Consider the following 72,089-nt stretch of genomic DNA (forward strand, 5'->3'; position numbering starts at 1 on the left):
CATTGTTGCTTTAGTACTTTTAGTCGTATCATTAAACAGGAGTCGTGTAGTCATGAATAAAACATACAAAAATGTGCTATTCCCGTATGTGAATTATAAAGTAGTAATACTTGTTAGGTATGTATTAGGAAGTGTTTGTCAATGTGGTTTTAAACTTATATGACTGGTATGCATATGTTTAGATGGTGAGATATGTTTTTTCTGGTTGCAGATAGTTATAAATACGATGAGACTCTTGAGTTAAAAATGTAGAGAAGTATATATTTTTGGAAAGATGTTCTGAAGGTGTATATCTATTATGAAATCACATATATGTTTACATGGTGATCTATGTTCTTTAAGGCTGTTAAAAATGTCATGTATATGGTGAGTGTGGTGCATTTCTTTAAGCATGTTCTGTTTAAAATTGAGGAGGTTAGTAGTGCAGAATATCTCTTCAGAGATCTTGTGCTAGCTTCACTTGGTGTGCAAATTTTCTTTGAGAAATGCCTCATATGTTTTAAAGACATAAGAAATATTTTAGAAATGATGTAGGGATGTCATTAAGAAAAGGTTTTGTGCTTTGAAAAAGTGAGAATTGTTTTCGGTTTGAGTAACTTACCTATGCATATGCATGCTGAGTAAAAGAGCAACAAATGCACCTAGAGAGCCATGAATCTAATTATATATCAAATGTGATATCTAGACTTCACTCACACATAGCTCAGTAGAAAAGGATAGATACACTAAAGCAGGTAGTTTCCTACTGACAGGAGGACTTAAATAATGAGTCATAGATAGTCACCACGCAGGCATTAATCATGCAGTCATTGAACTATGCAAGCACTACCCATGCATTCATTCAATCACCCAGGCACTAACCATTCACCCATATAATCACCAAGGCTGTACCTATTGAGTCATTCAAATACCCAAGCACAACCCATGCACTCATCCAAACACCCACTTACAACCTATGCACTAATTGAAATACTGAGGAACAATCCATGCACTAATCTAATTACACAGGCAGTACCATTGTAGTGAACCTATCACCCATCCAGTACCTTATGCACTCATTTAATTACTGAGGAAATACTGATGCACTAATACAATAACTCCAGTATTACACTAATTAAATCCAATCACTCATACTTTAACGATGGACTCATGCAATCATTCAGACACTAGTCGTGCCCTCATCCAATCAGCCAGGCACAACTGATGCAATAATGCAAATATTCAGGCACTACCAATGTACTTATCTACACACCCAGTCATTACCTGTTCACTCAAGCAAAAACATATTGGCAGCAGCCATGTACTCATGTGTTAGACCTGGTACCATTTGCATGAGTCTCCCTTCCATTTTTCGCTGTTGTCTCTTCTGGGTTTGATATATCTTGCTGGTTTTAGATGCTTTGGGCACAGTGCAAGTGCTCCCTATGTTAAATTGATGTAATGGATTAGTGACTCCCTGATTGGCTTATTTGATTTACTTATCAGACACAAGTATAGTGCACCATGTGTGCGCAGGGCCTGTAGATCAAATGCTGCTGGTGGGCCTGCAGCACTGGTTGTGCCACCCCCAGAAGCAGCTTGTAAAGTGAGTCTCAGGCCTGCCATTGCAGAGCCTGTGTGCAGTCCAGCACTGCCATACTGACTTGGTAAGTGCACCCACTTACCAGTCCCTAAACATTCCCTTTTTTCATATCAGACACCCCTAAGGTAGGCCCAAGGGCAGGGTGCATTGTAAGTAAAAGGTAGGACATACTCTGATGTGTGTGGCATGTCCTGATAGTGAATTACAGCCAATTTCGTTTTTCACTATTGCAAGGATACCTGCTCCCATAGGCCAGAATGGGCAGTTTGATTGTAACATCTTATAATCCTAACTATCCCAAGGAGCATGGCAGAAAAACGAATTTAGTATGCCTGAACTCAGAATGATAAAATTCATCTTTTAGTGAAATTGGTTTTAACATTCTGTGTTTGAAAATACCACTTTTAGCAAGTAGATATTTTCTTACTTAACCATCCAGCCTGCCTCTGCTAGGATGTGCATTGCATGTCTGGTTTGTGAGTGACAGGGGCTGGGGTGGCTCCAGGAGACAGGGTGAGTCAGCACTAGGCTGAATAGACTTATATGCATTGGGAGTGGTGGGAGGAGTAGTACCTGGCCCTGAATAGGGCTGTGCCCGCCTTTTACAATGCTGGCTCAACCTCCTGTGGTGGGTCTGATGACCCTGGCCCACACTGACAAAGGAAGAAGTTGTGCACTGGCAGAATGCACTTAGAACTGGTTAGGACTAGGTACAGACACTCTCTGTCTTCAGAGACAAAGGATTTACTGGTATAAATAGTGGTGCCCAGACCCCAGAACTTTAGATCACTTCTGGGAATCAAGACAGACCTTTTGCCAATGAGAAGAACCAGAAAATCTGCAGGAGTTTTGACTACCCCTGTGCCAGTGTGTTAGTTGCTGGGGTTGGCCTGCAGTGGTTTCTTTATTGCCAAGGAAAGGAGAAAATACTTTTATTGAAACTTTCATCATCTTGAAGAAGAATCTCCAAAGGCTTGAATTGTGCTTGCCTCCTGCTGAAGTCTCAGGGATACAAGACTTCACCACCAGCTCCCCTCTGAATTCCCTTGCTGTGGATTCTGTCTGCAGAAGCCTGCGTGTTGCTAGGAGCTGGAAGCGCGACTCAACGAGAAGAAGCGTGTCGCATTTGCAGCTGTTGCCTTCGCATCATCGGAGAAGCGTGTCACCACCACAAGGGTCACCGTCGCATCACCGGAGAAACGTGTCTCCATCGCAGCTGTGTGTTGTCGCATCACCGGAGAAGTGCGTTGTCACTCCAAGGGTCATCGTCGCATCACCAGAGAAACAAGTCGCAGGCTTTAGCAAGTGGGTATATTTGAAAAAATTGTTTTCAAAAGAACCCCATTTCACATTTTTAAATATACCACGGGTACCCTATAAATAAAGTTTTGCATTGGGGTATACCTGTAAGTATTTTTAACATATCACTTATCTGGTTCCCTGCTTAACCAGTTGTTACTTTATATAAGAACTCCCAGAACAACTTTGGTTGAGTCCGCCCAGGTAGTACCATCTTACCTGGGTGTGGAAAGACGCCCATGATGAAGCATGTCACTATTAGTGAGTGAGGCGTCTTCTCCAATGTCTTGGATATTCCACCTGTTTGAGTGACTAATAGGACATATGAAGGGTCCAAGGCTCTTTTGATTGGATATTTGGTCCAATCTTAAAAAAGCTGTATACCCATTTGGGACAACAGTGAACAACAGTTGCCTTTAGTGACAATGAAACATGTCGCAGGGCCTGGCGTGGCTCCAAATTTACAGAGTTTGCCGCATGGCCATCGGGCATGCACGCATAATCTTCACGTCAATTAATTTAACGAAAAAACAGAAATATCTTTTATTCATACTTATATTGATAGCGAGACGTGAAATCTGTATAAAGTGGATACTCCCCTTTCCTCCACTGATTCATGAATGGGTGGGGTCGGTGCATAAATTTAGGTTTATGGATAAATCTAGAGGAGTGTGTAAACGTACTGGATATTGGGATTTATGCGACAATGTTAGATGGTAGGATAGGAAGGGCTGTCCGATGATTTAAACATCGCGATCAAAACCGTCGGCTCTATGGAATCGGTGGTACTAAATCAAGGCCTCTAATTCTACTCTAAGGGCGCCTAAATTCAAGAGGACCTGATTGCACTTCATTTCTTTAAGATCGCATAAATGAGGACAAAAAAAAAAAAAAATCTTCACGTCATCGCATCGCATCAAGGGCGCCATCTTATCGCACAGGATCGTCGCAGCGCATCGAGGCGCCATCTTGTCACATCGCAACCAGAATGCACCCAAGATCGTCGCATCACCTCCTCTCTGGTAAGGAACAGACGCATCACCTACTTTGCGCAAGCCCTGAGGAACAGACGCATCGCCTCCACCGAAGCAAGGAACAGACGCATCGTTCTCCCTGCAAACCTTTTGTTTTTTTTGCATTACACATTCCAGGTACTTTTGTGAGAAACGTGTCGCATTTACCATCAACTTGAACTAAGTTCCTTCTACCATCTTTAAGTCTATTTTTGATTACAGTATTGTGTATTTTTGTCGTTTTAGTCTTGTGTTAAGTCTATATAGAGAATACTTATTTTTATAACACATGTGTGGTGTCCATCTGTAGTGTTTTCACTGTATCACTGTATGTGTTCACAAATGCTTTATACACTGCCTCTGAGATAAGCCTGCCTGCTCATGCCAAGCTACCGAGGGGGTGAGCTGGGGTTATTTAGGAGCGTAACCCCCTTACCCTGACTAGAAGCAAGGGTCCCTACTTGGTCAAAGGTACCTACCTCTTCCAACTAGAGACCCCCAGTTCTAACATTGGTGATCAGCGGTGAGGATTTGGACTTATATACAGTGATTGGTGTACACTACTAGTGAGTGCAGACCAAACACAACCACATACATTTTTTGGTAGAAGATTTTTCCTTGGAACTGTTATTTTTTGCTAAAGACTGCCAACTCTTATTGCCATGAGTTAGCCAGCATCCAACTTATCTATGGATGATTTGGAGAACGATAGGTTGGATACCTATAATGTGAAACAGCTGAAATACTTCTGTAGAAAATGTAAAGTGGCTGCTCCAGGCCTCACCAAGAAGGATGAGTTCCAAAAGGCACTGAGGGCCTGGGTGGAAGCTGGAAATGACCCTGAGCATGAGGAGGTCGCTGAGAATACAGATGGGCCATTGGGTCCAGCATGGGAGAAAGTACCTTTCCTGCCAGGCAGCAGTGTTTCTTCCAAAGACCTGTCCCCAGGAGAGCTGGAGGACAGGGAGAGAAATAGAAGGCATAGAATGGAGCTGACCAAGCTCAAGATGGAGGGTCAACAGGATCTAGAGAATAAGAAGCTGGAGTTTGAAAATAACAAGTTAGCATTGGAAGAGATAGAATGAGATTAGGACATGAGAGAATGTTGAAGGAGTTGGAAATCAAAGCTAGAAGCTTAGAAATTAGTCCCTCTGGTGGCAGCGCACCGTCTGTGCCTGCAGAAGGCAGGGCATATCCCCAAGGATGTCATCAAAGATTTTCATAAGCATGAAGATATTGGGCAGTGGTTTGCAGCCTATGAAATAGCAATGTATACCCATTGGGTCCCTGAGAAAGATTGGGGAGCGTGGTTGTGGGGCCGCTTTGTGAGTGAAGGGAGGGATACTTTGATAGACCTGCCTGTTGAGAATCGGATGTCTTATGCTCACATGAAGGAAGCCCTGATGACGAGGTATGGTTTTACCCCAGAACTCTATAGACAGAGGTTCAGGAATTGTAAAAAGCTGGAGGCAACTACTTGGGTAGAATATGTATCTTTCTTTTTCAGAGCTATGGATGGTTGGGTGAAGGGTAGCAACGTGAGTACTTCTGAGGAGATCTATGATTTGTTTTCATGGGAGCACTTCTCTGGTAATTGTTTTCCAGAGCTACGCCAGCACCTTATTGATAGCAAGTTAACTAACCCAAGGAAACTTGCTGAGGAAGTGGACTGCTGGGTGAATACCCGGGTCCACAATGGTCATGTGGGAGACTCCGCAATGGGTAGGCCGGGTCTCCAGCAGAAGAATGGGGAGGGCAATGGTAAACAGAGGGAGTTCTAGAAAGGGCCCCAAAGTAATTCCCAAGGGAACCAAGGTAAGGGTTCCCAGACTACCCTGAGAAGAAGTCAGAGCCCCCAACAGGTAAACCTGTTCACAAGGGGCCACCTATATGCTTTCAGTGTAAGCAAGTGGGACACCGTTGGTATGATCCCCAGTGTCCCCAGAAGGACTGCAATGCACACCCCATGCACCATCCCATCAGATGGCAAGTGTAGCCCTAGGATGGGAGGAGATGGGTGCCCAAGGTGGGTGAGGTCCTGCAGAAATGTCACTTGTCTTTTTAGGAGATTGTGAGGTGGTCCCTAGAACCCAGCTGCCTGATAACACTAAAAAACACAGGCAGTGGGTGGCAATCAATGACCATAGGGTGGAGGCTCTGAGAGACACCGGGGCCAGTATGACAGCTGTCAGTTGTCGGCTGGTGTCTCCGGAGCAGGTGATCCCCCATGCATTTGTCCCTGTAGTTGCAGCTGACAACTCAGAGAGCCAGTATGAGGTGGCTCAGGTTCCCTTTGAGTGGGGGGGTGTCTCAGATACTCTCCAAGTAGCTGTGAGGCCAGCCATGCCGCCTTTGGATTGTCTGTTGGGCAGTGATTTAGAGAGCTCTCCTTGGGCTAAGGTGGAGAAGAAGTCTCATCTAGAGATGCTGGGTCTGCCTAAGTGGGCGTGTGTGACCACTCAGTCTATGGCAGCCAGTAAGGGTGTTCAAGAGGTCCTGGAGCCTGAAAGTATGGCCCAGGTACCTGCCTTAAAGAGAAGAGGTAGGGGGCACGGGAAACCTGTCCCCATAGTTCCCACGGTCCAGGAGGAGACAGACCTTGAGGGGGATGCCCCAGAGCCTACAGGGGAGCAAGTTGCTGAACTGTGGGACCTGCCTGAGCTGACCCATTGGCAGCAAGAAGGAAGACCCTCCAGGGAGGAATTTTGTGCAAAGTAGAAGAAGTGCCCTTCTCTTGTGGGTTTGTGGCAACAGGCCACAAACCAGGCGGCAGGTGATCAGTCTGGATCACTTTGGTCTACTGGGAGAATGTCCTCCTGTATAGCGAGGCTAAGGCTGCTGTGCCTGGGTCAACCCATGTGCTGGTGGTACCCCAGTGCTTCAGAGCCTGCCTACTGGGTTTGGCTCATGATGTACCCTTAGCTGGACATTTGGGGCAGGACAAGACCTTTGAAAGGCTTGTCACTCACTTTCATGCGATCACTGAAACACTACTCAGGCCCTCAGCCAATCTGCAAGGTGCCATAAATGCAATTAAACAATCACACATGCACTCTCCATGCACTCTATAAATCACCTATATAAAATGCATGCACTCCTGCAATCATCCAGGCACTAGAGTTCCACTCATTTAACCATCCAACCACTATCTATGCATGTATTGAATTAATGAGGCATTAGTGATGCATTTTTCTAATCATTCAGGCACTACTCATGCACTCATGCAGACACCCAGATAGTAGTGATGTATTCATGCACACACGCAGGCATTAACTACCTGTATCCTGTAACTGACAAATGTTTGCTGTGTACTATTTGCAGAGGAACACTTTGTCTTGTCCACACCTTAAGTTATATGTAAGTACTGTTACAGCAAATTAGAGGCTAATAAAATGCTATCTAAAGATATGCGTAACAAGTCAATAGTGGTTCGTATGCCAGAACCACTTCAAGGTTTAAAATGTTTATGAGTCAATTCTTATCCAAAGTATACATGCATTTAAGGCTATAGCCTGTATGGAGCCAAAGACAGGCAAGTTAAACACCAACAGAGCTGCAGAAAGGTCTAAAAGGTAGAGTATTGTACTGGATTAGTAGTGTTTTCTCGAATTGTTCAGCAGAATGCTCATGAATATTTAATAATAACGCTACAGCTATTAAAAGAAGAAGATGTGAATATCAATTAATTATTTGGTTTAAGTCATAAATGGAATAATATTTGAGAAGATTGTGAATTCACCTGTAGCACTGAAATTAATTCGGAACGATTCTCCTATTTGACGTTACCACATTGTAAAACTGGGACCTTTGAAAATGTAACCAAAAATGCTGATCAGGGTATAACCTGTCCAAACTGCAGATTAGAATTTAAGTGTACATTGATATTACAAAGGTATGGGATAGTCATGCTACAATGATGCAGAGTGGATGGTAGTAAATTAGAAACTGAAATTACAAACTTTGTTGCTGGACAAATTTTCATTTGAAAAAGAAGTTTCACAACTATTGTAAACATATTTCATGAAGGAGTTAATATAACCTCTACACTCTGCACAATATATTAACCCCTTGTATGCACATGACGGCTCCCAGCCGTCATGCATCACGGTGGGCGTGTGCGCACGACGGCCGGGAGCCGTCGTAATCCCGCCCACCGTTTATTTCTCCCGCACAGCGCGGGAAATAAACCCGCACCCAAGGGGTTAAAGATATCAAACAGGATGGACAGAGTGCAATGATATAGAAATGTCGTTCAAATCAAGACTGTGTAAAAAGCTAACAAACTTACTGCTATTTCAATAACCAAAGTTCTTAGGATAATAAAATGTGTTATTGTGTTGAAATGTATCTGAATTAGGAGTTTGTGAGACATTATTCAGCCTATATGGGGTATTGTCTACAGCATGTTGTTAGGAATGAAAAACTGTTTTTAACTGAAGGAAATAAATTGATAAAACATTACAGGACTACATTTTATTACTACAGATAAAAACTAAATCCAGGTACTATAATACCAGCAGCCTTAATTTGCATCTAAGAAGCCTTTTTTCCACTTCACTATTGTAAATTGTTTTGGTTGCCTAGTGTTCAAAATGAAATCTAATACATTTTTCTTTGTTTACATTTTTTCACAGTGCTTGAACCACTGCAATAAAAGAAGAATGAAAATTAACAACAATGTATGTTCACACTCTGGAAAATTAGATCCATAGACTGCTTTCCAGCTGTTACGATGGTCTTATAGTTCATGTAGAAAGTAGCAAAATGCTTTAGTATTGGTGAAACGTCACTGTATTGTCTTTCCAAATAAGCCAGAACTTTGTTGTCAGGTGCAGGGGCTCGAGGACTGGGGGCTGATGACCCCTCTACTTTTTTTCTCTGTGTAATTTTAAGTTGCTGCTTGTGGTATGTTTTCAAGTTATTTAACATACTTGTTGTACCACATGAATATTTTTTTGCTCTGCTCTGTGATAATATCTTGTCACATTGCTACACTTTCCCAATTTAGGTGTAAAACTGTATAAACCAATGAAATTTCTTTGTTTGGTAGTTATGTTCTATTTGGGCGTTTCGCTGTTGAAAGTTATTATTTAAACTTTTGTTTTTACAAATGTGTTAAGATAAAAACAAACCATTATGTTTCTAAACAACTAGACTCAAACTTTCTGTAAATATACCTATATATCTGTTTCATACTTTGCCATTTGTACTCGTGACTACTGACATCATTGCCATTTCTGGTGTTGCTACGAAGAAGGAAAATGCATTTTTTATTTAGTTATTTCGACAATTGAATACAAAGGGGAAAGTTAAACTAATATCTTACTAAATAGGTACACTGAAACCTTATGTAAAATATGTCAATATATGTGTTTTACACTTTGTCAAAAACACCCAGTTTTTGAAGTGTGTCCTTGGCAATTGCACTCATAAAATCCAACTGGCACTATGTATGTACTCTTGCAATTACCCAGGTACAACTCATGCACTTACCTAATTACCCAGACATTACATACTCACTCACAGACCCATACAGTCACTCACACACCGTCAACAACCTAAACAGCCACCACAGACACACTCTCAAAGTTTACAGGTTACAGCTAGGAAATAAAATGAGAAATACCTTTGAAATTCACTGAAAAAGCCAAATGTTACAGGGGCATTATAGTTATGAATTTGCATTTAAAAAACCTTAGCAATTCACTGAAAAAAACAATGTTTACAGGGATGTTGTACTTAGGAAATTAAAGTTAAAAACCTTAGAAATTCACTGAAAAACCAAAGGTTACGGGGATGTTATAGTTAGGTGGACATTGTACTGGCACAAAACCAGAGAAAATATTAGAACTACCCAGAGTTCCCTTCTTCTTTTATGCTTATATTATGCATCATTCTAAGCTTGAAAGGGAATTGCCTAGACTTATACTGGGTGCTCCCTTGTTTCAGGACAAAGCTATACCTCTCTGAAGAGCTCGATTGAGAGCAAAACACATATCAGGGATTGTTATTATTCATTCCACGTTGGCTTGGTTGGTATTTAACCAATTCAAATCTGTAATACTGCGCCTGGAGTGGTAAAGGCTTTTGTGATTTTACAGCTCGGCATTGAAAACACTGTGCTAGTCCTGTGCTTACAAAGTTTGCTGTAGAATTGGCAAAATACTTTGTCCCTTTCTATCTCAGTATGGATGGCACTTGAGGTGAGCACATTTAGAGTGTCGCTGGTGTTAAGGGTGCTCTATACAGGAGCTACTTTCCCCCTAACCTTGAGAACTACCCAGAGTGCTCTGCTTCTTTTTTGAATATATATATATATATATATATATATATATATATATATATATATATATATATATATATATATATATATATATATATATATATGAAAGAAAGGGGTTTACCACATTGCGGGACGCACTCGCAGCAAGCCGGTCAAATCAGGGAAAGTCCGTTGGCAAAACACACCTCAGCGATGTCCTGACGCGTTTCGGGCCTGACGCCCTTACTCATAGGCAAACTGCAGCGCAAATGACCAGCATACAAGGCTCCCATCAATTCCACCTCCTTTTATTTGCATATCAATCAAGTGAGCAAGATAGCAAAGCATTCAGGGAATGGAAGTCTATTAACATAACGCCCAAGTGGGCTGCCGGTCTCTCGCACTGACAACGTTCTGAAATTTCCATGGTTTCACCTCCTGCACTTTTCCCCCCGTAAAAACAGTCACTCGCTGCTCCATATGCCACAGTTACCAAAAGACAGCAGTGGACCCGCTCATGTAAGCGGTGGTGTCGTCCCACGACCAGGCAGGGCCGTATTATTTGAAAGAAAGGGGTTTACCACATTGCGGGACGCACTCGCAGCAAGCCGGTCAAATCAGGGAAAGTCAGTTGGCAAAACACACCTCAGCGATGTCCTGACGCGTTTCGGGCCTGACGCCCTTACTCATAGGCAAACTGCAGCGCAAATGACCAGCATACAAGGCTCCCATCAATTCCACCTCCTTTTATTTGCATATCAATCAAGTGAGCAAGATAGCAAAGCATTCTGGGAATGTAAGTCTTTTAACATAACGCCCAAGTGGGCTGCCGGTCTCTCGCACTGACAAAGTTCTGAAATTTCCATGGTTTCACCGCCTGCACTTTTCCCCCCGTAAACACAGTCACTCGCTGCTCCATATGCCACTGTTACCAAAAGACAGCAGCGGACCCGCTCATGTAAGCGGTGGTGTCGTCCCACGACCAGGTAGGGCCGTATTATTTGAAAGAAAGAGGTTTACCACATTGCGGGACGCACTCGCAGCAAGCCGGTCAAATCAGGGAAAGTCCGTTGGCAAAACACACCTCAGCGATGTCCTGACGCGTTTCGGGCCTGACGCCCTTACTCATAGGCAAACTGCAGCGCAAATGACCAGCATACAAGGCTCCCATCAATTCCACCTCCTTTTATTTGCATATCAATCAAGTGAGCAAGATAGCAAAGCATTCTGGGAATGGAAGTCTTTTAACATAACGCCCAAGTGGGCTGCCGGTCCCTTCCACTGACAAAGTTCTGAAATTTCCATGGCTTCACCTCCTGCACTTTTCCCCCCGTATATGCACTTTTCCCCCCGTATATATATATATACAAAACCATTGAAATTCCCCTGTTATAGTTAGTTCAGCTAACTATAACTCGCGTGCCCGCAATGCACTGCTGATGACGTCACATATTACATCACTCATGACATGGTCAGTGACATCACTCATGACATCACTGATGACATCTCAAATGACATCACTGATGACATCATCCAGTGAATGTGTGTTTTTCTGAAAATTAAATATGTTTTATATATGTATATCTCAAGGTCGATGGAAGAATAAATGGGTATATAAGTGTCTAAATGGATGATTTGTTTTTGAAAAATTGATTGTGTAACTGACTGATTAAGTGTATCACAGTGAATACATGGCTTAGTGAGTAATGTTTAAATATGTAAATATCTGTATCAGTCTCTCACTTTGTGTATAAGTGGCTGCATGGGTTGGTGAGTAGCTACATGGGTGTCTATATAGGTTATTAGTTGGTTTTTTGAGTATCAGTCTGAGTGTCTGCATGGTTCGGTGGGGGGTATTACGTAGTGCATAGGTGCATGAATGAGTGACTCACTCTTTGTATGTGTTGAAGACAGCATGTGTGCAGGACTGTATGGGTGGATGAGTGTGTGTATGGGTGTGTTAGTGAGTGAATGACTGTCTCAATAGTGTCTTTATGAGTAACTACATATGTTTTAAACTAGTAAATGTGACTATTTGTGTATATAAGTGAGTATATGTGAGAGTGAGAGATTGAAAGAGTTCCTGTATGAATAAGTATATGTTTCTATAAGTGATTGTTTAAAAGACTATGTATGTGTAAGTTTCCGTAGAAGTAAGTGTGGTGGTGTGTGTATAACTGTATATGCAAATAAATGTATGTTTGATTCTTTATTAGCATGAGTGACTATGTGTGTGAGTAACTCTATGGATGAGTGGCATTGTGTAACAGGATGTATAGGTGTATGAGTACATATAATGAGTGAATACATGTATGAGTGACTGTATAGGACTGTTGGTGAATGAGTGGATGTGTATGTGGATCTTAGAATTACTGAAGAGGTTGTTGTAACTGGTATTGGTATGTCCATTGTTTTGAAAAGTTTAGTCTCTATTTTTGAATGTGTGTATCAAAGGTTATATTAGGGTGAGAGGAGGTCTGCCACTCTATCACAAGGATGATGTAATCAGTGATGTCATCAGTGATGTCATTTGAGATGTCATCAGTGATGTCATGAGTGATGTCACTGACCATGTCATGAGTGATGTAATATGTGACGTCATCAGCAGCGCATTGCGGGCGCGCGAGTTATAGTTAGCTGAACTAACTATAACGGGGGAATTTCAATGGTTTTGTACAAGTGAAAAGTCCAGCTAACTATAACACCCCTGAAACCTATAGTTTTTTCAGTGAATTTCTGAGGTTTTTTAAATGCTAATTCCTAACTATAACGTGCCTGAAACCTATGGTTTTTTCTGTGAATTTCAAAGGTTTTTTAAATGCTAATTTCTAACTATGCCTACAGAGATAGGACATGTGAAGAAAGAAGAAAAAATGCACAGAAAGAAAAAAAAGAAGTGCAGAAAGAAGCAACAGAAGTCCTCAAAGACGAAGAAAAGTGCAGAAAGAAGGATAACGTGCAGAAAGAACAAAAAGAAGAGCAGAAAGAAGCCTTGTTGCAAAATCATCCTGTACTCTCAACTTTTTCAGACGGATACTGGTGGTAACTGAGTCTGACAAACCAGTCCTAGAGCCAGTGCTATGTTAAAAGACACTTAGAATACAGTGAAAACACCTACATACACTAGGGAACATTATGCGTTGGGGTCCCCCTGTGATTAGCATGACCTCCTCTGTAAGCCCCTAGTATATAATAGGGCAGGGGGATTAAAACTACCTCTTAAAACAGGCCACAGGGCGTTTTTGCACACGTTAACTCAGGCCCCGTCCCCTCCCTTCACCACTGTGTAAACACGCCCTGTGTCCGTTTTTAGTTGGGAGATTAAGTTCATTAGAATCCTGAGGGTCCCTAGAGTCCAACTAGCCCACTAGGTACCTCCAGTAAGTGCCACAGAGCTGCGTTGCAGAGAGGTGTAAAAAGTGGCTCGGCCTGGACCACCTCTCTGCAATGCAGCTCAGTGGCGCTTACTGGAAGCACTTGGTGGGCTAGTTAGCCCCCAGGGTACCTCAGTATTGAAGGAAAATTATATCCCCAATTTAAAACGTGCCATAGTGCGTGTTTGCACACGTCACCTCAGGCCCCGTCCCCTCCCTTCACCACTGTGTAAACGCGCCCTGTGGCTGTTCTAAGTTGAGAGATTAAGTCCCCTTGAATCCTAAGGGTCCCTAGGGTCAAACTAGACCACTAGGTACCTCCAGTAAGCGCCACAGAGCTGCGTTGCAGAGAGGTGTAAAAAGGGGCTTGGCCTCAGAACACCTGTCTGCAGCGCAGCTCCCTGGTGCATACTGGAGATGCCTGTTGGGCTAGTTGGCCCTCAGGGACCCTCAGTATTGAAGAGGAATTAATTCCCCAACTTACAACTCGCCAGGGGGCGCGTTTGCAGAGTGCTGCAAGGAGGGGGCGTGGCCTCCGGCACGATGCCAGTCTTTTATTTATTTTAATTTTTTAAGAAGGGGGGCTGTGTGGTTCCCCTTCTTATTCTAATTTATTGGCCCTGATGACCCCATCCCCCAGGGCCTGTCTCCTAATTATATTTTTTTGACCCCAATCCCCAGGGCCGGCCACTGTTTTTTATTATTTTAAAAAAATATATATTTATAGACACACCTAGGACATGCTGGACAAACCGTACATACCTATCACCATGACGATTTGCGTGACATTCATTAAAAGGCGACTATGCATACAATGAATCCACGTGGAATGTATTTACACCACTAGTGAAGCTCTGACATGTCTGATGCCCTACCGTGCCTAATCCCGGTAGACACCCTTGTCGTTTATTTATACAAACATGGGTAGCTATTGACGGGCACATTTAATACACATGCACACCAAGCCATTCAAAGGGGATTCGACAAAAATTCGACCAAAACTATGCAAGAAACCCCCCTCACGGTTAATAAAACACACATCCACTGCTGGATGTGTAATACTTTTCATTTTACTCTCTGGAAAGGGGACGAACATCACTTGAGAGTCACAGCGCGCTCCTGGCAGAGCCCAATGCTCTGTTACACCCACCATTGCCTGCTGAGTGCCACACACCTCTGTGTTGTATTCCACTAGCTAGTGCATATGCTATGACACTCTCTAGCCCATGTGCACTGTAACACCACCCCGTGAATATGTCATGCCACACTTGTCTTCGCACGGGTTATATTGCCCCATCTAACGTGCCTTCACCAATGCCTATGTTATAACGCACAGTGCTATGCCATACATATTACAATCTGGGATCCATATCTTTGTCACAGTGCATATGCAACGTTACACTCCCCAGCACATATCTTATATTACAACTTTAGAGACTAGTTAGGTTACACAACACTGCCCTGTGCATATTACACTCCAAGGCGCATATCGCATAGCACGCGCTAGTGCCTGTGCTATCTCGCGCTCTCTAATGAATCTGTCATTGCGCACAATGTATTGCATATTATATTTCACGCCCGGTTCATCTTATATCACACTTTTTGGTGCATAGTTTATACCATACACTATATCTAGTTTTCATTTTCAATCGTGCTCTCAGGACTATGTTCTATATAACACTGTGTTCACCTACCCTTTTCACGGGCATTACATTTTGCGATAGGGGGTGGAGGGTCAGGGGGTGTTTCTGCCAAGTGAGCCCAGAGTCACAGTCACAAACGTCCACTTCTTCCTGAATAAAAGTGAGATTATGCTGCATACTTGTTCATATTTTAAGTAGTTCGCACAGACACACGTTTTAAAAACAATAAAGTTCCTAATACCCGCCTTCTCTGAACAGTTAGCTTGCTGCCCCATCCCCCTCCTCCCTATCCTCTGTTGTGTGAATACATGGACTAGCCTCCTCCCTCCTGCCATGCATGGTCTGATGTGCTGCCACTGCCCTCAATTTAGTATGATGTACCAGTCCACTCCTCCTGCCCTCCATTGCCCAATTCTATGCCCCATCATTGACCTCCTGCTTAAACTCTGTGCTTAGCTTGCTGCCCCTATTCTCCTTCCCCCTGCCCTCCGATGTCTTTGTGTATGCCCCTGCTCCATCCTTTTTGCCCACCATGTTCCATGGACCTGCCACTCCTATCTACTCTGAGTGTTCTGTTGAGCTGCCACTCCCCTCCCACCTGCCTATCATTGTCAGATGACTGTAACCTGTCCCTGCCACCTCCACCCTGCCTGTCCACATGCCATGCCCCTATCCTCTTCCTCCTGTCTTACATGGTCCATTGTACTGCCACACCCTTCTGCCCTCCCTGGTCTGTTGTGCTGCAACTGCTCCTCCTGCCTGCCCCGTGCGGTCTGTTGTGAGGCCCCTTCCCCTGAGCTTTCTTGTCTGTGCACAGGTCCTGACCCTCCCTTCTATCCTCCATCGTCCTTTGTGCATGCCCCTGCACCCTCCTTCTTGCCCATCATAGCCATTGTCCTACCACTAACCCTCCCACTTGCCATGCATGGTCTTCTGTGCTGCCATGGCCCCTCCCACCTTCCCTGTGTGGTCAGTTAGCTTCCCCTGAACCCCTCCCACCTTCCCTCCATGGTCTGTGTGTATGCCATCACAGTCTCACTGTTGCTCTTCATGGTGTGTCTTGCTTCTAGTGCCCATCCTGCCTGACCTCCATGGCTATCTTGCTGCTCCTGCCCTGCCCCCTTGCCCCCAGCCCTCTGTTTACATGTGCAGACCCCTACTCCCTCCCTCCTGGCTTGTCTGTTCCATTGTAATGCCCCTGATCCATCCCTCCTGCCCTTTATGGTCTGTTATGCTGCAGCTTTCTCTCCTGTCTGTCCATTATGGTCCTGCCTCTTGCCCCTCTGTTCTCTGTTGTCCATGTGCATGGTCCTGTCCCCTCCCTCTTGCTTTCTATGGATTGTTCTGCTGCACTCCCGTCCCGCATGCCCTGTGTGGTGTATTGTGCTGCTGCAAACCCTGATGCCTGCCCTGCAGCGTCCGTTTGGTGCACCTCTCTATGTCCCTCCTGTCCTCTGTTATCCAAGTCCATGTCCCTACCCCATTTCCTTCCATGATCCAATGTACCATACTTGCGAACATTTTGAACTTGGTAAGAGGGGGATTTGGAAAAAAAACTGGGGTATTGATTTTCCCCTTGAGTTACATTGAAAAAGAGGAGATTGTAGACAGGAGACAGATAAAGCCCATTTGATCTTAAAAACATTGGACGTTTCCTGGCTGAATCGGGTCTGTTGGCATGTATGGTTGTACTACCATTGCCTCTTCCTTCTGCCCACAATGGTCTATTACATTGCCCCAGCCTCTCTTGCAAGTCCTGTATTGTTGGTTTGTTGCCCCTGCCCCCCTTTCCACTGCCCTCCATAGTCTGTTGTGCTGCCACGGCCCTTCCTGCCTGTTCAGTGTGGTTAAATTGTTGCCTTTGCACCCTCCTACCTGCCTTCAATTTTCAGAGTCCGTGCCCCTGGCCTCTGCCTCTCAACAGTATCCTAATGAACAACTAGATTGCTAACATTCTATATTTATTACAAAAGTGTGGAACGCCTGACGTCATCTTGATGTAATCAAAACTGTAATACCTAGAGCATTTCCTTTAGAAATTACATATATGAGAGGGTCTTATTGGCATCAAAATTATGGTTAGTGCTCTAAAAGACTAAAATAAGGACATATTTTCTGAGTTTTCAAATAGCGAGAAAGCACTTTTAAATTATTTGTTACCTTTATGTTTTTTTATCAAGTTGACCACTTGATTAAATGTTGTACTTAGGGGAGAGGATGTGGTGTTACTTTCAGAACTGCAGACTTTGCAACTGGGGAACCAGGTTGGAGTTTCTGCTTCAGCTCGACATTCTGTGATTCTGGTCAAATCACTTAGTCTCCCCATGTCTACAACCAAAATGAATTTGTTCTTGTGTGATGTAACCAATGCTCATGTAAAGCACTCCAATACCTGACAAGTCTGCACTATATAACACTGCAAAAACACAAAATAATAAGTGTTTTGCACACTTCTGTCATTGGGCTATATTTGGGCTACATCTGGGTGATTTTGGGCTACATTTGGGCTATTTTGTCTCCGGTGGCCATCTTGGGAGATTTATTTGTTATGAAGTTTCCTAATTTCCTCATGTACTGCAGTCTCCTCAGTAGGAAATGCTTTCAGTTTTTTACTTTGAGTCCATCATGAAGGTATTCAGATATGTCACACATTTGCCATAAATTCTGAATGTTAGCACTCTAGTTGCTCATTAGATCACTGTAGTAAAACTACTGTTCACCATGGAAGTCTACTCCTGGTATTAAAAGTGCATGTTTCAGTCTGCATGTCCGAATTTTTTAATGAAATTGAAGAGGATTTGAGAAGTCACTCAAAATGTGCCTTCATTTTCTTTCTTCAGCATTAATCATAATTTCTATGGCAAAATGTACCCCCTCTTTGTGTTCCTTTTTAAATTAAATGTTTTAAGTGTTACCAGTTTATTCCAATCAAGATGGCTTCAGGTGTGCCATACTTTTGTCATAATGAAGACAGTAAGCGCTCTAGTTGTTTTTAAGAACACTCTGGGACATTCTGTCATTGGGCTATACTTGGGCTACATCTGGGTGATATTTGGGCTACATTTGGGCTCTTTTGTCTCTGGTGGCCATCTTGGCAGACTTATTTGTTATGAAGTTTCCCAATTTCCTCATTTACTGCAGTCTCCTCAGTAGGAAATACTTTCAGTTTTTTACTTTGATTCCAAAGGCATTCAGATGTGTCACACATTTGCCATAAATTCAGAATGTTAGCACACTTTTTGCTCATTAGATCACTGTAGTAAAGCTACTGCTCACCAGGGAAAACTGCTGCTGGTATTGAAAGTGCATGTTTCAGTCTGCATGTCAGAATTTTTTAATGAAATAGAAGAGGATTTGAGAAGTCACTCAAAATGTGCCCTAATTTTTCTTTCCGCAGCACTAATCATACTTTTTATGGAAAAATGAACCCCCTCATTTTGTTCCTTTTTAAATTAAATGTTTTAAGAGTTACCACTTTAATCCAAGCAAGATGGCTTCAGGTGTGCCATACGTTTATCATAAGTAGGACTGTTAGCGCTCTAGTTGTTCTTTGGAACACTCTGGGAAGCTGCAGTAGAACACAAAGGAATCAACTGACAGTCTCTGCCCTTGTTGGATGTACATGTTTTACTGAGAATGTCAGACTTCATTCTCACATGACTGAGAAAGATAATGTGAATTTACAGAAAATAAGCTCTCAGTTTAGCCTATAGATCCCCTTCCAAACCTCTGTGGGAAAAGCATGAGAAAATATTTTTCTCTCAATCATGATATCCCAGCAGAAGGCTTTTTCACATGGTGAAATCACCTTAGAACATACCACAATTCCTAAAATGAGTATGGTACCATCAACAAATGATTTATAATGTAACTAAAGTCTTAAAACCTTCTATTAACTGCAATGCTTTTTAATGAGGTGCTATCATGTATATTGGTCCCAAGATGGCTGCCAACACTTCTTGGATAAAGTGCTGACAGCCAATCAGATCTCAGGATGAGATGTTTGGTTAGGCTCCGCCCACATATATATATGATTTTACTTTTGATTTTCTCAGGAACTACTGAACAGATTTACACCAGACCTGCAAAAGGCACTTCCCTGACCTTATGGCTACCTCTCTGTCAAATTTCAAGTAATTCTGTCCAGCCGTTCGGGCTGTAGCTGTGTCTAAAGGTCCTATGGAAAAATGCATGGGGAAAACGCGTTTTGGGACCCCCCTTTTTTCTCGGCCCCCGCTTGAAGAATCACCCCGAGACTTTCAGGGTAGGAGCTGAGCGGAGCGCCCCATTAGTTTTGAAAATATCGCGAGGATTCGTCAACCGGCGCCAAAGTTATTCAAAATAGAATTTTGAGATTTCCTATGGAAACTAGGTTGTAACTATAACTATCTACTGGCGACCGCCAGTAGATAATATATATACATATATATATATTCACTGAAAATAACATAGGTTTCAGGCACGTTATAGTTAGAAATTAGCATTTGAAAAACCTTAGAAATTCACTAAAAAACCATAGATTTCAGGCACGTTATAGTTAGAAATGAGCATTTAAAAAAACCTTTGAAATTCACTAAAAAAACATAGGTTTCAGGCACGTTATAGTTAGAAATTAGCATTTAAAAAACCTTGAAAATTCACTGAAAAAAACATAGTTTTTTTTCAGTGAATTTCTAATCTTTTTAAATGCTAGTTTCTAACTATGCCTACAGAGGTAGGACATGTGATGAAAGAAGGAACAACGCACAGAAAGAAAAAACAGAAATGCAGGAAAAAGCAACACAAGTCCACAAAGACAAAGAAAAGTGCAGGAAGAAGAAGAGATGTGCAGAAAGAACCAACTGAGGAGCATAAATTCCTCCTGTGCCCACAACGTTTTCAGACAGGTACTGGTGGTAACTGACTCTGACTAACCAGGCCTAGAGCCAGTGCTATGCTAAAAGACACTTAGAATACAGTGAAAACACCTACATACACTAGAGGGAATACTATGCGTTAGGGTACCCTGTGATTAGCATGACCTCCTCTGTAAGTCTCTAGTACATAATAGGGCAGGGGGATTAAAACTACCTCATAAAATGCGAGACGGGGTGTGTTTGCACACTGGTGAAGGGAGGGGGGGCCTGAGGTTACATGTGTGCAAACACGCCCAGTGGGCGTTTTAAGTTGGGGGATAAAGTCCCCTTGAATCTTGAGGGTCCCTGGGGACCAACTAGCCCACCAGGTACCTCCAGTAAGCGCCACAGAGCTGCGTTGCAGGAGATGTATAAAGGGGCATGGCCTGGACCACCTCTCTGCAACGCAGCGCAGTGCTGCTTACTGGAAGCACCTGGTGGGCTCGTTGGCCCCCAGAAGCCCTCAGGATTGAAGGGGAATTAATTCCACAACTTAAAACGTGCCACAGGGCGTGCTTGCACACGTCAACTCAGGCCACGCCCCCTCCCTTCACCACTGTGCAAACTCCCCTTATGGCACGTTTTGAGTTGGGTGATAAAGTCCCCTTGAATCCTGAGAATCCCTGGAGTCCAACTATCCCATGAGGTACCTCCAGTAAGCGCCACAGAGCTGCGTTGCAGAAAGGTGTAAAAAGGGGCATGTCCTCTGAACACCTCTCTGCAACGCAGCTCCCTGGCACCTCCTGGAGGTACCTGGTGGGCTAGTTGGCCCCCAGGGACCCTTAGTATTCAATGGGAATTAATTCCCCAACTTACAACTCACCAGAGGGCGCGTTTGCACAGTGGTGAAGGAAGGGGGCGGGGCCTGAGGTGACATGTATGCAAACATGCCCTGTGGCACGTTTTAAGTTGGGGAATTAATTCCTCTTCAATCCTGAGGGTCCCTGGGGGCCAACTGGCCTACCAGGTACCTCCAGTATGCACCAGGGAGCTGCGTCGCAGAGAGGTGTTCAGAGACCACTCTACAACGCAGCTCTGTGGCGCTTACTGGAGGTACCTGGTGGGCTAGTTGGCCCCCAGGGACCCTCAGAATTGAAGAGTAATTAATCACCCAACTTAAAACACGCCTCAGGGCGTGTTTGCACACATGTCACCTCAGACCCCACCCCCTCCCTTCACCACTGTGCAAACGTGCCCCGTGGCCCGTTTTAAGTTGGGGGATTAAGTCCACTTGAATACTGAGGGTCCCTGGGGTCCAAGTATCCCAGCAGGTACCTCCAGTAAATGCCACAGAGCTGCGTTGCAGAGAGGTGTAAAAAGGGGCGTGGCCTTCGAACACCTCTCTGCAACGCAGCTCCCACGTCTGGGCATACCCTTCCTACTCGGGGTGACAAATGCGCCAGGTATGCCCAGACGTGGGTCCTGGGCTCACTGTGCTAGTGGAAACAAGCTATCCTGGCTGAAGAGGGGTGAAACACCGAAACTGGTCCTAGGATGCTCGTTTCCGGTCCAGGGAGGACCTGGCTTGGCAGTTCGGGCTGGACTGTTCCCATGACGCACAGGGTCAAGACTGATTTGCATATGGCCAGGTCTAAACTGGGGTGGCATGGTGAGCAAAAGAATTATGGATTTAACCCAGATCTCTTGACTGGGGGTGAATGTTTTGATTTGCTCTGCATTCCATCCATTAATTGTGTGTCTTTTGCTTTCTCGCCCTAAGTGCGCCAGGTATGACCAGAAGTGGGTCCTGGGCTCACTGTGCCACTGGAATCAAGCTATCCTGGCTGAAGAGGGGTGAAACCCCGAAACCAGTCCTAGGATGCTTGTTTCCGGTCCGGGGAGGACCTGGCTTGGAAGTTCAGGCTGGACTGTTCCCATGAGGCACAGGGTCAAGACTGATTTGCATATGGTCAGGTCTAACCTGGGGTGGCATGGTGAGCAAAAGACTGATGGATTTATCCCAAATCTCTTGACTGGGGGTGAATGTTTTGATTTGTTCTGCATTCCGTCCATCAATTGTGAGTCTTTTGCTTTCTCGCCCTAAGTGCACCAGGTATGCCCAGACGTGGGTCCTGGGCTCACTGTGCCACTGGAATCAAGCTACCCTGGCGAAAGAGGGGTGAAACCCAGAAACCGGTCCGTGGATGCTTGTTTCCGGTCCAGGGAGGGTCTGGCTTGGCAGTTCGGGCTGGACTGTTCCCATGAGGCACAGGGTCAAGACTGATTTGCATATGGCCAGGTCTAAACTGGGGTGGCATGGTGAGCAAAACAATGATGTATTTAAGTCAGATCTCTTGACTTCGGGTGAATGTTTTGATTTGTTCTGCATTCTGTCCATCATTTGTGTTTCTTTTGCTTTCTGGCCCTAATTGCGTCAGGTATGCCCAGACGTGGGTCCTGGGCTCACTGTGCCATTGGTATCAAGCTATCCTGGCTGAAGAGGGGTGAAACCCGGAAACCGGTCCTAGGATGCTTGTTTCCAGTCCAGGGATGACCTGGCTTGGCAGTTCGGGCTGGACTGTTCCCATGAGGCACAGGGTCAAGACTGATTTGCATATGGCCAGGTCTAAACTGGGGTGGCATGGTGAGCAAAAGAATGATGGATTTAACCCAGATCTCTTGACTGGGGTGAATGTTTTGATTTGTTCTGCATTCCGTCCATCAATTGTGTGTCTTTTGCTTTCTCGCCCTAAGTGCGCCAGGTATGCCCAGACGTGGGCCCTGGGCTCACTGTGCCACTGGAATCAAGCTTTCCTGGCTGAAGAGGGGTGAAATCCCGAAACCAGTCCTAGGATGCTTGTTTCCGGTCCGGGGAGGACCGGGCTTGGCAGTTCAGGCTGGACTGTTCCCATGATGCACACGGTCAAGACTGATTTGCATATGGCCAGGTCTAAACTGGGATGGCATGGTGAGCAAAAGACTGATGGATTTAACCCAAATCTCTTGACTGGGGGTGAATATTTTGATTTGTTCTGCATTCCGTCCATCAATTGTGTGTCTTTTGCTTTCTCGCCCTAAGTGCACCAGGTATGCCCAGACGTGTGTCCTGGGCTCACTGTGCCACTGGAATCAAGCTACCCTGGATGAAGAGGGGTGAAACCCGGAAAACGGTCCGTGGATGCTTGTTTCCGGTCCAGGGAGGGTCTGGCTGGGCAGTTCGGGCTGGACTGTTCCCATGAAGCACAGGGTCAAGACTGATTTGCACATGGCCAGGTCTAAACTGGGGTGGCATGGTGAGCAAAACAATGATGTATTTAACTCAGATCTCTTGACTGGGAGTGAATGTTTTGATTTGTTCTGCATTCCGTCCATCGTTTGCGTTTCTTTTGCTTTCTCGCCCTAAGTGCGTCACATATGCCCAGACGTGGGTCCTGGGCTCACTGTGCCACTGGAATCAAGCTATCCTGGCTGAAGAGGGGTGAAACCCAGAAACCGGTTCTAGGATACTTGTTTCCAGTCCAGGGATGACCTGGCTTGGCAGTTCGGGCTGGACTGTTCCCATGAGGCACAGGGTTAAGACTGATTTGCATATGGCCAGGTCTAAACTGGGGTGCATGGTGAGCAAAAGAATGATGGATTTAACCCAGATCTCTTGACTGGGATGAATGTTTTGATTTGTTCTGCATTCCGTTCATCAATTGTGTGTCTTTTGCTTTCTCGCCCTAAGTGTGCCAGGTATGCCCAGACGTGGGTCTTGGGCTCACTGTGCCACTGGAATCAAGCTACCCTGGCTAAAGAGGGGTGAAACCCGGAAACCGGTCCGTGGATGCTTGTTTCCGGTCCAGGGAGGGTCTGGCTTGGCAGTTCGGGCTGGACTGTTCCCATGAGGCACAGGGTCAAGACTGATTTGCATATGGCCAGGTCTAAACTGGGGTGGCATGGTGAGAAAATGAATGATGGATTTAACCCAGATCTCTTGACTGGGGTGAATGTTTTGATTTGTTCTGCATTCCGTCCATCAATTGTGTGTCTTTTGCTTTCTCGCCCTAAGTGCGCCAGGTATGCCCAGACGTGGGTCCTGGGCTCACTGTGCCACTGGAATCAAGCTTTCCTGGCTGAAGAGGGGTGAAATCCCGAAACCAGTCCTAGGATGCTTGTTTCCGGTCCGGGGAGGACCTGGCTTGGCAGTTCGGGCTGCACTGTTCCCATGAGGCATAGGGTCAAGACTGATTTGCATATGGCCAGGTCTAAACTGGGGTGGCATGGTGAGCAAAAGAATGATGGACTTAACCAAGATCTCTTGACTGGGGTGAATGTTTTGATTTGTTCTGCATTCCGTCCATCAATTGTGTGTCTTTTGCTTTCTCACGCTAAGTGCGCCAGGTATGCCCAGACGTGGGTCATGGGCTCACTGTGCCACTGGAATCAAGCTATCCTGGCTAAAGAGGGGTGAAATCCCGAAACCGGTCCTAGGATGCTTGTTTCCGGTCCTGGGAGGACCTGGCTTGGCAGTTCAGGCTGGACTGTTCCCATGATGCACACGGTCAAGACTGATTTGCATATGGCCTGGTCTAAACTGGGGTGGCATGGTGAGCAAAAGAATTATGAATTTAACCCAGATCTCTTGACTGGGGGTGAATGTTTTGATTTGCTCTGCATTCCATCCATTAATTGTGTGTCTTTTGCTTTTTCGCCCTAAGTGCGCCAGGTATGGCCAGAAGTGGGTCCTGGGCTCACTGTGCCACTGGAATCAAGCTACCCTGGATGAAGAGGGGTGAAACCCGGAAACCGGTCCGTGGATGCTTGTTTCCGGTCCAGGGAGGGTCTGGCTGGGCAGTTCGGGCTGGACTGTTCCCATGAGGCACAGGGTCAAGACTGATTTGCATATGGCTAGGTCTAAACTGGGGTGGCATGGTGAGCAAAACAATGATGTATTTAACTCAGATCTCTTGACTGGGGGTGAATGTTTTGATTTGTTCTGCATTCCGTCCATCATTTGTGTTTCTTTTGCTTTCTCACCCTAAGTGCATCACGTATGCCCAGACGTGGGTCCTGGGCTCACTGTGCCACTGGAATTAAGCTATCCTGGCTGAAGAGGGGTGAAACCCGGAAACCGGTCCTAGGATACTTGTTTCCAGTCCAGGGATGACCTGGCTTGGCAGTTCGAGCTGAACTGTTCCCATGAGGCACAGGGTCAAAACTGATTTACATATGGCCAGGTCTAAACTGGAGTGGCATGGTGAGCAAAAGAATGATGGATTTAACCCATATCTCTTGACTGGGGGTGAATGTTATTTATTTGTTCTGCATTCCGTTCATCATTTGTTTGTCTTTTGCTTTCTCGCCCTAAGTGCACCATGTATGCCCAGACGTGGGTCCTGGGCTCACTGTGCCACTGGAATCAATCTATCCTGGCTGAAGAGGGGTGAAACCCCGAAACCGGTCCTAGGATGCTTGTTTCCGGTCCAGGGAGGACCTGGCTTGGCAGTTCAGGCTGGACTGTTCCCATGAGACACAGGGTCAAGACTGATTTGCATATGGCCAGGTCTAAACTAGGGGTGGGCGTAATTTGCGAAATGAACTTTCGCGAATTATCGCGAAAAGGCTGAAAATCTCCGCAAACACGCAGGAAATATCACGAAGACGCGGAAGTTTTTTTCCCGCCTGTTCGCGGTATTTTTTGCGTGATCGCGGGTCGCCAACTTACCCATGCGGTGGCTCACGGGCGTGGCCATCTTGTTTTCACTTGTCCCGCCCTCTTGCGATGCTTACTGTGCCACTGGAATCAAGCTTTCCTGGCTGAAGAGGGGTGAAATCCCGAAACCAGTCCTAGGATGCTTGTTTCCGGTCTGGGGAGGACCTGGCTTGGCAGTTCGGGCTGCATTGTTCCCATGAGGCACAGGGTCAAGACTGATTTGCATATGGCCAGGTCTAAACTGGGGTGGCATGGTGAGCAAAAGAATTATGGACTTAACCAAGATCTCTTGACTGGGGGTGAATGGTTTGATTTGTTCTGCATTCCGTCCATCAATTGTGTGTCTTTTGCTTTCTCACCCTAAGTGCGCCAGGTATGCCCAGACGTGGGTCCTTGGCTCACTGTGCCACTGGAATCAAGCTATCCTGGCTAAAGAGGGGTGAAATCCCGAAACCGGTCCTAGGATGCTTGTTTGCGGTCCAGGGAGGACCTGGCTTGGCAGTTCGGGCTGTACTGTTCCCATGAGGCACAGGGTCAAGAGTGATTTGCATATGGCCAGGTCTAAACTGGGGTGGCATGGTGAGCAAATGAATGATGGATTTAACCCATATCTCTTGACTGGGGGTGAATGTTATTTATTTGTTCTGCATTCCGTTCATCATTTGTTTGTCTTTTGCTTTCTCGCCCTAAGTGCACCATGCATGCCCAGACGTGGGTCCTGGGCTCACTGTGCCACCGGAATCAAGCTATCCTGGCTGAAGAGGGGTGAAACCCCGAAACCGGTCTTAGGATGCTTGTTTCCGGTCCAGGGAGGACCTGGCTTGGCAGTTCAGGCTGGACTGTTCCCATGAGACACAGGGTCAAGACTGATTTGCATATGGCCAGGTCTAAACTAGGGGTGGGCGGAATTTGCGAAATGAACTTTCGCGAATTATCGCGAAAAGGCTGAAAATCTCCGCAAACACGCAGGAAATATCGCGAAGACGCGGAAGTTTTTTTCCCGCCTGTCCGCGGTATTTTTTGCGTGATCGCGGGTCGCCAACTTACCCATGCGGTGGCTCACGGGCGTGGCCATCTTGTTTTCACTTGTCCCGCCCTCTTGCGATGCTTACTTCCTGTTCCGGGTCGCGCAATGCATGTACGCACCCGTTCGCGGTCGATATTTCCTGTTCGCGACCGCTTTTACTTGATCGCGTTGCATTTTGCTTGCTCGGGGGAAAATATCGCGCGAACTTGCGCACGTGGTCGCAATGGGCGCGGCCATTTTGTTTTTCACTCTATTGCATGGTTCTGGGGCCTGATTTTCAATCCTCTCAAAATCTTTTCAATCCTTTGTTTTTTGGATCTTTATTACTTATTATTTCTCTAACTATTTTCCTGCTTCTATATTTTTGGTTTTTGTCTACTTTTCTTTTGTTTTTTAGCTACTTTTTCTCTTTCTAGTGCCTGCTATTTATTTCCTTTACTCCTTTATTTATTTTACCTTTTCTTTCCCGCCCCGTCCCCAGAACCATGTCCAAGGGTAGGGCAGTTCGCAGGCGCAGCCAGAGCCGCGACCGCCTTCCTTGCGGTTGGCGGCGCCCACAAGGGGTTCAGGCACGGGCCTTATTTGGGGAGGTGGAGTTGGCTGCACTAATTTTCTTTGTGCAGCGCCACGTCCCCTCAACCCTGGCAGCAGGTGGCAGGCCTGGGTCCGGGTACGGCCTCCGGGAGCGTCGGCAGCGGTGGGGGAAGGTGCGCCGGGCAGTGTCGCGCATCTCTGGTGTCCGGCGCACCCAGGCACAGCTGACGCACCGGTGGTCCGACATCCTGGACCGTGAGCAGGACCTGCTGGACCTGCTAGGAGTGGAGGTCCCGGGGCTTGGTGAGTACATATTTAATTACTACAACTTTGTGTCTGTTCTTCTGCTCTGTGTTATATATTGCGAATATTTTTTTTCCTTCCAACCAGCTAGAATGTTGCTGCTTACAATACATTCCAGGTTAATAACATTTAAAAGTCTTCTGTGATTATGGTGCTCTTCTGCGCAACTACTAATCTTACTTGTTTGCAGCTTTGCTTAGCGTGATTCTTTACGAGTTTATTTTAGAGAAATTAAGTTATGTAATGCTACAGTGACTCTAGTCCACTCCTTACTTTGTCCCATCACTAATAGATAGGGGCGGATTGATGTTTAGGTACACTACTTTGTATGAATGAATAACTCAGCTTTAAAGCTGAATGGATCAAAGACGGACATCCTCCTTCTGGGTCCAAAAGGTCTCACTTTTCCCTTGGACATCTGGCCACCCTGTCTGGGCCCCCCCCAGACCCAAAACAGGAAGTAAAAAGCCTGGGAGTATGGATCGAAGCCGATCTCTCATTTACCACACAGGCCAAAAAAGTAGCCGGTACCTGCTTCGGACTACTGAAATCTACGAGAAAGATCCTGCCCCTACTTCCACCCTCATCGCAAAGACTTCTCATCCAAGGCCTCATACTTTCCAGGCTCGATTATAGCAACGCAATCTACTTGGGCGCACCTGAAGCAACTCTAAACAAACTTCAGAAAATCCCAAATGCGGCGGCCCGGATCCTCACTAACACCCCAGCCAGAGCTTCAGCCAAACCTGCTCTGAAGCTCCTTCACTGGCTCCCAGTGAGGGAACGAGTGATCTTCAAAGCCTTATGCCTGGCGCATAAGCTTCTGCAGAATCAAGGCCCTCCGATTCTTAGAAAATTCATAAAACCTTACAAAGCCCCAAGATCCCTTCGATCGGACAAGGAGTCCCTTATCATCATGCCCAGATTCAGGAAAGCTCGCTCGGGTGGAAGACGCTTCTCGGTCCACACCGCATGCCTCTGGAACGCGCTCCCCCGAGACCTTAGGAAAGAACCCAACTTCTTACGTTTCAGGAAACGGCTCAAAGCTCACTAGTTCCCTTAATTTTTTTTTAACTCTCCTCCTTCTGAAACCTGCTGTCCCCCTCTTAGCCGCCGAACCCACTGAGGTAGGGATCTTTAGCGCTGGGATACCTCAGGGTGACTACGCGCTCTATAATTTTTTTAAATAATAATAATAATAATAATAATAATAATAATAATAATAATAATATGAGCTTCTAATTTGTTAGTGGTATGCGTGATGCCCCCTCACTCAGTTACATGACGTGCTGCTAGTACGGCAGTCTTTAGAACCTTTTCTAGTTTGTTTAATGAGTGGTGGTAGGCTTAGCAGTTACTTAGCAGTAGCAGATCAGCATCAATCAAACCAAAGTTTAGTGTATACAAAAAATGTAGTCATGTTCATGTGTCCTCCATGATTTGACCATACGCATTGTTGAGGAATACAGTGGAAATGCATACTTAATGTACAATTGGCATGCCTGGAATAGGTGGGCTAGGTTGGGTGGTACGTTTTACTTAGGCTTAGTTGTAACTTAGTTTTCTGGAAGCAGTATGGAAGACTAGATTACTGTTGATAAATAGTAACTTAAGTAGTCGAACTGCGAATCCCCCGATATTACATGTTGACCAGATGAGATCGGTCAATGTAGTTATTGCAATTGTTGTTTACATAAGTGTTTTTTGACCGTTGTTGAAAAATATTGTATTTGTTTGACACCATCCATCAATGTTTGTCTCTTTCTTATAACTTTCCTGTTCATCAGCACCTAGGGGCAGACCGACAGGGACTGGGCAGTCGGCGGGACAGGAAGAACACCACCAGGAGGACACAGCTGAGGGCTCCTCTGCTGGCCCCAGTAAGTCTTCTTGTTTTTAATAATATTTCTTATTCCATAAATTTTACTGCCCCATATTTTTCCCGAACTATTGTTTGTTTCCAAATGCTATTTTTTTTACCACCAATTATCCATCGATCTGTACGGTTTCAAAAATCTTATCCCTGCCTCCGCTATGATGACTCTGAGTACTACTACTACTACATACTATCAGTCTGCCTGTATTGTAGTAGCTAGTCTTGCCCAGTTGGCCAGTGCCACTCTTTGTGAAAGGTTGTAATATAAAACTCATATTCACCAGTAGCTCGAGCCATTGAGTCCAATCCGTTGGGTCGTCGTCTTGTACTACTTTTACTCTTATTGATCTTGAGGCTTTGAAAATTCACAGCAACAACGGCCCTACCAGATTTATTACTATTTTGATATGATACCCTATAGGACATACTACTGTTGTAGGGATCTTGCACATACATTTGCACCAGAAAATAGGATGTTGGTCATGGTAGGTTGGACCTTCCTTGCACACCTCAATCAGAAATTCCGCACCCACCACAATTCCACTGCTTGACTATAGTACTGTCTTGTCATAACTATTAGGTCTCGGAACCCTCCCCCCAAGATACCCAACAAGTAGACAACCCAGAACATAACACACCCAACCTCTCAGTCGTGGAAGCAATTCACATGCACACCCTAACTTTAATTTGCTCACTCGTGTAAGTTAGTCCACACCAAATACTACCAAGTCTATGTAAGTTCAAAATGTTTATTTCAATTTGAGAAGGTCTGTACACTGTTTTCTTAGCAGCACCAACCGGAAACTCAATAACATTAAAACAATATACATTGTTACACTTATACAGTTGGGAATTAAATCATGATAACTGAACAGTGGTGGAAGGCAGCACCACCATCCCATAGCAATTTAGTTTATATACATTTATAAAAGAAGATGTGAGTGAAGGGACCCCTCACCTTAGAAGAACCTAGTACTGGTAGTTTTTGCATCATTCAGAAGCTCTGGTTCGTAGAAGGGAATCTTGCGTCTGTAATGCGAAAAAAGAAATGGTGTGCGTTAGTATATTGCAACTTGCAAGCATTTCTCAGCCATGCCAAAAAGTGTAGCATCTATGGATAAGCAATATGGACTAACAGTAACAGTAGTACACCAGTACTTCCTAAAAAAGTGGCTTGTTAATGTTTGTTGACCGCTTGTATGCAGCGCGTAGACTAGACAGTAGCAGTGTGAGGCAGGTCATGTGGGCTCAAGGTGTCTTAAGAAACTGCAAGGTAAAGGTAACGTCACATGTGCAAAAATAAAAGCCACAAAGGTAAAATGGTAGCATGGCTAGGGCTAATTAAGCGAAGGCTACAATGATCATATATAACTATTAGTGTCTACTCTACTACTACCTGATTTGTACTAGTGATGTATGTTAGTATTAACTCATTTTTCAACCTTGCAACTGATCAATAGGGGGGGGGTGTATATGACGCCTAATAAATGTGTAATGTTCTCTAGGCGCACTACCGACCACCAGTGCCGGGGCCAGCGAACAAGGCGACGCGGAGGGCGAGGATGCGGCAGTTGCTGCCGATACCGACGATGGAGCGGTAGGGGGAGTGGCAGCACCAGTGGCAGGCGGTGGTAAGTTAGATTCATAATCCTTAACTATTGTTGAACTTGACAGCACACTCACTGCAAGGGTGTACTGTATGTATATGTATACTGTACAGTTGTGACTTAGGGCCCCATTAGGATGGTGGGTGTATTGCCCCCGCCGGGCCGGCTGGAATTCACTGCCGACACTGCAGGGGCAAACCTTCGCCATACCCGTAGAAATTTTTCAGACCCCCCCCACATGTCGACCAGGCGGAAAAGGGTTCAATATGCCGGTGGTGTCTCTCTGAACACACCGCCAACCATATAATCTGCATTTTGGAATGCCTTTGCGTGGCGGCATTGCCGTCCGCCACGGAAAGGCATGAAGACATTGCAGAGTATGCTTGGGTGCCCCCATGGAGGGTACCTACCTATGCTATGGTAGCCCCCCGCCTTTCCAAGCAAAACGTGACAGGCTCCGTGCGGGGCCCGTCATGTTGTGCTTGGAAAAGCAGCACAACATGTATTTTTAGCATTGCTTTCGGCACCGCCAACCAGAATGTAAAAAAAACCAGGATGCGCAAACCACTGTGCCGGGCGCATCATCCTAATTAATTGTCCCCACTGGACCCCCACCCTTTTTAGCGTGAGGATGGCGGGCGGACAAAGTCCGCCCGCCATACGATGTCGTAAGTAGTAAGTATGAGTTGTTGTAAACGTTTGAAGTGTGAACTATAAGTCTAGAATCCCTTTAATTGGCATAGGAGCGGGAGTATTGAGTAACCAATGGCCTCATCTATCTAATTTCAACTCCGCTTTGAAAGTTTTATGGAGAAGAGCACCTGGTGCACTGTTCAACTGAAAAGTGAAAGACGGGTGGAAGGAAGAAGGACGGGCGCGATTTAAAATGTTATGTACTACTGTGCTTTATAGTGATACTCTACCATGCTACTATGTGTATAAATAATTAACTTGTTTACTGTTTTTCATAGAGTATATTTTACAATTGTTTTTTCTTTTTGATACACATCTACTCCTAAACTAAATCGAAGGGAGTTGGCCGCCAAGGCACGGCGCCGGAAGCTGGAGGCAATCCAGCGAGAATACCGGCGGCTGGTGGTCTTAGCCAAGGAGGAGGAGGAGACTGCGGCTGCAATTGTGGAAGCCTCCTCCCGTGGCCCGGGCCCCAGCCACCACCCTCCAGCAGTACGGTGCCACCTTCTGGCGGCTGCCCGCCACCACCGTGCCATCTCCGGTGCCCCCCCCACTGTGGCTGCAACTGCCGCACCCTTAGACGCCGCGTCGCCCGTTTAGAGGGCGAGATGCGCCAGATGCGTGTCCTCCCCGAGTCCCACCCCACCAGTTAGTCCCTGTCATCCTGTTCTGCCCCTTTTTTAATTCTTGTTCTTAACTCGTTTGGGCGTTACAGACTTTTTTCTACTATGGACAGTGGTTGGGGTTAGGGAGGGGGGTGGGTCAGCTTTTGTGGGTTTAGTTTATTTTTGTTAGGGTAAATTAAATATATTTTTCTATGTTACATGCAATGTTGTTAATGTTTTGTAGGTGGGGTAACTGTTTAACATCACACTGTTTCCTTGCTGGTGCATGGCCGCCCATAGCCTGTGTTTGATTTCAATAATTGGCTGACTGTATAAGACACAAACAGATAGATGAGAGACACACCTCACTCATTGACTGGTCCTTCTAGTACTTTCAGTCTGTCCTCTAGTCTATGCATTCTTTGTACTGGTGTGTGAAAACAAAATCATTGACATGTCCATTATTAATTCTGCCTCCCCCAAACTTGGCTCTTACCAGTGCTTGATGTTTATGTCCAACTGTGTCACAGCACTGGCTGCATGGTGAAGATGGTTTCCTTTTTCATACATGCCATGATTGGGGTGGTGGTGGTGGTGGTGGTGGTAGTATAGTAGTAGTAGTAGACACGGGCAGGGCGGCAGCATTTCCAAAAAAAGAAAAGGAGACAGTCAATCGCCTTTCAGAGACTGTTAGAGGAGTAGTTGAATGAAGTACAGTACAGAACTTACCGAGCAACAATAATATGCTCAAATTTTTGACAAAAAAACTGAATGGTGGTTAGGAGGATAGCCTACTAGACAGAGTTACAAACTAGAGTTGTGTCGAGTCACTTGACTATGCCTACAGTCTAACAGTTAGTGCTGTATATGAGGAATGACAACAAACAAATCCAATCAATGCCGGCAATTCATGCTGAGGTATATGTTCCTTTGTTAAAAAAAATAACCTCTGAAATATCCTGCTCATGGGTGGCCAAGCAGAAGAAGATCATCGCTCTGCCTTGAAATTGAAGTAGTGTTGCTTTCACCACATCCGCCCCAGCAAGTGTGTGATTAAGTATTGGTGTACATTTAATTTAGTTACACCTCGACAATAAGTCACACAGCCCGGGGGAAGAGGGTTAGGGTTTGTTGAATGGATGGGAAGGGGGTTTTTGGGAAAGGTTTGACATAGAAAAACAGTATGCATACATAGACAAACAAACAACAATCATTGAAGACTACCATATCCATAAGTTAAGGGAGAAAAAGGCAATGCATGCATGATGATGAGAGACCCGGATTACATACACTTCTAGTTCTTGTTCTGTAGTTAAATAATAATACTTTAACACATAGCAAATAGAAATTTTATATATTGGTAGGGAAGAAACGTAAACACAGAGCAAACCTAATGATGATAACAACTCCAAGAACACACTGTTGTAAAGATTGTATACAAGATATTAATCAAATTATTTAAAAGAAGATAAAAGTGGATACTGTTACTGTCTTATCCTGGTCAGAAATGTGGACTGGATTTGCATCTCGGCATTCCTCTTGCTCCTCTCGTCCATCAATCTTGGGTGTGTCGCCTCGCCACTGCCCGGCTGGAAAAAAAAAGGTGATGGATTGGTAAGGTAATTAATATGCATTGTAATGTTTTACAAAGTTTAGGGCAAGGCCCGGCCTGTAATTGTAGATGGAAAACCAAAGGGGATATTGAGAAAGAAAGTTAAAACAAATGCACAAGTGATGGTGTAGTGCAACAAGAACACTTTCCGAGGTGGCATGTATGCATCATCTCTACTCTAGTCTGTTTCCAGCATTGACCTTCAACAGTAACAGGAGAGAGCAGGCCCACAGTGCTTAGCATTAGCACATCCTACGTTAACACTTTAGAGTCCTTTTTTTTTCTCTCAGAGAGTTGGACAAACGCAAAGCACATTATCCATTCCAAACATAGCATTTTACAGTTTAAGTTAGTAAAATCAATGCACTGCAGTCATCCCACCGCTACACTCTATTCAACTTCTACACAGACATTTGGGTCTGCTGTGGTTGTTGTTGACGTGTTTACCTTTAGGCTTTTCCGTTTTATGCCACTCCTGAAACTTCCTCCTGACTTCATCATCATCTCTGATACTTTTACTGACTGACTGTGAAGATCGGCCTACAGTATAAGTAAAATTTTTATGACACAACAAGAGTAGAAATATAAATATTACTGACTTGAGTCATTCTTTATTGTGTACAGAAAGATAGATTACTACTAGTACACTTTGACATCACTTTGTGCACAACAAACAAACAACTCAAACACAAAGACCAATAGCTCAGAGTCAGGTGTCCAATGCATGCCATTAATTGTCATCATAAATTACCTGTTCCTTCTCATCTTAAGTTAACGGGCCATCTCTTTCGCCATCATCATGATGGACGGTGCTGTTGTTTCACAGTCATTTGCATTGCGCAGATTGAGTGAGTCCCCTTCCTGTATTGAATTAAAAGCAATGTATCACCAAGATGCAGGAGAATTACAAAGTTCTTATTTGCAAGAAGGGGAAAATTAGTGTGTTCTGTAGAAAGTTGATTAGTGGCAGTGCACAATTACATAAATTCATGTGCAACAAACACAACAAAATCTACAACATTCTGTCTGCGACTCTGCGGCCAATGCATGGCATCAATCATTACCGGTTCCTTCTCATCTTAAGTTAACGGGCCGTCTATATCGCCATCATCATCATGGACGGTGCTGTTGTGTCACAGTCATTTGCATTGCGCAGATTGAGTGAGTCCCCTTCCTGTATTGAATTAAAAGAAATGTATCACCAAGATGCAGGAGAGGTACAAATTTCTTATTTGCAAGAAGGGGAAAATTAGTGTGTTCTGTAGAAAGTTGATTAGTGGCAGTGCACAATTACATAAATTCATGCGCAACAAACACAACAAAATCTACAACATTCAGTCTGCGACTCTGCGGCCAATGCATGGCATCAATCATTACCTGTTCCTTCTCATCTTAAGTTAACGGGCCGTCTATTTCGCCATCATCATCATGGACGGTGCTGTTGTGTCACAGTCATATGCATTGCGCAGATTGAGTGAGTCCCCTTCCTGTATTGAATTAAAAGCAATGTATCACCAAGATGCAGGAGAAGTACAAATTTCTTATTTGCAAGAAGGGGAAAATTAGTGTGTTCTGTAGAAAGTTGATTAATGGCAGTGCACAATTACATAACTTCATGCGCAACAAACACAACAAAATCTACAACATTCAGTCTGCGACTCTGCGGCCAATGCATGGCATCAATCATTACCTGTTCCTTCTCATCTTAAGTTAACGGGCCGTCTATATCGCCATCATCATCATGGACGGTGCTGTTGTGTCACAGTCATTTGCATTGCGCAGATTGAGTGAGTCCCCTTCCTGTATTGAATTAAAAGCAATGTATCACCAAGATGCAGGAGAAGTACAAATTTCTTATTTGCAAGAAGGGGAAAATTAGTGTGTTCTGTAGAAAGTTGATTAGTGGCAGTGCACAATTACATAAATTCTTGCGCAACAAACACAACAAAATCTAAATCATTCAGTCTGCGACTCTGCGTCCAATGCATGGCATCAATCATTACCTGTTCCATCTTATTTTCAGTTAATGGCCAGTCTCTCTCGGCTCTGAAAGGAGGATAACTATAGTAGTCATCTGATTCATGGTCCACTTGTTTTGCAAGGACGAGGAAAGTTTGAATTTGTTGTTACCATCATCCAATCATCATTCATGAGGGAAATGGAATTGAGCAGGAGATTCAGTATGATGGAGCGGAGGAGCTGGATTCAGAGGATTGTACTATCAAATAGCAGACACCTGAAACGTGTATATTAAATTAGAAGAGTAGAAGACGGAGGTAATGGATTGGTTGTGATTCACAAGTTTATAACCGGAACAACAGACACAAACAAAGGGGGAAAAAAGGGAGGAAGACAGTAAATGCGAGCCTAATTGTCAGGGAAGTATAGCTCGTCCTCAAACTCTGGGGGTTCAGCCAGTAGTAGGTAATCATCTGACACAATACTTCCGTCACCTGAACCGCTGTCCACATCTTCCTCCGTTGATTCATGTATTGTTTAATTCGGTGGTATGAAGTGCTGATTCATTTTGATCATTGTTAACCTCTCCACGTTTTTTGGAGATAGACTGGTCCTTCTCAATGTTACAATGGAATCAGCAGCACTGAAAATACATTCGGAAGAGACACTTGCAACAGGGCAAGCCAGATAGCTTATCGCCAGCCTGCTGAGCTGTGGCCATTCAGACCTTTTCCTATACCAATACTGCAATGGGTTTTGATCAACGTACACCTCTGTTGGGTCGTCCAGATAGGCCTGGACCATCCGCTCAATGTTCAGGGTTGCTGCTGGTAAGCTTTTGTGCTGTTTTTTCTGTGCATCAGCACTGTGCTTACAATAGCCCATCTTTACATACCAATCCTGTAATGATAATGATTGTACTCGGCCTAATGATCCAGTTATTGTTTCTGTAGTTGATAGTGATGGTGAGTGTTGTGATTGTGAGCCAACCGCACTGCCCTCAGGCGACGAAGTTGCACTTGATTCTGCATGGCCTGCTTCAGTATCAGTACTTCTTGTGGGTTGATCTTGTGGGCTTTTAATTAGCAGCCATTCGTTTTCCAACTTACTGGCTGCTTCAGCTATACATCTTTTGTAGCGGGCAACATCATTGTCGGAAAAATCAAGGAATGTCTTCAGTAGTCCCAATTTTGCACGTGGATCCAGAATTGTGGCACAAATGTAATGTTCTTGTGACAAAATTTTATTTTGTAACCTTACATTTTCAGTTAAGCGCCGGGATAAGCTCTCCACCAAGTCATGGGCTTGCCTTCTGTCCTCTACACCTTTGTATGATTCAGACACATTATTCAGCTCATACTCTAGCATTTGCAATAATGGGATAGCTTGGCCCATTGTACAGTCCTCCTTGCTGACTTCAAGTGTGAAGACCTCAAAAGGAGAAATCATCTCAGTCAGGCATTTAATTAGGCTCCATTGCTCCATGTCAAGGATCATGCCTTTAACAGTAGCACTAGCAGCATCCCCTCTTCTTTTCCAGACATATTCATGGAGTGACATGTGCTGTTCGGACAGACGATCAAGCATGTAATACGTTGAGTTCCAACGTGTTGCCACCTCCTGGATGAGTGCCTTGACTGGCATCCTAAGTTCACGTTGGATGATCCTCAGCTGCTTCCGAGCTTTCAAAGAATGGCTGAAATGAGTGCATATTCTTCGGCAGATGGCCAGTAAATTGCTGACTATGGGTTCTTTTTTCAGAAAGTCTTGAACTATAATGTTTATGCAGTGCGCCAAACACGGAACCCTGAAATAGGAACCAAGTTCCATGGCCTTAAATATATTACTGCCATTGTCTGTGGCAACAAAACCAATACGAAGCCCTCTGGGCCGCAGCCATTCCAAAACCTTGGTGCGAAACTCGTGTAAAATGTTTTGAGCCGTATGAAATTTCTCCATGGCGAACATGGCTACAGTTGCATGTTTCCGAGTACCTTCAAAAATCGCAGCTGTGTCAACAACACCTCATTCAGATAGTTTATCTTTAACCCCCACAAAAGAGATCCAGTGTGCAGTGATGCACATGTAATCTGTGGCTTGGCAACTGCTCCACATGTCTGTTGTCAGGTGGATATTGTGCACAGCACTCTTCTGCAAAGCGTGTCCAACCAATTCCAGCACATCATGATGTAGTGCCGGAACAGCAATTCTTGCGAAATAGGACCGGCTGGGAACTTTCCATTTCGGGCAGATGGCAGACACAAATTCAAGGAAACCCACCCCTTCCACAAATGAAAAAGGAAGAAGGTCCAGCGCTAACATTTTAGCCAGCTTCGCATTGTACAATCGTGCCGTTGGGTGGTTGCGTTGGAACTGCCCCTCCAACCTAAACATGCCCTCAATGGTAGGCTGGCTTACTTTCCTTAGTGGTGCTATTTTCATTAACCCACTACGGCTCAACGATACAGATTGTCTCATTGAGGTACTCGCCGGTCTCCTTGGTGTCTCACCCAGACTCTGAGTATGGCTCTTACTGCGGTGCCACTCTGATGTTACTGAGGAGGATGTGGGCGTTACTGCACTACTGGGGACAGGGCTAGAAATGCCTCCCTCTTCTTCACCTGCCACCACAATAATATCGCTCTCTGATTCATCCCGATCAACTTCAATGGGTTGAGTTTTTCTACTTTCTTTTAACTTAAGTAGGTGATCTTCCCACACGATAGTGTGGTGTATTTTTAGATGACTTGCTTGTCCTCCGGTACCATAGTTTGTACCAAGCTTACCACGCCGAACACCTTGCCGACAAATTGAGCATATAGCAATGTTCTCCTCCTTGGCACTAACAGAAAAGAATTCCCAAACTGGGGAGGAGAACTTTCTGGCACTGCTGGATGTGCCACTTTCAACACCAGATGAACTAGAGGGGGTGTTTGAAAATGTGTGCCCCGGTGCACCTACACTGTGACTTTTACTACCACTACCTACTGAGATGGTTGAGCTGGATGTAGGTCCCTGCCGGGCCTTGGAAAATATGGCAGCTGGAGGTAGTGGTGGTATAACCTGTGTTGGTGATGTGGAAATTTAGCTTGCAAACTGAACATTATCTGCGCCATCTTGTCTCTCCCCAGCGCGACACGCAGGAAAGCGCACGGCAGCCATTTTAGGCACCCTGGTCTCTCCCTGCTCATTGCCGATCGCCAGCGCGTTCCCCTGGCGCTGCAAGCATCCCCCGCGCGCCGGCCACCCCCGCTCTCTCATACACGGGCCATAAACCCTCTCTTCCTGCGCGACCCTGCCATGGAACCACATCCCACGCCTGACCGACATCCCATACATGGTCATGCATCTCTTTGATAACCCCCTTCCTCTGCGCACCATTGTCTGAACTGATCCCAGGCCATCACCTAGCCCTGCGGATGCAGTTTATTACCCCTACTGTAAGGGAAACACCCCACATCAAAGGGATTACAGTAGATCAAAGCCCCTACCCCCTGAGACCCGGCCGGTCGCACACACCCCCGGGAATTGGCGGAATGTCCAGCTGTGTGATAGCCATCTCCTACTGTGGATGGGGTGGGGACTTCCACTGTAGATATGTGTGGGAACGAGCTCGAAGTGGGGATTCCGAGGATGTTCTTTCATGTTCCAAGACAATCTCAAGAATGTGCCATGTATGATAACTCTGCAATAAAGTCATAAACCTGTGTATAAGAGGCCAGGCCTCAGAGATGCAGTTAGAGCACCTTGTGATGATACCTTGCTGTCTGATCTGATGTGTTCTGCTCCGACGGAATAAAAACTTTGTTTCCTGCCTTCCGGTCTCCGGCGCCTGCCTCTTTCATTGGTAAATTATCGAATGGTATGAGAGGCGATTACCGCCGGGCAATACTTGAAGGGTTATCGACTGAAACTGCCGCTACCATTTAACAATTGGCGTCCCAAACGTGGGGCCCATCAGCGACATGTGGATCCAGTGGGAGAGGTCCCGACGACAGAGTGAACGACTGCAACGATCGGGAGAGCTCCTGCCCAATAGACCCTCGTCTGGCAGCCGATCATCCGAACTTCACTGGTTCCGAGCAGACCTCTCTCGAGTGATCTACGGTCCTGACTGGGAACCATCAAGAGTGCCGCGGCAAATACGGAAAGTAGAGGACGATCGGGCACTGGAGGCGGAAGACGAGAAACTGTCCACGCGGTCCGGGTAAAGTCGTGAAACACGACAAATTGCGAAATAATTGATTGATTATTTGAAATACTAGTATTGCTCATTGATTGTTCTCTTTGAGATATTAGCTGTCTACAAACGGGGAGGAGTAGAAATACTCTCTCTCTCTCCCTTTGCAGATAGTGAAGGGTAGGTAACGCAGACTTTTGTCCCCGTTGTAACCCGTCGTGCCTATCTTTATCTCCCCACTGATTGATTGTCCGAACATTGATTGTTTTGAAGAATAGTGCTCTTTGAGATATTCTCTGTTTGCAAATAACGTAGTATAGAAATATTCTGTCTAGTCTTTGCAAATAGTGAAGGGTAGGTAACGCAGACTTTTGTCCCCGTTGAAACCCGTCGTGCCTATCTTTATCTCCCCATTGATTGATTGATTGATTGTCCGAACACTAGTTGTTCGATATTGGTTCTTTGGAGGTATTCTCTGCTTACAAATAACGAGGAATAGAGATATTCTGTCTAGTCTTTGCAAGCAGTGAAAAGATAGGTAGTGCTGACTTTTGTCCCCGTTGAAACCCGTCATGCCTATCTTCTCCCCACTGATTGGTAGTTGGTTCTGCCCGGACCGCTTATTAGAGGTGGACCATCCGGCTCCACTGGAAGGCACCCCTAATAAGGACATGTTCACTAAATATGGACTAGTCGCCGTAGCTTATAGCAAGCTATGGCATAAATATACAAGGAAGGACCCCGAGAGTCAGTGGCCACTGATGGGATCCTTTGACGACCATAAGATAGAAATGCTAGAAATAGCTCTGCGTAGCAATAAAACGACACCTACTATGCTTGACAGTATCGGCATGTGGCGCAAAGAAGCAACGCAACGGAAAAAGAGGGAAGAGGTGAAAGCAGAAAAGGAATTATGAAAGGCCGCTCATCTTGCCGCTAGAAAGTTAGAAGAAGAAATAAAGGAGAGAAGGGAAACTAAACTAAGATAGGAGCCCGAAACATCAGGCCAGTACGCTGTTAGGACCCCCTCTATGCTCTACCCTGAGTTGTCCTCTAAGCAACGGACGAATGATGAATTACTATTAGGTCCCCCGATCATTTACATGCCCCCTCCATACGCACCCTCCCAATCGGTAGTGCAACACCCACAACCCCCAAACACAAGCGAAAACAGTACAGGGGCCTCGGTCCTCACGGCCACCGCGCCGGCCGAGCCTCTTGTACTGAACACAACGTCGGCAATAACGTTGGATGACCCTGAGGTGAGAAAGAAAGATTCCACCAGAATGAATCGACTAACAAGGGAGGAACGAGCAGGAATCGACAAGATAGTAGGGACACTGGTGGAGCGAAAGGAAAGTGAGGAGTATATAACCGACGTGTATAACTCATATGCCGACAGCCGCAGACGACACTTTGTCGTGCGACTTTGTTATCACGCCCTGAATACATATGAGGATAGGTACCACAATAAAGGTCCCGAAGGCTTAGCGGCCCTATATAGGAAGGTAGACATTGGGGAAGAAGGAGAGGGCGATGTGACAAACCTCTTCACTCGTACACTCAAGGTCTATCGACACCTTAAAGAACACAGACAGGCCACTAAAGCAGAAATCCCCATAGCAACTAAGCCCCAGGAAGGAAGGACTGATACCATGATGCCCATCAAAGAGGCCGCCCCCTACTGGGTCCCCCCACGAGGTCAGGGAACTCATGACGACATCAACCACCAAGATGCGAAGGGAAGGGTTGTATATAATTGGGTCTACCAGCCATGGGACCGACAAGATATTTTGACCTTTAGAAAAACTCTACCCGACTTAAGAAAGAACCCGACTGCCTTCTACACCGAACTAGGTACAGCCTTAGGCTCAACAATAATGACTTTAGCAGATATCGACTTGTTCTTCGGATTATGTCTGCCGGCTGATGTGTGGAAGCAAATCCGGAAAGTTGACCACGCTGAGCCGTTCGGATATACCTGGGTACAACTCGATACCATAGATAAACAGCGAGAACCGGGACAGAAACCCCCGAAAGCCATATTGGAGCTCCCAGACAAGATTGTACAGAAATTGAAGACTCTAATCCCAGAAAGAAAGGTAGACTGGTCGATAGTGATGGCTTGTCGCCAGAAACCCCAGGAGGATGTGTCTGAATACTTCTCTCGATTCGAGACTGTGTTTTCCGATTATAGTGGCCAGGACATGACCACTGCAACCGGACATCACCTCTTTGTCCAGAATTATGTGAAGGGTCTGTCACAAGAAGTCTCCCATAAGCTACAGACCAGCGAGAGTAGTTGGGCAGCCTCTAAACCCGCAGCAATCCTCCAGATGGCCCAATACTACGAAAACCAAAAGAATGAGAACGATAGGGCGTCAGAGAGGAAGAAAAAGGAACTGAAGGAGAGGGTAATGATAGCACAGTTGCAAGGGGTGACCATAGGAAGGGAACCCCCGAAAGGGAATTACCAACCAACCGCCCCTAGAAAGCTACCCCCTAGAGACCATACACCTGCACCCTACAACGGACGGAGAGACTTAGATGGGAGCCAATGTGCGTTCTGTAGAGGGTTCGGACACTGGAAATCCCAGTGCCCGGTCCTTCTGGAATTGAACAAAAATAGGGACCCCAGAGACACAGCATATGACCCCAGAAATAGAGGACAGGGACGAGGGTACACGAACGACGCCATCAACGACAGGCCAGGCAGACCAAACACTTTTGATCGCCCCCGACAAAACCAGTGTCAGCAGTCCGACTACGAAAGCACCCATGACTTCGCATAGGACCGCCAGGGACAAGGGAGGGATCCAGTCGAACTCCGTGTTGACCAGCAAGGTCCTTACGTCACTGCTAAGGTCTTGGGCACCAAGTCTCCATTCCTGGTAGATACTGGGGTGACACGTAGTGCGTTATCTAAACGACTGATTCCTAGGGCACCCTTGTCTGGCTCACATGTAACCTCAATAGGCTTCGATGGAACGCCCTCCACTAACCCCTTATCAGCACCAATCTCCTTTGACTTAGAAGATAACACCACTGACACGACCTTTCTACTCTCCTCCAACACCCCCGATGCTATTATGGGACTTGATTTGCTAAAACATTTTCGGGCTACCATCAGATGCTCCCCAGACGGAGTTCGAGTCATCCTGCACGATAACCCAGATCCATTCAGACCTTGTCACACACGGCGTATGCTCTCTATAACCGATGCTGACCTGTCCCTACTCGACACGTTACCTTCACATCTATGGGCTAAAACCGACTCAGATGTAGGGCGCATGGTGATTGACCCAGTACACATAACCGTCCGACCGGACGCAGTGCTCCCAAAGCTTCCACAGTATCGGATATCGCCCGAAGGCGAGAAGGCATTGGTGGAAATCATCGAGTCCCTAGTCTATGCAGGAGTGGTAGAAGAAGTAGTCAGTAATGTTTGCAACAGCCCTATCCTACCCATTGTAAAATAGCAAGGCGAGGGAGATGAGAAAGCATACCGCTTTATTGTTGACTTACGAGAAGTTAACAAAGTAGTCATACCTCAGTACCCCGTGGTCTCAGACATCACCACCATCCTCACCCTGATTCCGTCCACTGCCACCACTTTTACCGTTATTGATCTCAAGAACGCATTCTTTTCCATCCCCATCCACCCAGACAGCCGCTACCTGTTCGGCTTCACCTTAAAAGCCCGTTCGTACAGATTCTGTAGGGCACCCCAAGGCTACACTGAGAGTCCCAGCATTTATAACCAAGCCCTCAAGAGGCAACTAGATGCAGTCCAACTACCCGATGGAGTGGTGTTAATACAGTACGTCGATGACATTCTTTTGGCGGCCGACACCACTCCACTTGCCGTCACAGCCACCATTCACCTCCTCCACTTCCTTGCGGAGAACGGTCACAAGGTCTCCAGGAAGAAATTGCAATTCTGCCAACCCCAAGTAACATATCTAGGCCACCTACTATCCAAAGACGGGAGAAAACTTACCCCTGATCGAATTCAGACCATCCTAGAAACCCCTGTTCCCAAAACTCAGAAACAAGTGAGGTCCCTAGTAGGCCTCACCTCCTTTTGTCGACAATGGTTGCCAAACTTCAGTCTTATCGTAAAACCTCTGCTTTCCCTGCTGGCTAAAGATGTCCCCTTCCCCCTCCCCTGGACACCCGAATGCCAATCCTCCTTCAAAGAATTACGAGACGCCCTCTGCTCGGCCCCAGTCCTAGGAACCCCAGACTATACTAAACCTTTCTCCCTCTACACCCACGAAAGGGAGGGATGTGCGTTGTCTGTTCTAACCCAGTCCATAGGCCCTAAACAACGCCCTTGTGCCTACTTCTCTGCCACTCTTGACCCTGTAGCCAGAGCTTTGCCCGCCTGCCTTCGAGCAGTAGCCGCCGCTGCTGTCTCTATTCGGCAAAGTGAGGGGATCGTGCTCTCGAACCCTCTCACAGTATTGGTACCCCATGCGGTTGACACCCTCCTAAACCAAACCAAGACCCAACACCTGATTAGCGCGCGACTGACTGGTTACGAACTAACTCTGCTTGCACCCCACATCACATTGAAACGATGCACCACTCTGAATCCAGCTACTCTACTACCTCTCCCTGACGCTGACCCCAATGCGTCCCCTATACATGACTGCGTGACCCTCACCGACGAACAGACCAAGAGTAGGGTTGACCTCCGGGATACTGCCTTCCCGGACCCTGACGGAGAACTGTGGGTGGATGGCTCATGTATCAAGCTCCCCGATGGCACCACCTCAGCTGCCTATGCAGTCACCACAGCCCGAACAGTTGTTGAGACAGCCCGCATCACACAGCGATCCGCACAGGCGGCGGAACTAATTGCTCTCACACGAGCATGCATCCTGGCAGCAGGGACAACCGCAAACATTTACACAGACAGTCAGTACGCCTTCGGGGTAGTTCACCACTTTGGGCTCTTATGGAAAGAGAGGGGATTCTTGACTTCCCACGGCACACCCATCCTGCATGGAGATCTAGTCTCTGCCCTGACCGAAGCAGTCCTCCTCCCCACACGGCTGGCCGTGATCAAATGCCAGGCGCACAAGAAGGTGACAGACATTATAGGACAGGGAAATGCACTAGCTGACATTACTGCCCGAACCACAGCCGAGAATAGGTCCACGACCCGTATGTACGTGACCAGGTCACAAACTGAGAAATGGAAGGATGCTAGGGAAACGATTAAGGATATCCAACTAGCCAGCACACCACACGAATTAACTGAATGGGCCCGGGTGGGATTGAAGGACGATGACGGTTGCTGGCGAACTAAAGACTCGAACAAATGGTTGCTACCCGACTCATACTTGATCCCCATGCTGACCATGGCACACTCCCCCGCACACATAGGATCTGCCCCCATGATCGAACTCATCTCCAAAGTCTGGCACAACGACAAAATCCCAGAATCAGCCAAACGTCTTGTCCAACAATGCCTGGTATGCCTCCAACACAACCCTGGGAAAGAAACTGCTGTACCCCGGGGAGGGTTTGGGGTTCCCAATCACCCCTTTGAAGTCCTACAAATGGACTATGTCCAGTTAGAAAGGTGCCAAGGTTTTAAGTACGTACTTGTCGTTGTGTGTGCCTTCAGCAAGTGGGTGGAGGCCTACCCAACCCACGACAACACCGCTATGACAACTGCAAAAGTACTACTGAAAGAATTCTTCCCCCGATACGGCCTTTGCCGAATTTTGTGGAGCGACAATGGCCCCCACTTTGTAGCCGAGGTTATCCAACTCATCCTAAAGGGGCTGGGTGTGAAACAGAAATTCCACGCGGTCTTCCATCCCCAATCTGCAGGCTTGGTTGAGCGACATAATGCCACATTGAAGCTTAAGATAGCAAAAATAGTTGCCACCACAGGACTGAAATGGCCAGACGCTCTCCCGCTAGCATTGCTATCAATGCGTTCCACCCCCACTAAACACCACTTAACCCCCTACGAGGTCGTTTTTGGGCGGCCCATGAACCTTTGGACTGCACCAAAACCAACATCCATCCACGACGTCCCGGACGTCCTCATGTCTGACTATTTGTATAACCTAACTAAAACGTTGTCTGTTATCCATCAGCAGGTGCTGCAAGCCATTCCCGATGTTTCCAGGGGCCCCGGGCACGACATCCAACCCGGCGACTTTGTCTTAGTGCGTAACTTCCAGCGCACCAAGAGTCTGGAGCCCCGGTGGACGGGCCCCCTGCAAGTCCTAATCACCACCCGAACAGCTCTTCGAGTGGAGGGGAAACGCAATTGGCTGCATGCACACCACTGCAAGAAGGTATCACCGACCCTGACGACTACGGACAACATCACCGCCCAAGAAGAACTTCTGGACAAAGACCGACCATCCCTGAACCGCCGCCTAGATACGGAGACACTTGAGCTAGTGAAATATCCCGATCCCACCGTGCCATCCAAGGAAGGGTATAACTTGCGATGAAAGGAGAGAACTTCGGCTAAGCAGACCACAAACTAAATGGAAATCTCAGAGCGGTAGCCTAGTCACCTCAAAGGCCACCAGGAGAGAAACTAAACAAAGTCTGTGGTTCTGCCCGCTACCGAGTCTCTAGAAGGTGATGGAAGCGCCCGACATGAAGATGATGGAAGCAACCGGACGTCCGAAGATCCACTACAAAAACCCAAAGACTGACAGAATGCACAGCTCAAAGACTATTACACTTTTCATTACCCTTCTCTTTTGCCTTCTCCTCATGGTCACCTTCTGGATCATGGAGGAGAGCACACCCGCTCATAGGACATTGCTGACCACCGTTCAACCTACCACCATGAAAGAACACCATCTGATCTCACTTTCACCCCAACTCCGAGAAAGGCGTAAGGAGTTCTGGAATAACTCTTTTGTGCAGCTGCTCCACCAACACAATCTTGCCGCCAACGCCACTAATTGCTGGATCTGTGGATTGCTACCACATGCTACTGGACACTCTATCCCTTTCATCCCTTCACCTTTTTCTGTCCATGGTTCCTGCCTCGCCTGGCTAATCCTCCTGCAAGAAAGCTACAAGGACAATGCCACTTCCGGCAGAACCATGTCACACTTCAACCATGGGTTCTGGCTGAACAAAACTGGAAGAACTTCTGCCCCCTTCTGTCCTCTGAGATCAAACACTTCCTTTCACATGGACATCCCTGCCAAAGAACGAGTTGAAATGCAAGTGTTCAACAACCCAGCCAGACCCACCTTCTCTTACCTCCGGAAACGGACGGCCGCCACCCTAACAGTGGCCCTATCCGTCATCCATCATGCCTCGAAGGCCTGGGGGCGCAGCCGGTGGGCCACAGCTCCTGCCTCATCACCCGAACATTGGACTCAGTTGATCCACCCTCCTTTGTTGCCTCCCCGAATATGTACTTCGTCTGTGGTACTAAGGCCTACACCTGGCTTCCGAAAGGTTGGGGAGGCACCTGCTACATCGCCTTTGTCCTTCCTCCGACATATGTGGCTCCAGCAAACCATCACCGACAGAAACGTGCCAAAGACATTGTGCAAGCCGACTCCACCGGAGCACAGTTCATGGACGCAGTAAAAGGTCTCGTTCCACTCTGGGGTCCAATGGCAAACAGCAGTGCCATCCGCCACTTAACCCAGGCAGTAGAAACGGCGATGAACATTACGGCTGGTGCCCTCGCCAACAACACCGCCGAGCTCCAGGCTGTCCGCCTAGTGGCTCTTCAGAACCGCCTCGTTCTAGATGTGGTTCTGGCTGATCGTGGAGGAGCATGCCGCATCATTGGGTCCAGCTGTTGTACCTACGTACCGGATAACTCGCCCTCAGTCTACAAAGCAATTGAACACCTCCACAGACTTTCCGCAGAGGTTCATCAGGAGCAAGAAGTATGGTCACTGGGGAGTTGGTTTTGGGACACTATTAGAAGTTGGGGATGGAGGCTGTTCTCATTTATCCTAATACCAATTGTGATACTATGTGGATGCTCCTTGGGGATTCAGTGTCTGCCACCTTTATGCTCGCTTTTTATGAACTGCATCTGCCCTAAGACTTTGAACTTTGAAGTGGAACGAATGAAAGCTCTGTATGAGATGGAAGTTCGTAGTATTATGGGGATAGATCCAAACTAGACAAGCTGGCGAGACATGTTAAAAGGGAGGACTGTGGAAATTTAGCTTGCAAACTGAACATTATCTGCGCCATCTTGTCTCTCCCCAGCGCGACACGCAGGAAAGCGCACGGCAGCCATTTTAGGCACCCTGGTCTCTCCCTGCTCATTGCCGATCGCCAGCGCGTTCCCCTGGCGCTGCAAGCATCCCCCGCGCGCCGGCCACCCCCGCTCTCTCATACACGGGCCATAAACCCTCTCCTTCTGCGCGACCCTGCCATGGAACCACATCCCACGCCTGACCAACATCCCATAGATGGTCATGCATCTCTTTGATAACCCCCTTCCTCTGCGCCCCATTGTCCGAACCGATCCCAGGCCATCACCTAGCCCTGCGGATGCAGTTTATTACCCCTACTGTAAGGGAAACACCCCACATCAAAGGGATTACAGTAGATCAAAGCCCCTACCCCCTGAGACCCGGCCGGTCGCACACACCCCCGGGAATTGGCGGAATGTCCAGCTGTGTGATAGCCATCTCCTACTGTGGATGGGGTGGGGACTTCCACTGTAGATATGTGTGGGAACGAGCTCGAAGTGGGGATTCCGAGGATGTTCTTTCATGTTCCAAGACAATCTCAAGAATGTGCCATGTATGATAACTCTGCAATAAAGTCATAAACCTGTGTATAAGAGGCCAGGCCTCAGAGATGCAGTTAGAGCACCTCGTGACGATACCTTGCTGTCTGATCTGATGTGTTCTGCTCCGACGGAATAAAAACTTTGTTTCCTGCCTTCCGGTCTCCGGCACCCTCCTCTTTCATTGGTAAATTATCGAATGGTATGAGAGGCGATTACCGCCGGGCAATACTTGAAGGGTTATCGACTGAAACTGCCGCTACCATTTAACAGTGATATCCGTGCTACATCCCGCTCAGTAGCAGCCTTTCTGGATAGGGTGAGAATGTTGGTCTCCAATCCCTTTGGGGCAGGAGTAATGTGTGTGATGACTGGCTCGTCTTCATCAAGATCATCACCCCTCTCTTCTACATCTACCTCCATAACTCCAAGTTTTTCTGGGACCTTCCTTTTCAGAAGCATTGTCTTCTGGCGTATATCACTCTCAGACAGAGCTGGTGGGACCCAAGTGTCATCACGATCATCAGAAGCGGGGCTTGAAGAAGAAGATGATGGACTAAGCCTCCTTTTCCTTGCTGGTGGTCTGGAAGACAATAGATCTTCTGAAACAGTGGTTTGACTTTGCTCCACTTTGTCTGCAGGAAGCTCGATTTCCTGAAATGCCCCTACGTCAGGAGCAACAACTACTATGGTGGGCTGTTGCGGCGGGTGCTGCTGTTCTTGTTGCGGCGGGTGCTGCTGTTCTTGTTGCGGCGGGTGCTGCTGTTCTTGTTGCGGCGGCTGCTACTGTTCTTGTTGCGGCGGCTGCTGCTGTTCTTGTTGCGGCGGCTGCACACTGATCTGCTGAGTTTGCGCCAGCGTTGAACTTGATTGTGTACTACTTTGCGGTAATGACATTTCTTCAACATCGCTGCTCGTTAGTAGACTGGCTACCTCTGCGACACTAAAGCCCTTGGGCCTAGGTTGCTGGGGTTGGACCGCTGTGCTGCTCCCAGCTTGGTTCCCGGACAACGCTTTGGTGCCAAAAAAAGCATTGGCCGGCACACCACCAGTCGTGGTTAATGGCACTTCCTTTTTCTATTCCTTCTTCTATTCAACTTTCTTGGTACTGGACCTGGTACCTTTCTTTGGGGCCATCTTCTTCAGATGTCAGGCAGGATGCAGATGCACAACAAGTTCTGGTCACACGTGGACGTGATGCGCAGCAGGACTTCTGTCTGGCTGGCAGTACAATGGGTAGCCGGGTGATGCGGATGACACCTCCTACTCTGTCTTTTGTGCACCTAAAAGCAAATAAGACAGGAGAAGGACATCAGTGAAATGTTGCATTTGTTGTTGTGGTTCAGTTACTTAGTACTGTACTAGTGCAAACAAAAGATAGTCTAGCCATTTCTGACTTTTTTTTTCACTAGAGCTATGTTATACTACTGTGTACAGCCACACACTACACTCTCAGGAAGGATAGGAAAGTTGACAATAACCACCAAAATAAAAATGTAATGAAAGTGGGGTGGACCATTAAATTATTTGAGCATCTCAGCATCCATGGAGCAGTTGCTGGCAAAGGGGGTGGATGGAGGGAAGCAGTAAGCCAAATAGCCAAGAGGAACACCATGCAGGCCTCTGGCAAAAGCAGGACATTAATAACTCACAGTCAAAAAAACACCCAAAAAGGCCACCACCCACATGGACACTCACAAATCACAAACAAGCCGGGGGCCTGGGAAACACCAGGAGCTGACAAAAGGCCTATAAAAGCCAGGTAAAGGATGCATGCTAAAGCAAACTGCTCTGCCTTTTTAATGCAACAAAATGGAAATACGAACATTCACAGGCCCCAAAAAGGTCTGCAGGGTGCATGCATTGCACACCAACACACCAGACACATACAACAAAAGCATGTCTTTAAGACAACCAACATCAGAAAGGCCACCCCAAAAAACACACTTCCCCCAACTCAATCCAATGCCATCCATGCCCTAAATGATGTCTAAATTCAACAGACCACACAGAAAACAAAACACTTGATTAATAAAGCTGTGGCTACCTGCTCTGATCCTACTGGATGAAAGCAGGCCTGTTGGCAGACAAGGCCAGACAAGCTTGCAGGCCTAGGCTTCACAATGGCCACCAGCCACATGGCCAGGCCCAACAACATCAGAAACCCCACCCCAAAAAAACACACTTCCCCAACTCAATCCAATGCCATCCATGCCCTAAATGATGTCTAAATTCAACAGACCACACAGAAAACAATTGATTAATAAAGCTGTGGCTACCTGCTCTGATCCTAGTGGATGAAAAAGCAGGCCTGTTGGCAGACAAGGCCAGGCAAGCTTGCAGGCCTAGGCTTCAAAATGGCCACCAGCCACATGGCCAGGCCCAACAACATCAGAAACCCCACCCCAAAAAAACACAGTTCCCCAACTCAATCCAATGCCATCCATGCCCTAAATGATGTCTAAATTCAACAGATCACACAGAAAACACTTGATTAATAAAGCTGTGGCTACCTGCTCTGATCCTAGTGGATGAAAAAGCAGGCCTGTTGGCAGACAAGGCCAGGCAAGCTTGCAGGCCTAGGCTTCAAAATGGCCACCAGCCACATGGCCAGGCCCAACAACATCACAAAGGCCACCCCAAAAAACACACTTCCCCAACTCAATCCAATGCCATCCATGCCCTAAATGATGTCTAAATTCAACAGATCACACAGAAAACACTTGATTAATAAAGCTGTGGCTACCTGCTCTGATCCTAGTGGATGAAAAAGCAGGCCTGTTGGCAGACAAGGCCAGGCAAGCTTGCAGGCCTAGGCTTCAAAATGGCCACCAGCCACATGGCCAGGCCCAACAACATCACAAAGGCCACACCAAAAAACACACTTCCCCAACTCAATCCAATGCCATCCATGCTCTAAATGATGTCTAAATTCAACAGACCACACAGAAAACACTTGATTAATAAAGCTGTGGCTACCTGCTCTGATCCTAGTGGATGAAAAAGCAGGCCTGTTGGCAGACAAGGCCAGGCAAGATTGCAGGCCTAGGCTTCAAAATGGCCACCAGCCACATGGCCAGGCCCAACAACATCACAAAGGCCACCCCAAAAAACACACTTCCCCAACTCAATCCAATGCCATACATGCCCTAAATGATGTCTAAATTCAACAGATCACACAGAAAACACTTGATTAATAAAGCTGTGGCTACCTGCTCTGATCCTAGTGGATGAAAAAGCAGGCCTGTTGGCAGACAAGCCCAGGCAAGCTTGCAGGCCTAGGCTTCAAAATGGCCACCAGCCACATGGCCAGGCCCAACAACATCACAAAGGCTACCCCAAAAATCACACTTCCCCAACTCAATCCAATGCCATCCATGCCCTAAATGATGTCTAAATTCAACAGATCACACAGAAAACACTTGATTAATAAAGCTGTGGCTACCTGCTCTGATCCTAGTGGATGAAAAAGCAGGCCTGTTGGCATACAAGGCCAGGCAAGCTTGCAGGCCTAGGCTTCAAAATGGCCACCAGCCACATGGCCGGGCCCAACAACATCACAAAGGCCACCCCAAAAAACACACTTCCCCAACTCAATCCAATGCCATCCATGCCCTAAATGATGTCTAAATTCAACAGACCACACAGAAAACACTTGATTATTAAAGCTGTGGCTACCTGCTCTGATCCTAGTGGATGAAAAAGCAGGCCTGTTGGCAGACAAGGCCAGGCAAGATTGCAGGCCTAGGCTTAAAAATGGCCACCAGCCACATGGCCAGGCCCAACAACATCACAAAGGCCACCCCAAAAAACACACTTCCCCAACTCAATCCAATGCCATCCATGCCCTAAATGATGTCTAAATTCAACAGATCACACAGAAAACACTTGATTAATAAAGCTGTGGCTACCTGCTCTGATCCTAGTGGATGAAAAAGCAGGCCTGTTGGCAGACAAGCCCAGGCAAGCTTGCAGGCCTAGGCTTCAAAATGGCCACCAGCCACATGGCCGGGCCCAACAACATCACAAAGGCTACCCCAAAAATCACACTTCCCCAACTCAATCCAATGCCATCCATGCCCTAAATGATGTCTAAATTCAACAGATCACACAGAAAACACTTGATTAATAAAGCTGTGGCTACCTGCTCTGATCCTAGTGGATGAAAAAGCAGGCCTGTTGGCAGACAAGGCCAGGCAAGCTTGCAGGCCTAGGCTTCAAAATGGCCACCAGCCACATGGCCAGGCCCAACAACATCACAAAGGCCAAACCAAAAATCACACTTCCCCAACTCAATCCAATGCCATCCATGCCCTAAATGATGTCTAAATTCAACAGATCACACAGAAAACACTTGATTAATAAAGCTGTGGCTACCTGCTCTGATCCTAGTGGATGAAAAAGCAGGCCTGTTGGCAGACAAGGCCAGGCAAGCTTGCAGGCCTAGGCTTCAAAATGGCCACCAGCCACATGGCCGGGCCCAACAACATCACAAAGGCCACCCCAAAAAACACACTTCCCCAACTCAATCCAATGCCATCCATGCCCTAAATGATGTCTAAATTCAACAGACCACACAGAAAACACTTGATTAATAAAGCTGTGGCTACCTGCTCTGATCCTAGTGGATGAAAAAGCAGGCCTGTTGGCAGACAAGGCCAGGCAAGCTTGCTGGCCTAGGCTTCAAAATGGCCACCAGCCACATGGCCAGGCCCAACAACATCATAAAGGCCACCCCCAAAAAGCAGTTCCCCAACTCAATCCAATGCCATCCATGCCCTAAATGTGCTTGAAAATGAAATACATTCAAAAAACAACAAAAGGAACAGTTGCTTCATCATGCACACACACACCCATGAGGCCATGCCCATGGCTAGCTCGGGTCTACTACTACTACTACCCACAAAATAAAAAAAATAAAAAAAGGAATGATGATAATTAATTATCAAAAATAAATTGTAGTTACAACAACTGCAATGCCCACAATCAAACAAACACAACAACCACTTACTTGTAAAATATCCTATTCCAAAAATCCTCAAATCCAATTGCAATGATGCAGCAGACAAAAAGAGTGATCTTTCCAGCTCCAAATCCAAAGGCAGAATGAGCAGGAGATGGACAAAGCACTGGGAGGAGCCTGCTGGACAGGAACAGGAAGTTGGAGATTCTGTGTCACTTCCTCCCTCTCTCCACCTTTTAAAAAAATGACTCCTTGCACAAAAAAGGAAAGCCAAATGTCAATGTAAGGAGTTGTTTTCATCCAAAATCAGCATTTGCAGAAGGTTTCATGCTGCTAGAGCCGATATTCCTCTTAAATTGAAAATTTTACGTTGTTGAGTTCTCGAGCTTCACATTACTTCCGCCGGCGTGTCGAAAACGACATGATCGCGTTCTCTTCTTTGTCCCTGTCGCGTTGGATATGACGTGTTCGGGGTCTCTTTCTCCTGTTCGCGTTTGATTAGACGTGCCCGCGTCCTCATCCTCTGGCTCGCGATGTAGAATGACGTGTTCGAGATCTCAATCTTCTCATACTCGCGCGGTGCATGATCGCAAGAAGAAAGACGTGATCGCACAACAAATGACGTTAATGCGGCCGCGAACTGTCGCGAGACAGCGCAAAATGGCTACCAACAATCCAACATCTCGTGGAGAACGCGACCGGGTCGGGAAAACTTGTCGGCGAACGCGGGGATTCAGGTAAGGCGATCGCGCGAACGCGAGAATGTATTTTTTTACAGCGCGAGCAAGAAATAAATTATCGCTAAGCTGCGGAATGCGGAAATTTTGACATTTTCGCGCTTTCCGCGGAACTCGACAATGCCCAAATATCGCAATTTCCGCAAACGGAATGGAATTTTGGCCCAGGCCTAGTCTAAACTGGGGTGGCATGGTGAGCAAAAGAATGATGGATTTAACCCAGCTTTCTTGACTGGGGTTGAATGTTTTGATTTGCTCTGCATTCCGTCCATGAATTGTGTGTATTTGGGATATTGAAAGAAAAATAATGTTTATCTAGAGTCACAAATCCTCTGCGAATGTATGGTGCAGCTTCATAAATTCTCACGCCAACAGGAAGGCAGTGAATGCCTGGCTGCAACATAATTAGAAAGTTGCGCCTGCCATTTTATATAATGGGACACAGTCCCATGGTGCTCAAAATAAGTATTGAAAGCTGTAGAATGAATCAGGGTAGAGGTACCCCGACCCTATGGGTGGACGATAGGTGTCTCTGGCAGACCATTTATGTGAACAAGTTGCCCCAAAATATGTTTTTCTTCAATTTGCAGATATTTGCAAATTCTTCACGAACTTCAGTGTGGCACCCTGTCTAACTTCACACCAGTTTTGTGAAATTTGATAAAACAATTATATATGCATGTATTCACACACTCACTCATGCACTAATGCACTCACTCGCAAACCCACTCACACACTCTTACTCCAACTGACAGACCCACTCAAACACTGATGAACCCATTCACACACTCATTTTGAGACTCTCGTGTCCACGCACAGACCCATTCAGAGACTCATATACCCACTCAAAGACCTACTTAGAGACTCATGCACCCACTTACAGACCCACTAATTCATTCACACACCCATATAAAACCCACTCAGAGACTCACACACCCACTCACATGTCTACTCATACAGTCACACGCCCACTCACATAACAAAGACTGACACACACACCTACTCAGATACCTAATCAGGGACTCTCACACCCACTCACAGACCCACTCATACACTCACACACCCCCTGGCAGTCACTCAGACATTTATGCACAACCTCACTGACCCATGTACCAACTCACAGACCCACCCAGACTCACACATCTATTCACAGAGCCACTCATATATTCTCATGCCCAGCCATTGCTCTACTCAGACATTTATGCATCTACTCAGATGCTTATGTACCGACTCACAAACCTACTCAGACACTGATGCACCCACTGAAAGACCCACTGAAAGACTCACACATCAGTTCACAGATCCACTCAGACCCTGACACAGTTACTCACAGACCCACTAAGACACTCATCCATCTAATACAGACCAACTCAGACACTCATCCACCCAGCCACAGATACAGTCATGCAGTCACACACCCTCTTGCACCTTGCGCCTTTTGCACCCACTCACAGACCCAAAGAGACACTTACCAACCCACTCATAGATCTACTCAGTCACTCATGCAGCCACTCACAGACCCATTTACACACTCATGCACCCACTCACAAACCCATTCAGATACTGACACGTTTACTCACAGACCTACAGAGACACTCTCATACCCATTGATGGAGCCACTCAGACACTCAAGCACCCACTCACAGACCCATTCACACTCTAATATCCATGAACAGATCCACTCAAACACTCTTGTACCCACTCACAAACCCACTCAGACTCACACATCCATTCATACACCCACTCACAGACTCATACACCCACTCACATACCCATTCAGACAATCACCAACCTAAACACAGACCCACTCAGATTCAGGAACCCACTCACACAACTACTCATACACTAATGCACCCACTGACAGAGCCACTCAGACATTTATACATATACTCACAGACCCATGCAGTCACTCATGCACTCAGAGGCTCACTCAAACTCACACACCCACTCACACACCTACTCATAGACGCAATCACCCACTCATATACCTATTCAGAAACTCACACACACACTTAGAAACCCACTCAGAGACTTGTGCTCCTACTTACAGACCCATTGTTACACTCACACAAGCAGTGACAGAGCCACTCAGACACTTATACACCCACTCAAAGACCCACTCAGAGACTCACTCACCCACTCACAGAGCCACTCACAGACTCACACAGCCATGCCCAGATTCACTCAGACAGTTACTGCTGCTTCTAAGAAAACACATTAGTGCATGCAGCTGAAGCAACTGGCGATAATATGAAGTTAAATATGGTAGTCCCAATGCAAAAGAGTAAATGGTTCATAGGAATGTTAAGAAAGTGATAGCTGAGGAGGTAGAAGGAAGATGTAGAAAGGTCTATAAATGGAACTGTAGCAATGTTTGCAGTGTTAACTAGGAGTCAATTGATATATATTGACAACTTTCCTAAGTAACTATCAATGCAGAAGTCTGAAACAGAAAATTAAACTTTTGCGAGGATTAGAACCATGCAAAGTAAGGAAGTATACTAATTCACAGGGATATGGCATGTCTATCGAAGAAAGTGAGGAGAAGCACCTGCTCATCACTCAACAATGCAAATCTGTCTGGAGACTTTACTTTGTGAAATCTCCTGCTGATGTTCATCAGAAATTACTAGAGCTCTATTGCATGGTACCATAAAAGAGGCTGAAAAAGTTTGTGAAGATGTTCAGTTTTGTTTATTTGGTCTTGAAGAGGTGTCTAGGAAAAATTAAAACTTTCAATCTGGTTTTGTTCTCAAAAACTTTACAAGAGAATAGAGATAAGTGGCAGGAATTTGCCTTATATTTATTTGTACAGGAACCGTTTGATTTGACAACCTGGCAAATTATATGTAAGTGTTGCATGATAAATTAGAGGATAACAAAATGCTAGCCAGAGCAATACATAACAAGTTAGAATTGGTATCAATTTCAGAAGAACTGTTAGAATTAAATATTTATGATTCAATTAACATATAAAATATACACACACCTATTTCAGGCTATAGCTCGTATGGAGCCAAAGACAGGGAAACTGGCACCAACTGATCTACAGAAAGGCCATAACTGAAGAGTTGTGTACTTAGCTTTAGATTTTAAACAGAATATTGAAACTCTTGGTGTAGACAGATATGTTGATGAACCCCTTATCATTTTTGTAAATGGTGTCCCTACCAAAAGCAAAACAATCTGACAACCATTAGTGGATGCTAATAAAGTAAAGAAAGCTTCATTGTACCTCAAACTAATATTTATTATAAAAATGCCGATGTTCTTGACGATGTAAGTTTTATGGAGGATGAAACACTACCAACAAGTGGACAAATAAGTGGATAGATCCATATCAGAAGACATATATGAATCCAATAGCATTAATACATTGCATTTCAAAGAATTGGTTTGTGATGTTATTGATCTCTTTCAAATGAAAAATGCAAAAGTAGCTCCAATGAGTGAGTGGGAGAAAATGTTAAAAGCTTCCTGTTTTACCCAACTATATCCCACTGGAGCAAGTAGACAGTATGATGACCACCCCGTACAAATACTAGTAGCTGAGTACAGGCTGACCGGATTATATTCAGAGGACACTGGATTTCGGCTGGGTATTCCAATTTATATTGAATCTATTATTTGAGAGTGACTTGTTTGGACTATCATACACTGTGAACCACATAGTGAAGACAGGCGTCAATCTACGAAATCTCTCTGCAAAGGTTGAGAAGTTGGAATACAATTTGATTAATCTGATGGCCTGCCAATGTGGGCCTATCGTCATCATGCAGAATTGAAATGTATGTAGAGAAGCCTAGGTGCACCTACTTGGTTTGTGACACTCAGTTGTGCAGAGTACATGTGGGATGACCTGCTTGTGAAATTGAGAGAAGCAAACTCAAACATTAAGGACATCAATGTGAAGAAAGCAGGAGAACTTTGCTCTTTGGATCCTGCTAATATTTGTAGATATTTTTAATACAGGCATAACGCCATGCTGTCTTTCATCTGCACTAGAACAAATCCTCCTCTTGGGGAAGTAACTGTTTTCTTTTTCATAAAGAGCATCAAGCAAGAGGTGCTCCTCATATTCATATGTTGTTGCGGATTAAAGATGCACCAAAATTTAGAACAGACAGTGATGACTCTCTATTCTGTTTCATATAGCAGTAAGTGATATGTTCCATCCTGAAAGAAAATTTGGAAATAGGCCTGAGAGAACAAGTTCTGCACTGTCAAACACATAGATGTGGCAAGTACTGTAATAAAAAATACAGGTGTAAATGAAAGGTTTACACAAGGTGTCATTTTGAATTTCCAAGGAAGAATGCACTGTTTTTTATCTGCAGCAAGACATACACTGACACGACAATCACAGAACAACACATACAACCTCAGATGAACAGAGGTGTCCAAGTATATTGATGACTATAATCCAGTGATTCTGCAAAATGTGGAATGCACTATGGATATACAACTTGTTGCAAACAACTCCATCACTGTTGCTTCTTTATGTCACCTTGTACATTAGAAAATCATAAAAGACAGAGATGAAGGAGATATGGGAGGAGATTTCTGCAGAAAAGTCTCTAACAGAAATCGAAAAGCTTGAAAATGCTTTCACATGAGGGGGGAGATAGGCTCCTATGAATGTTGTGACTGGTTGAGCTCAGCAAGTTTGTATTCTAAAACAAGGGGAATTGTTTGGATAAGTCTAGGCCTTGAAAGCACACAAAGCAGAGTCTTGAAGTATTTCCCCGAAATTCAGTATCTTACAGGGTTTGACCCAGCAAGTATAGATATTGTAAAAACAAATATGTTGGATACTTACTTTCCAAAAGGAGTCCACACCTTGAAAATGTGTCTTTATGAGATACTCAAAATTATAGATTTAGAAACTTTTTAACAGAACATATAGATGAAGGGAAATATGCAGTAGTTGGTTGTGACTGATGTTTTGTTTGATATACAAAAGAAGTTTAATGAACCATTGAAAATGTAGTTGCCAGACACCCGATAAAAGAGGAGTTTTTCTATTTGGCACCTTTGCAACTGTGCAAGCCTGGCCCACTGAATTGGAGTTACTTGGACACTTTGACTGCTACGAAAATTCTTTCATTCGGTGTTCAATCTTTCCCAACTGCATGAACATGTTAAATGATGACATTGAATAGGAGGAAACAATTGCTCCTGAGATAGCTAAGGACAGTTCACGAAGCAGCCAAAGTTCAGGACCTCCAAATCAAGATCCTCTTGGACAATCAATTATTTAAAATGTAGACAAGAAAATGTTGATTTGGAGCAGTTACTTGGACAACTGAATGATAGGCAGAAAGAAATACATAAAAGAAAAAAATTAGCATGGATTTCTCCACGAGAAGAGTGAATGCAAATGCTCATCATTTTAGCATCAGTAGTCAAGTTGGCACCAGTAAAAATACTTTTTAATTTAAGTTCTCACTGCTTTTATACGGAAAACTACAGACTATAGTTTGTCTTATGTAGTAATAGCACCTACTGGTTTATCCGCACACAACATTAAATGAATTGATGAGGTGAGCATGGTCTAAAACTAAATGCTTGTCTTTGTACACTTGAGAATGTAACAGATTTTAAAAACAGGGTATGATGTGCTGTTTGAAGGAAAGCACATAATTGTGTTGAGCAACTTACTACAACTTACCCTGTCAAAGGACAGCCTATGTTCAAGACACTTCTCCGTGATGAAACTCGGAATACTTGGGAAGTATTGGAAATGTAAATATTTAGCTGAACTTTCAATTTAGGAATATGTGTCAAGAATCTGAAGTGGATTATGGAAATATTGTGAAGCACATTAGATTATGCATTCTCATCAAAGAGGGAAACATCAATTAGAAACTTGACTTATTAAGAAACTAATTTCTATAAGCAAGACAGCAGCAAAGCTAATTTTTAGTATCATTAAAGAAAAAAAATAGATTGTGTGTCGAATGCCTACACTTCAAGAGTGTTCCTGTTTTAACACAGAATTGTTAAAATTGGAGAAAGAAGACATTTTTAAACTTTCAGCAATAGAAAAAATGGAGAACTCTTCAATGAAAAGCAGCAAGCAAAACTGAATTCATTGGAAAAGTGTGCTTCAGAACTGCTGGATTAATGACATTTTAAGTGTTTGCAAGAATTTTAGAGTAATTTTGCAAAGAAATGTTAATATTGTGGAAGGATTAGTAAATGGTGCAATGGGTAAAGTGATTGATTTCATCACCTTTCCAAACAGGAATGAGGTTGGATACTTAGCAATATAATTTGATCAGATCGATGGCATAGAGAAAATTGCTAGGAATATTATACATTTTTTTCTTGTAGGAGACTTGTATGTTTCCGCGGCAGCAGTTTCCAGTTTCTCTAGCATACGTTGTGACTATCCATAAATCTCAAGGTTTAAGTGTAGATGCTGCTTTTATTAATATTAGAAGTACTATGAGGTCACAGATAGGCCATCAATGGAGGTCCGTCTGACATCTGTGAATAGGTCCTACTGCAAGATTACAATACCCGTGGTCAGAGCGCAGAGGTTGGGGGATAGGACTGCCGCCTCAAACAGGATCAAAGATCCCATCGGTAGGGTGGTCCGATTCCTAACCCTACAATGGGAGCGGTGTCTGTGCAGGCACTGCTGTAGGGATTAAGATATATCTTTCCGACTGCCTTATCATGGCAGCTCCACTGCCATGAAAAGCCAGTCTGAAAGAGACTTTGGGGGCCCCAAGCAGAGCCACTGCCAATCAGGCCACTGCTAGGTGGTCTGAGGGGCACATGTAGAGCCTCCCCACACATCCATGCACTATATGCCAGGAACCACAGTGCATGGTTGTGCATAAACTGCCTTTTTCCACTTGTCCTGGGCCGCAGCTCAAGCCTCCAGTTGGAAAAGGCAATTTCCGACTGCCTACACTTTAGTCTAATCATTTTATGGTGGGCGGGACCGACGACTCTTTGTCCACTGGTTTCATACCAGCTGCGATGGTGGCCAGACATTCAGCTGACAGACTGCCATTGTTATTAGGCCCTATGTTTAAAGAAGGTATGTCATATGCAGCATTATCTCGAGTTAGAACATTGTCCAGTCTGTTTATGGTTGAATTTGATGACAGCAAAGTAAGTGCTGATGCAAGCTTTGTCAATGAGTACAAGCAGTTGCGAACTGTCTGTGCTCCTCATTTAGGACAGTATTCCATTTATGAAAAATGGATAATATGTCCAAAGCAAAATCTTATAAAGGATTGTATGTATATTGGAGAAAAGAGGGAGAACACAGAATCCATTGAGAAGAAAAAACTGGAGAATGAGGGAAATATTCTAGGTTATGAGTTGTCTAACCCTTCTGGTGTCAACTGCTATGCAAATATTTTCTCAATGTACTCTTTTAGTTACCAGATCTATTAAATGCAATTGAACAGAATCCACAGAAGAGATTGTATTTTGCACTCTGTGGTTTGCTCCCACGTTTACATGGTGATAGGACTGTAATACATTGTACTTACAGCATTTGGGATCTAGTAGATATATGTAGTGGATTAGTACATTTTACCCAGAACACTCAGCAAGGTGCACAGTAGTTCATAATTGTCATCCTTGGAGTTTTAAAAGAAGAAATATGTATTGATAACTTATTTGGACTGTATTACTCATGGGATTATGAGTGTGAAGAATGTTCTTTCATGTCAATTACTCAAATCTGGGTGATGTCTTCAGAAGGGTCTTCATAATTCAAGAGTCCTTTATATCTAGTCCTACTATTAGACCATTTCTAATATTAAAAGAGGTATTTTAAGATACGTTAGTTTAGATTAGTTCAGTACCTACAGGTAAAACAATTGATAAATAATTGTAGTGAGTGCAGTGCCTAGTATCACTTAATTATAAAGACATACTGTCCAGTTCTGTATTTTTTCTACAATCAATGTGATTGTTTTATACCCACTGTTCAAGGATGAATCTTTGTACAGTACATCATTTATGGTGTACAAGTATGAAAGCTGAGTACAGTAAAAAAGGGGAAAATGAAATGTTTTATTGTAAGGTAAAATACTATTAAATTATAAGAGATGCCTGCTGCTTTGTTTATAATATGAACTTATGTATTGCAGAAATTAAAAGCTTTTTGGTGCAAATTTTTATAACACAATACTAACTTATATGTATATTCTTTTTCTTTTTAAATGGATGAATCCCAACATCTATTGGAGTAAAGTAATTTCCTAATTAAGTCTTTCTGCGTAGTTCAGCAAACTTAAATACACCAAGGGGGTGACTAATATAACCACTAGGACATTCAGTCATTCACCCATACAGCCACTTACATACCTACTAACTTACCCATAGAGTGACTCATGCACCCACTCACTTGCCCATACTGCCACTCAAGTACCCACTCACTCAGCCATTCAGCCACTCACACAGCCACTCACTCAGTTATATAGTCACTCACACGGTCATTTATTCACTCATATATGTACTCACACAGTCACCCAATGACCTATATAGCTACTCCACACTCACTCACTTAGCCATATAACCACTCACACAGTCACTCACACACCCATACTGGTGCTCACACAATCACTCACCCACCTCTATACCTATTCACATACCAACTCATTCACCCACCAACTTAGTAAACCAAACACCCACTCAAACAGTCACTTGCTCATCCACATAGCCACTTACACACCCAGTCACTCACTCAAACAGCCACTCAGTCACCCATACAGCCACTCACATATGCATACACTCACACACTCACTCACTCACCCATACAACCACTCATACATCAATTCTCTCACTCATACAGCTACTAACAGGTGAACTCACTCACCAATACAGGTACTCACATAGTCAGTTACTCACCCATACAGTCACTAACACAGGTACTCACTCACCCATACAGCTGCTTACATACACATTCACTCACCCATACAACCACTCATGCAGCCGCTCACTTACCCATACACCACTGATGCACACACTCACCCATACAGCCAATCATATACCCTTTAATTTACTCATACAGCTACTCACACACCCATTCACACATGCATACACCTACTCACTCATCCATCTCACTCATCCGTACAGCTACTCACTCACCCACTGACTCAGCCATATAGCTACTCACATACTCTCACTCACCCATACAACCACTCACACACCAACTCACTTACCCATACAACCACTCACACACCAACTCACCCATACAACTACTCTGTAATCTACTCACTAACCCATACAAACAGTCAGGCAGCCACTCACTTTTCCATACAGCCACTCACACAAGCCCTCACTCAGCAATACAGCCACTCACTCAGCCACTCACACACCTACATAACCACTCACTCACCCACTAACAACGGAACTCACTCACTCATACTCTCACTTATACAAACAGACACATACAGTTTTTTTTTGGCACCAAGAAAGATCGCTCTAATGATAACCTTTGTTTTTTGTGACCTTTTGAACCTTTAATTTTTTTTATTTTGTTGTAGTTCTTTTTTGTATTCTTTTAATATGTTGTATTTTTTGTATTTTTTCATTTAAAATGGCAACTGAAAAAATACATTTTCACACAAAAAACTCAAAGCTGGAGAAACAAGTGCCATTGTACAATAAAATAAAAAAATAAAAATGAGAGAAAGCAAGAAGTTCAACTGCCATTTTTTTGCTAGGTGGCTTAAAAGAGGTCTCAATCCAGAAGAGTTAAAGGTCTCTGCAGAAAAACGATCCTTGAAAAAGGTTTGCAATCGTACTTTGTGGAATAATTGAAAAAAGTTTGTCAGTTTAGCACATGATGTAATCCATTTTTGAGTAATGATATTTCGGCAGAGGAGAAGACATGGTCAGAAATGTTTTAAATGGGAATAAGGTCAGTACTGGATGCCCTCATCTATTGGAGAGGCCCCCACTGATATAACTTCCTCTGTGTTTGCCTCTCTCCAGGCTAGAAGTTCCATTGTTGAGAACTGCCTCTGCCCCTTCCCCGACCACGCTGTCCTAAAAAACTGGGCCAGCTAGATGTTTGGAGCCCAGTGCTAGGACCCTCACCTGTGTCTGACTCTTCAGTAGAACTTGCAGAAGACTCAGAAAAAAGTAACCACTTTTTTGTTTTTTAAACCAAGCTCAGGTTTGGTAGTTTTCAATGTACTGCAATGTTGGTTGTGTATACAATTTGTCAGCAGGTTAAGGATGTGCTTTCTTTGACTGAAGTTATTGATCTCTCTTTGGACTTTATTGTTTTTTTGCTATGTTCACTGTTCTCAAATTCAAAGATTTTTTTGTTTACTTTCTCAATAGCAGCATTTGCATCAGAAACAGCAGCAACATGATTAGGCAGATCGAGGATATTGATGTTGATTCAATGAGTGAAGTACTGGTGTCCTTGGACATTGAGTCCTTATACACCAACATTCCTCAGATTGAAGGTATTGATGTAATAAGAGATGTATTGAATAGAAGGTCTGGTCCAGTCATTGTACCTACTGAATTTATCATTGATTTATTGACAATCTCATCAACTCAAAACTATTTCAAGTATGAATTTCAGTACTTGTTAGAAACCAAGGGGACATCAATGGGGGCTTCTTATGCCCCTAATTTTGCAATATTGTTTGAGTACAATTTTGAAAAGAAATACATCTATCACAGTGCCATCAAGCCCTTTTTTGACAATATAAACCAGTGGAGGTGTTGTATTGGTAATATTTTTATCATGCGGAAGGGGAGTAATCTTAGCCTTGCTAATTTTGTGGAGGAGCTCAATGATTGTTAACCTGACTTAAACTTCACATTCTATTCTACTAATCAACTAGTTGAAATTTTGGACCTACCGTCATGCCCTTTGAGGGTAAATTAGCAATCAAGCTATACACCAAGCCGAGTGCTCAGAATAACTTAATTCAATATCAGTCACCACCTGAAGGGTTTCAAAAGATGGACTACCATTTGGTCAGTGTCTTTGGATTCAAAGAAATTGTAACTGTAGGTCCAATTAATTCTGTGGGGCCAACATTCTATCTAAAAAGCTAAAGGAAAGAAGTTACCCATCAAAATAGATCAAGAGATCTCTTGGGAGAGCGGGGTACAATCACCGTAAATATTTGATGACTCTAACCCCCAAAAAAACATGCAATGGATAGTCTGTGTTACTACCACCTGCACACAGAGTAATGCTAAAACAAGGATTGCTAAAAAACCCTGACCCTTGATCCAATCGACTGGTATCACGAAGGATTTGCTATTATTTTCATTTAAGAAGGGGCTTAACATAAAGGACCATATGGTGTGTGCTGCCATGTCTAAGTCTACATTCCTTGATTTGGCCTCCTCATGGGGCCTTAATAAAATTGTAGGGCATTTTAAATGTGGGCATTGTATATTATGTGATTTGGCCTTCAACACAAAACAGTTTGTGCATGGGAATATCACCCACAACTTAATGAATCACATCAATTGAAATTCATAACATGTTGTCTACACTGTCTGGTGTCCATGTAATTTATTTTAGGTTGAACAGACTACGCAGAATGTGAAAGCATGTTTATCACAACACAAGAGTCACATACTTTGCAAGACCCTCACTTCATCCTCGGTGCCACATTTCCTGGAGTCTAATCACTCACCCAATGATATCAGGTGGCAAATTATTGAGCAAGTATAAAAGCCACCTAGGGCCGGCAATATACAGGCAATGCTGAATACAGGAGAGTGTCACTGGATTTTCAAATGTGACAGTGTCAATACAGGTTTCAATACCATGGATAAGTAAAATGCTGTAATATATCATTGAATTCTCTGCACTCTTCCTTGTTCCTGTCTATGTACCTTTTACATTTAGTATGATGATGTTATTGCATTCCATACTCGTAGACAAAATCACTTGGTTCTTAAGCTTTATTCAGCTAATTAAAAACAGCCATAAAAGTACATTTAAATAAAATAGCAATCCCAATAAAATTACATCACTATAAAATCAATCATTTAAACCCATACAAAAAACAATTTGAAATCAAAGGCAATCTAATATGAAAAGTTGTTTCAGAATAAAAAGAGCCACATTGTAACACACAAAGGGTTCTCCAGAGGGGTAACTGTGGGCTGTGCTGACCTACTTTTAAAAACATTTCTGCTATCTTTATAACTATTTATATACTTTTCTGCTAATTCCTTTATTTTTAACTTCTGTACTGCACTGTTTGTTGAATTTGAATTTGGTTGCTCAATTGTTGAAATTGACAAGCTAATGGGAGCTGTGCTTTGCTGTGAAGGGGAGCGACTGGGGACCTGGGGAAACTCTGCACCGCTGCATGTTGCAGGGTTCAGATGAGTTGTTCCCTGACCCCATTTCTCCTTCCCCTCTCACCTCATTAATGCGCCGTAGTTGGCTTCCTCCTCGCCTCCTACTTAGCGTGCTCCACGTCAAGTTCGGCCATTTTTTTACAGCCCACTCGGGACACTTGTGGGTGCCATCTTGGGTCAGCGATCTAGTTGTTGACCGGCCGGTCTCAAAATCCCCTACTTAATGGGAGCCGCGACGCAGACGCGCAGCGGACTCCAGAGGGGTGACTGTGGGCTCTGCTGACCTACTTTTAAAACCCTTGCTGCTATCTTTATAATTATTTATATACTTTGCTGCTAATCCTTTGTTTTTAACTTTAGTACTGCACTGTTTGTTGAATTTGGTTGCTCAGTTGTTGAAATTGACAAACTAGTGAGAGCTGTGCTTTGCTGTGAAGGGGAGCGACTAGGGACCTAGGGTGACCCTGCACCGCTGCGTGTTGCAGGGTGCAGATGGGCTGTTCCCCGACCCCATTTCTCCTTCCCCTCTCACCTCATTAACGCGCTGTAGTAGGCTTCCTCCTCGCCTCCTATTTAGCATGCTCCATGTCGAGTGCGGCCATTTTCTTAAAACCCACTTGGGATACTTGTGGTTGCCATCTTGGGTCGGCGGCCTAGTTGTTGACCAGCCGGCCTCATAATCCCCTACTTAATGGGAGCCACAATGCGGACGCGCAGCAGATACACGCAGCGGGTGAGCCGCTGGCATTCCAAAGGCAAGCCCTTCTGCGTCGGTCCACATCTGGACCGCGTCCAGCGCCTGCCATGCTGCCTGTTTTATATCTTCCACTATTTCCTGGTCTGGAGAACAGCTGTTTGGTTTAAATAAAGTAGTCTGCCAGGGGTTGGCCCGTATTGATCTGACCAAGGCTGGTCAGGCGTTGTGCTGCAATTTCTGCCCCTTTTCATTGGAATGCATGGAGGAGAGGGCGAAGGACAGCAGAATCATTTTAAGGTCCCCTATTTCACACTGTAGGGCCTGTTGTGCCAACATCAAAGCCTGTTTGATTAATTGCCAATCTCTCCCCAAGCACTCAGATGATATCTGGCTTGCTCTGGAGTCTAACTCCTGGGATCTTATGTTTTTAACCAAAACTTGGTTAAAAGAAAGCTCCAACCCTGACCCACTGTTGGTTATACCTGAGGGTTTTTGGTTCTCTGTTGCTATTAATATGAGGGACGGCTGGGAGATCTCGTGCAGGTAAATTGAGCGCATATGGATTATTGAGGCGCTGTCCTTCTGTATTAAAACCTCCCCCACCTCAACTATTGCTGGGATTCTGGTATTATAGACCCCCGATACCCAGCCCTGTCATATGCTAGAGTTATGCGATATCATCGCAGATCTATCATTGAGGCACACCAATTTCAAAGTCCTTGGCGACTTCAATATCCACATGGACAATGACAATTGTTCCATGGCTTCCTAATTGGCAGACACATTGGAGGGTGTAAACCTGATACAGAAGGTGTGTGCCCCCACCCATATATCACTCCTTATGCTGGATCTTATTTTTACTAATGATGACAACCTGGTAGTAGAGGCTCCACTACCTCTGCCCTGGTCTGACCATTTGCTTGTTCCTTTCAGTTTCGTGGGTAGACCCTCTGGCAGTAGTGCCAGCCCTATATACGAGGAAAAAAGAAATTGGAGGAGGGTATCCCTGGAAACTTTAGGACCCTGGCTATAAAACGCCCTTCCTCAGTTGTCGTGTGACCCGAGCAGTGATTTATCCACTTTCAACTGCTGGGTCTCCTCCACCCTTTACAGAGTGACCCCTCTCAAAGCAGTTAAATCTGCCAGGAAACACCCTCTGCCCCTTGGTTTTCCCTTGACCTACGTGCTGAAAAAAGTTTATGCAAGAAATTGGATCGACTTGACGTAAATCCTACAAGCTGGCAGCTAAATGCTCCTATAAAGTGGAATACTATGCTAACCAAAATAAATCGTCTGATAACTCAGCCAAAGAAGTATTAAAAATTATCCAAGGCTTTATTAAGCTGAAAACTCTTGACAGCACTGTATCCCCATCGGTCGCCCTCTACAAGGACTTATCTGACTTTTTTCAGGCGAAAATACGATAAATGTATTCCTCCTTCCCACCGGCTATGCTCTCTCCTATGTTATATTCCACCTCAGACCCTCATGACACCTGGCCCAAACTTTGCCCGCTTCTCCTGGAGGCATCTCTCAGTGAACTGTACAATTGTAAATCAGGCTGTCCTGGCGACCCCAGTCCGGCCCAGTTTTTCAAATTACTTGCCCCATGGCTTAATACGGTGTTGAACCTGCTGTGGAATTCATCTTTGACCATGAGGATCTAACCTGTCGCCTAGAAACAAGCCTATCTACAACCTATTCTTAAGAAACCGGACGCTGATCCAGCAAAGCACAAAAACTTTAGGCCTTTCTTCCTTCTACCAGGACCTCCAAAATTCTTGAAAAGGAAGTTCAGAAACAACTGTTCAATTTCCTTGAATCGAACAGCTGTCTCCATGACTCCCAATCTGGTTTCAGATCAGGCTACAGCACAGCGTCTGCTCTTCTGGAAGTGGCTGAACATGTTCGTGAAGCATTGCACCAGGGCAACTCTGCAATGCAGGTACTATTGGATCTCTACGCGGCATTAAACATGGTGTTACATAGAATTCCCTTGGAGAGGCTTAAGCACTTGGGAGTGGGGGGAACCATGCTGTCCTAGTTCCACTCGTGTCTAGAAGACCGCTCTCAGCAGGTATTTCTCTGCCCCCACGTGTCCTCATAGAAACCCCTTGTTTGTGGTGTTCCCCAGGGCTTGGATTTGAGCCCTTTACTATTCAATGTCTATCTTACCCCCACGCGACTGTTGCCCAGCAAAGGGGACTGAAAGTGCTATCCTATGCTGATGTTGCTCAGCTGGTGTTCTCTTTCAGAGAGCACTCTGAGGCTGCCTTTGCCAACTTCAAACAATGTCTGAATAACATCGCGGCCTGGATGATGGAGAGCTGCTTGAAACTGAACACCGAGATAACAGAGGTTTTATTTTTTAATCTATCTTCCCCCTGCTACCGGAGCTCTGGTGGCCGTCTGAGTTAAACCCCCCACCAATCCCAGTAGATTCAGCTAGAAATCTGGGGTTTAAATTTGACTCTGACCTCTCCAGTAAGGCCCAGATCTGCCAGGCGTCCTCATCCTGCTTCTGGAAACTGATAGCTTTGAGGAGATTCATCTATCTCCTCCCAATTGATTGCAGGAAGACTGTGGTCCATGCATTGGTCATGTCCCAGCTGGACTATTCCAATAGCCTTTATATCAGACTACCAGCGTATTGGATACGCCAGTTGCAAACAGTTCAATATGATGGAGCCAGACTCAACTGCGGAGTCTCCACTGGCCAAAAGGAGGATTGAATTTAAGGCACTCACCTTCGCCTACAGAGCCTCTAGAGATTGCGGCCCGCACTACCTAAAACTAAGGCTCCAAAACTATCATCAAGAGAGGGTTCTGAGATCCAACCACCTGAAACTGCTCAGAGTTCCCCGCTTCTCTAATGCCAGGATGGGCGGCCGTGCTTTCCCGGTGAGAACAGTGTCACTCTGGAACTCATTGTCTACCCATCTTCAGTTGATAGAGTCAGAACTGGCATTTAAGAAAGCGTTGAAAACCTGGCTCTTTAAGCTCCCGTAGCTTTCTCCCCTCTTTCCTCTCTGGGAATCTGTATTTAGTTGCGGTCACCTCCGCCGGAGGTAGCCGTGCACTCTATAAATGCCTCTTATTATTATTATTATTCACATAGTGCAATCAGATATTTCATAGAGGCTTTGTGTGTTTGGATGTTGTGTCTAACAAACATAGGTTTTATATAAAAACGCCTTAGATTCTGATAGAATTTACAAAACAATAAAAGGTGCATCGTACTTTGCTTACTTTGTGTCCATCACATGGACATGGCGTCTGATCAGAAGGGCAGGACTTCATGGTTGAAAAAAAACCACCAAGTGATGTACAATGCCGCATCTCAATTGTAGCAAGACGAAATGGTATTACAGACTTGTTACGCCAGATAAATAATTGTAACCATCCTCCTCTGTCTCATATGACATATATAGGATGACTGAGGATTTTATATTGTTAACAGCCAATCGCTGTCCAGATCTCTATGGAAAAAAGTATCTTTAATCATCCTCCTAGTCAATGACAGCACCTGGATAGGGTCTGACAATATGGTCATGTTAAAAAACATACTAGAATAGGAATTAATATATAATAACCATAGGATACGCGATGCCTTGTCCAAGGCTAAACAATCTAAAATATTAGATCTAGTAAAACAAATATGCTCTTTAGCCCATAATGAGAGCCATAATAACAAAGGTCTTATAAGAGGTAAATCTTTTAAGTGAAGAACAATCATAGTAGAGACAGAAGTAGGCAAACAAAGTAGCCATTTTAAAAATGTGTTTTCCTCCAGGGCAGTGTTTTCCTTCCTTGTCGGGCAGTGCAATTAGGTGCAATTAGCATAGCTCCCGAGACCAGCCCCTAAGTAACAGTGGACACCCGTCTAGCCTTCCTTATAAATTTCAACCATTTACTTAATGGGCGGCTACCCAATTTGGAAGAAAATGTTAAATTCTCTTGAGAGACCCTGCTCATTTTGGCTCTAGTATTATGATATGTTGACCCCAAGATCCGTTACCTGTAAATAAAACACACAAGTAGCAAAATGAATTTACTGTAGCAATTGGAGTAGTATCAATGTAAAACATTCTAGGTTGTTTATGCTTAGGCCGACAAACCATAGTGAATGTTTCGGATTTATTAATCACCATTTTCTTAGAAGACATATACCCCCTGAGGACATTCACTAATCTTTGTAAGACAAAACGGGGTCCTAGTCATCAGACCACCATCGTCAGCATACAACAATACTGGAATAGGATGCCCGTCAGCCTGGGGAGCATCAGCTTGCTTGGCCTGCTAATGGGTTTCCATCCTATTAATAAATAAAGAAAAAAATAAGGGGGCTAGCACACAACCTTGTCGAATGCCTGGCCCTACTTTGAACATAGGTGAGCACTCGCCTCGTGGTCCGAAGTGAAATCTGCTAGAGAGATTCTCATACAAAAGGGAGAGAAACTCTATTATTGGCCTGGGTGCACCTAGAAAAATCAGTGTTGACCAAAGTG

The sequence above is a fragment of the Triturus cristatus genome, chromosome 5_2 (genome assembly GCF_964204655.1).
Source record: "Triturus cristatus chromosome 5_2, aTriCri1.1, whole genome shotgun sequence".
NCBI classification, from domain to species: Eukaryota; Metazoa; Chordata; class Amphibia; order Caudata; family Salamandridae; genus Triturus; species Triturus cristatus.